Source organism: Jaculus jaculus, chromosome 16, assembly GCF_020740685.1.
Source record: "Jaculus jaculus isolate mJacJac1 chromosome 16, mJacJac1.mat.Y.cur, whole genome shotgun sequence".
NCBI classification, from domain to species: domain Eukaryota; kingdom Metazoa; phylum Chordata; class Mammalia; order Rodentia; family Dipodidae; genus Jaculus; species Jaculus jaculus.
Window position 1 is genome coordinate 35,962,169 of NC_059117.1, and position 52,980 is coordinate 36,015,148.

Here is a 52,980-nt window from a genome sequence, read left to right on the forward strand (position 1 = left end):
CTTTCTTTCTTTCTTTCTTTCGTTTGTTTGATTGGTTTTTCAAGGTAGGGTCTTGCTCTAGCCCAGTCTGTCCCGGAATTCTCTATGTAGTCTCAAGGTGGCTTCCAACTCACAACAATCCTCCTACTTCTGCCTCTCGAGTGCTGGGATTGATTAAAGGCATGCGCCACCATGCCCAGCAAGAGGCTTTTTCTTGACCTTGAAGGAAAAAAAATTGTTGTCCCAATTTATCTTTCTCTTTTCTCTTCATATCTCCAGTTGTGACATGAAAAATGTCACCAATCCCATTTTCCAATTCGATCAACAGAAGTTCTCCGTCTTCTCCCTTTTAGACAAGATTCCCTGCCGCTCGCCGCCATGGCATTCTGAACTCCACAGCTTCCCAGGGAAACCCAGCCCAGTTTGGAAAGTAGTTTCTGTCAGGCCACGGCATTTGCTGGTTTTAATTTTCATTTATTTATTTATTTATTATTTTTAAGAGAGAGAGAGGGAGGGAGGAAAGGGGCAGACAGAGACAGAGAGAGTATGGGTGCAGCAAGGTCACCTGTCACTGCAAATGAACTCCAGATGCATGCACCACTTGGTGCATCTGGGTTCATGTGGGTACTGGGGAACTGAACCCAGGCCATCAGGCTTTGAAAGGAAGTGCCTTTGACCACTGACCCATCTCTCCAGCCCCCAAAAGATGTATCAGAAGTGGGATTTGAACCCATGTCTCCATTCGGAGACCAGTACTCCCAGTACAGTGAAATGGAGTTTGAGTCTGGCATCTTAGACCACCTGGCCATCCTGGGACCTTCAGTTTTTGTTTTTAAATATTTTATTTATGGGCTGGAGAGATGGCTTAGCAGTTAAGCTCTTGCCTGTGAAGCCTAAGGATCCCGGTTCTAGGCTCGATTCCCCAGGACCCACGTAAGCCAGATGCACGAGGGGGTGCACACATCTGGAGTTCGTATGCAGTGGCTGGAGGCCCTGGGGCACCCATTCTTTCTCTCTCTGCCTCTTTCTCTCTCTGTCTGTTGCTCTCAAATAAATAAATAAAAAGGAACAAAAAATTTTTTAAATATATTTTATTTTTTATTTATTTATTTGAGAGAGGGAGGGAGAGAGAGGACAGACGTGTCAGGGCCTCCAGCCACCACAAATGAACTCCAGATGCATGGGCCCCCTTGTGCATCTGGCTTACGTGGGTACTGGAGAATCAAACCTGGGTCCTTAGACTTCAGAGGCAAGTGTCTTAACTACTAAGCCATCTCTCCAGCCCGGTTTTTATGTTTAAAAGCTCTCTTTTACTGGTGCATGGAAAACCAAGTGAACAAGTACTATTGGTAAAATAGGGAACTTAGCTTAATTGCCAGCATTTCTAAATGGCTTTACGAACACTGCCCTGTTGGCATTCCCAAACTTGTTTGTTTTAAAGGCTCAGATTTAGCTGAAGATAAATATAGCTGGAAATGGGAATGGTGTGGGTTACAAGATTGTGACTATGTGTTCTAGCTCCGCATAAATTTGCTATCCTTCATCCTTTGAAAGTAACAATTTATCCCAAAAGAGCCTCTAATTCCATTTACTCATGACATTTAGAAGAAAGGCACTCCAAAGGAAAGAAAACAAAAATTTCTAAGTAAATTACTAATGCTTGGAGCAGAAGAAAAACCAACTGGCCGGCTACCATGGCTTGAGGAGGGAAGGCAGGCTCGGGGCTGGAGAGAAGGTTCCTGGTTAAGTGTGCTTCCTGCGCAAGCGCAAGGGCCGGAGGGGGCTTGAGACCACCTGACTGTGAAGAAGCTCCAGACCCCGTGTAAACCACACACATCTGGGAACCCAGTCCTGTGGAGCAGTAGAGACAGCAGCCAGCTCCGGAATCAGGAACAAACCATTTCACAAGAAGAAAACAACTGGCAGGTGAGTGATGGAGGTGGACGAGCCCGCCAGCATTGCGGGTAAGCAAGTTCATGGGGAGCCACATCAGCAAATGTATGTGCGCGCGCGCGCGCGCGCACACACACACACACACACACACACACACACACGTTAACACCCCCACACACATACTATGCATATACAAAAAGAAGATGATGAAGGAAAAGAGGAGGAGGAGGAAGGTGGGGTCAACCTCCAAGTGCTTGCAAATTCGGTTGCTGTTCTTGGTCGGTTTCATTTACCCACGATGCCTCAGTCTGTCGTGCGTGTGCATGAACGCACTCAGATGCCGACTTTTCAAAAGGACACTTTCCTAGCCTTCCGAATCCCACTCAAGCCAACGCCCGTCCTGGAAGTCCTGTGAGAACCAGGAGCAAGCATCTTCTCTGTGTCCTAGGATGTGACATGACTATCACTGGTGATACTGGGGTGACTGGAGATTTAGGACACTTTTTTTTTTAATTAATTAATTTATTTATTTATTTGAGAGCGACAGACACAGAGAGAAAGACAGATAGAAGGAGAGAGAGAGAATGGGCGCGCCAGGGCCTCCAGCCACTGCAAACGAACTCCAGACGCGTGCATCTGGCTAACGTGGGACCTGGGGAACCGAGCCTCGAACCGGGGTCCTTAGGCTTCATAGGCAAGTGCTTAACCACTAAGCCATTTCTCCAGCCCAAGGACACTTTTTTTTTTAATCAAGATAGAGTTTTGCTCCAGCCCAGGCTGGAATTCACTATGTAGTCTCAGGGTGGTCTCAAACTTACGGAGATATCGCCTCCTTACCTCTGCCTCCAAGTGCTAGGATTAAAGGCCTGTGCTACCATGCCTGGCTCATGGACACTTTCTACAAATATTAGCAGACAAATAATTATATTATGATAGATCAGAAAAACATAACCAGCATCTCAAAACCCTAATTTCACCAGTGCTATTGCTTAGGATGCAATTATCGTTTGGGGAACCAATGCAAGGAAAAATGTTAAGTAAAAATATAATAAGCCAGGTATGGTGGTGCATGCCTTTAATTCTAGCACCCGGGAGGCAGAGGTAGGAGAACTGTTGTGAGTTCAAGGCCACCCTGACTACATAGTGAATTCAGGTCAGCCTGGTCTAGAGTGAGACCCTACCTCAAAAACAAAAAAAAAAGAGCTGGACATGGTGGTGCATGCCTTTAATCACAGCACTCGGGAGGCAGAGGTAGGAGGATCACTATGAGTCGAGGACATCTTGAGACTACATAGTGAATTCCAGGTCAGCCTGAGCCAGAGTGAGACCCTACCTTGAAAAACCAAAAAATAAATAAATGAGGCTTGCTGCTAGGAATAGGGGATGGTGATAGAAAAGAGTAGGGGCAGATTTCCATGTAAAATAAAAAAAGCATCTTTTCAAAAAATTAAATTAAATTTAAATAAATAAATAAATATATATATATATACATATTATATATATGTGTGTGTGTGTGTGTGTGTGCAGATGTGATAAAACTATAAGACTGGTTAAAAAAAAAAAACTACTTAAAATGAGAAAACCCTGGTGTCTCTCATGCCCCTTTAAACACTGTCCACTTCATCCAAGTGAGGTGATACGATGCCCTGTTCTGCTCCTTCCTTTCCTGCCCTGTTGAGCCATCAGCCAGCACAGCCAGTTAACTTAGCAGCTGGCTTTCTGAGCTCCCTTCTTGCTGTGCTGGGCCAGTGAGACAGAACTCACCTGATAGACTGATCATGCCATCTATGGGTAGCAGAAAAGGTCACACAGGACCTTTCTCTGTCTGATAGCTAGTGACAACGCAGATCCATCCCGCTGTTGAGAATGAGGAAGGGTATGACAGTGTCTCTTCTGTGGAGTCCTGCGCAGCTGACTGGGTGTCACAGGGCTTGCTGAGCTATAGACATTGCCACACCAGGCTCCTGCGTATGCAGAGCAAGTCCCGTGACTCCACAGGAATGCCATGTCATCCTGGTGTCAGCAGTGCTGACAGAGGGGCTAGGTTTTTATTTTTCATTTATTTGAGAGAGAGAAAGAGAAAAAGAATGGCTATGCCAGAGACTCTAGCTATTGCAAACGAACTCCAGACACATGTGCCACCTTGTGCATCTGGCTTTCTGTGGGTACTGGGGAATCAAACCTGGGTCCTTAGGCTTTGCTGGCAAGTGCTTTAACTGCTAAGCCATCTCTCCAGGCCCATCTTTTTGTTTTTATAAGATAAGAAGTTGAAGATGGGGCCATCCAAGCTTTAAAACCACTGGTGCTTTCTAAGAGTGGGTCTGTGACTCCTCACAAGTCACACATTATAAAGGGTGTACTCATCCTGGACAGAATAGATACTATCATGAAAAAAAAAAAAATCAAAGAAGTTGGTTAGGATATAGACTGAAAAGACCAACTCTACTTGCCCATGCTACTGACCCCCAACTTGAAAATATAGAAAACTGCCTAAATCCTATAGAAAATATGACTCAAACCAAAAATTCAGACATAGAAGATATTTTACTTTCTTTTTTCATAACAAGTTATATTTTTTCATTTCATACATCATGTAGCAAGATGATGGGCAAATAAATGAATTAAACAAAGAAACAAAAAAACACCTTGAAGTACAGTCCTTCCTGTAAGTTGATGGATAGAAAACTCAATTATTTGTGGTGTTCAGAGTGACTCCCCACGAGAATTTCCTGCAGGAAAAAGGAAAGCGTCTTCACAGTCTACCAGTGGCTTCTGCTCATGAAAGTTGTAGGAATAAGGTGGATCTCTGAGGGACAGGAGGGTGCCAGCTCGGGGTACCCTGCCCCATTAGATGCCTTTTCCCCCAGCCCAGCCCCAGGAGGATCACTTAGGCTATACATCAGATCCAGCTCGCTATCCTTAGCTAGGTGTGGACAGGCTCATCACGGGACATCAAGGGCAGAAACCACCAAAGAAGATTTTGAACTGTTCATTCATTAAGCATTGGTCAAACACCTTGTATGTAAATCTTTGTTCTTGGGGCCTGGGATATAGTCAAGAATAAAACAGACCAAAATCCCTGCTCTTAGGAGCTTGTATACTCCTGTGGGAGACAAACTTTCTTAAGCAAATGAATTATATTGTGGAGAGGAAAATACTTAAGTGTCATGCTTTACATGCAGGTGCAGTTAGCTGTTCAAAAATATTCAAGAGAATGGTTGTAGTGGGGTGGAGATATGGCTGTTATAAACGGGGTGGTCAAGAAAAGTGCCACTGTGTAAGTTAAAAAGGAGACATAAAGGGAAGAGAAAGGAAGGGAGGAAGGTACTTAATAGGTTGATATTGTATATATGTAAGTACAATGATTGAGATGGGGAGGTAATATGATGGAGAATGGAATTTAAAAGGAGAACGTGTGGGGGGGGAGGGAGGGTTTTATCATGTGATTTTTTTTTATAATCATGGTAAATGTTAATAAAAATTAAATTAAAAAGAAAAGTGCCACTGAGGAGGTGAGGGAATGAGCCGAGCAGAGCTCGGGGCGCATCCAGCGCAACGGCCCTGTAGGCAGAAGGTGCCAGTGGGCTGAGACACTGAAGAAGGCCATGACTTGCACAGCCAGAGTGTCAGAGGACAGCAGCGGCCCCAGCACAGACCACAGGCCACCTGCTAAGCATCTATGCATGACCTTACTGTGGTGGGTTTCACCTTCAGGACCAGGTGAGCCTGAGAAAGAGCTGATTGATCTGGGCTAGGGGCTGACTCAAGAAGAGGCCAGCTATGATGCCAAGTTTGGGGGCTGAACTTATCCAACCATAATGCCGGGCTTAGATTTAAACTCTACGAAGGGGACCTCCCTCCCAGGAAGGGGCTCAGGTTGTCCATGGAAAAGCAGATGTAGGGAACTCCTTTAGGCAAGGGATGAGAAGTTTCGTCATTCTTTGATTCTAGAAAAGTGGACACTACAAGGACAGGAGCAAAGACATTCCTGCCTTTACTTTTGGGGCCCAGTCACCCTAAACTGCCTCAATAATGCTAAACACATAGACAAATTTATGGCCTAAGAATCTGGGAAAAGAAGACAGGCTGTCTGAATTTATCTCTGTCCATCTGTCTGGCTGACCATCCGCCAGGTCCTCCCCTCTCCCACCACCTCTACCTGATTTTTGTGTGTGGATCTGGTTTGCATACGTATGTGTGCTTGGGCTCATAGGTGTGAGGGTGCACATATATGTGTAAGGGCATTTGCACGTGCATGTGCATGTGTGGACCCCAGAGAACAATCTCGAATGTTGCTCAGGTGCCGTCCACCTTTATTTTCTTTCTTGTTTTAGTTTATTTATTTGCACATGTGTGTATTCATGTGTGTGTGCACCAGAACCTCCTGCCTCTGCAAGTCAACACTGCATGCTCATGCCACCTTATTTATTTATTTATTTGTTTGTTTGTTTATTGCATCTGGTTTATGTGAATGGCTTGAGAATTGGATAACATCCTCCAGGCTTTGAAAGCAAGTAAAGCAGGAAAGCCTTTGACTCCACTGAAACATAAATGGGAAGTCTTTAGAATGGTTTGAGCAGGCCGGGATCTGTTTTGTTTGTTTGTTTGTTTTATTTATTTTGAGGGAGGGTCTTGCTCTAGCCCAAGCTAACCTGAAATTCACTAGTGGTCTCAGTCTGGCCTTAAACTCACAGCAGTCCTCTCTCTCTGCCTCCTGAGTGAGTATTTAGACTAAAGGTGTGTGCCACCATGCCCAGCCAGGCCAGGATTTTATTTCAGTGTTTTCTCTTAAATGTTGTTGTTTGGGTTTTAATTTTACCCTGGGGGTTGGGGATTGTGTGCTATAGCTGAGAAGTGATGGCTGCGTGGACTGGCATGTTGGTGTGGTGCTGAGAACTTGTTTCATTGTGGAGGTAGTTTCCAGTAGATTTGCTGATATAAAATTGTTTAAATATTTGTTTATTTATTTGAGAGAGAGAGAGAGAGGGAGGAGAGAGAGGCAGGAGGAGCTAGAGAGATGGTTTAGCAGTAAAGGTGCTTGCTTGCAAAACCTGACAGTCCAGGTTTCATTACCCAGCACCCATGAAAAGCCAGATGCACAAGATGGAACATGCATCTGAAGTTTGTTTACAGTGGCCCTGGTGTGTCCATCCTCTCCTTCCTATCTCCCCCTCCTCTCTTTCCCTCTCTCTCTATTTCTATGTATCTCCCTGCTAAATAAATAAGCAACTATTTTAAAAGCTGGGTGCGATGGTACATGCCCTTAGTCCCACCACTCGGGAGGCAGAGATAGGAGGATCACTGTGAGTTTGAGACCAGGCTGGGCCTGAGAAGTGAGTTCCAGGTCAGCCTGGGCCAGAGTGAGACCCTGCCTTGATTAAAAAAAAAAAAAAAAAGACGAATTTATATACAATGCAATTCACTGACTTAAAGACCACAGAGTTACGCCACCATTGCCACAATCGATGTAGAATGCCCTTATGGCAGGGCATAGTGGCTCACGCCTTGGAACACAGAGATAGGAGGATCCCTATGAGTTCAAGGCCAGCCTTGAGTTCATCGTCTCAGTACTTGAGAGGCAGAGGTAAAAGGAATGCTATGATTTCAAAGCCAGCCTAGGACCACAGAGTGAGTTCCAGGGCAGCCTGAGCTAGAGTGAGACCCGACCTAGAAAAGCAAAGAATGCACTTGTTATCTCCCAAAGGAATCCTCCCCCATTAAATCTGACTTCTGTCTATGTGCTCTGTCTATCCTGAGACTACAGGTGGTCTTTAATCTCTTAACACAAAGGCCTTATCCATATGGCCTAGGTGAGAAGGCGCCAGTTACAAAGGCATTATTTAACATAAGGCCTAGGCACCGGACACAGAGGCGTTACCATATGGCCCTGGTGAAGCTGACCTTAGGCACGTAGGCATTGTCGAGAAAGTTTTATCTTCTGTATATATAAGCTTGTGTCTGCCTGAATAAACCTGAGCCTTGATCAGATCTAGGCTTGGCTCCATTCCTTGTGTTCTTGTCTCGGATTCATTCCCAGTCCCTCCTTTGAGGCCCGTTTCGACCTTCGCCCTGCAGGCCGGCACATTCATGTAAATTGGATTATACAACACAGAACCCTTTACTTCTTTTCTTTCACTTACCACAAGATTTTCAAGGTTCATTTATGTCCCAGCATGTATTACTGGATATATTTTGGAGGCAAGTATGGCATGATTTGTCAAGGGATTGTGTACCTTACTAAAGACAGAGAAGAAGAAAAATTGGAGAATAATCTTGGAAATTTTCTGTTTGAAATGAATGTTATCCAGTTCAAGTAAGATACTGCTAGGTTAGCTGTGCATGGTGGTGCACGCCTTTAATCCCAGCCTTTGGGAGGCAGAGGCAAGAGGATTGCTGTGAGTTCAAGGCTACCCTGAGACTACATAGTGAATTCCAGGTCAGCCTGAGCTAGAGTGAGACCCTACCTTGAAAAAAAAAAAAAAAAAAGATACTGCTTAGGTTAGGCATATGTAATAAAATGGATATTCATTATAACATTATACCTTATGCAGAAGTTACCACTAAATGAATCACAGACCTGCACAAAACTAGACATAGAAACTAAAAATCACTATTGAACCTAGAAGAAAATATAGGTGAAAATCTCTGGGAGTTGGTGGAAGGTGAAGATTCCCTAGATAAAACAACAATAACAAAAAATAAGCATAGGACTGGAGAGATGCCTTAGCAGTTAAGGCACTTGCTTGTGAAGCCTAAGGACCCAGGTTTGATTCTCCAGGTCCCACATAAGCCAGATGCTCAAGTTGGCTCATGCGTCTCAAGTTCTTTACAGTAAAGATATCCTGCCTTCCTGTGTCCTGATCAGTTTGTCAGTTGCAATCCTGTTGGGTCCCCTCAGAACTACCCTGAGATCTCATCTAGACCCCTTTGGAGCCCTCTGAAGGTACCAACCTCAAAGCCACCAAAATCCTCTTCATGATTATTGTAAAGACAACAAAGTGACTCTCCCTTGAGAAGCAGCTCATACCCTCCACCTGAGAGTGCCTCGCTTTCTGGAAACCTGTCTCAGAGAAGCTTCTTGTGTCTTACTTTCCTGCTTAGTGCCTCTTCTAGAGCACCTCTCGTCCTCTTAATCCTCAGGCTTAAAGTCTTTAGGAAAATATCTCTAATGAAACCCCAACTCTTTCATATTGGCTAGTTCCAAAATTTCCTTTTTATGTTAAAGCCTCAAATCCTGGGTCAGCCGGAGTTGAGGTCTCTAAAAGATTGAGGAAACTCCTCAGGCTGCTGAGGGTGATAGTATGGCACCTCTGTCACCCTCAGTGTTGACATCATGAGTATATATGTATTTTTACTGATTATGGTGCTGGGGATGGAACTCAGGGTCTGTGGCATGTTAAGCAAGCACTCCACCGCTGATCTACAGCCAGCCCCAGAGGCATGGCTTTAAAAGCCTGCGGTATGCAATGGCTCCCAAATGTATATCATGAGCTCAGCCTTTCTTCTTGAACTTCAGACACATAAACAACCGTGGTAACAGTAAACAAAACAATAATAATGTAAGCAGTGTTTGTATATTTTATATGTATTGCTTTATTCTTTTTTTCTTTTCAAATTTTTTTTATTAACAACTTCCATGATTATAAAAATCTCCATGGTAATGCCCTCCCTCCCCCCTGTATTGCTATATTCTTAAAATATTCTCAGAGCTAGAGAGATTGCTTAGCAGTTAAGGTGCTTGCCTGCAAAGCCTAAGGAGTCAGGTTTGATTCTTCCCCAGGACCCACATAAGCCGGATGCACAAAATAGCGCATGCTTCTGGAGTTTGTTTGTAGTAGCTAGAGACCCTGGCACACCCATTCTCTCTCTCTCCCCCTCCAATGAATAAGTATTAAAAATAAATAAAATATTAAAATATTCTCAAGTATTCTCATCATAGAAATGCAGCAAAGGGGCCAGGCACGGTTTGAAGTGCTTACTGCATCTTCCTATGTTCTGAGAACTTCTGCACAGTTGCATTGCATAGAAATGGACTCGTGTGGGCTGGGGAAATGGCTTAGCAGTTAAGGCATTTGCCTGCGAAGCCTAAGGAGCCTGGTTCAATTCCCCAGGACCCACGTAAGCCAGATGCACAAGAGGGCACATGCATCTGGAGTTCGTTTGCAGTGCCTGGAGGCCCTGGTGCCCCATTCCCTTCCTCCCTCCCTCCCCCCCTTCCTCCCCCCCGTGTCTTCCTCTCTCTCAAATAAATACTTTTTTTCTTTTTTAAAAAAAAGAAAGAAATGGACTGGTGTGAGTAGGAGGATGTGGCACAGAAAGAAATGAAAGTTTTAAGTAGGAGTCCGTGCCCATTCAGCTGCAAATGTTTGAGAGATTGCCATCATTGAGATTGGGCCAGTGTTCTGAATGGTGATAGCAGAAAGAATGTATATTATTCAGAAAGTAGAGGAGCAGGATGCTAAAGCAGTTTTCTGCTCTTCAAAGTTGGCTTTATTACCCCCCCACACACACACCCCGATTCACAAGTTGGCAACCTACCTGGTACCATGGGAGTGTGAGGAAGGCAGGAGAGAGGGTCATTGGATTTGCAATGAGATTTGTTCTTTTGGAAATGGCCACTGGCCAAGGTGAAGGTGGCTTGGATTCTCTGTATGGAGGAGGCCCAATAGAGCCATAGCATGGACAAATGGTGGTTTGCAGTGTAGACCCGAGAGTATTTTGGAGATATCAGAACTATAGGACAGCTGCGACTCAGCGTGGAGTTCTCCCTAAGCTACAAGCAGCCCAGCTGGAGGGGTGGAATTGGAACCTCAGAGACTCCAAGACTTGAAGCTAAAGGATTTGGTGTTTACCCTGTTTGGATCAGTCTTTCCTTGCAATGTCATCATTTGTTGTGTGAATGCTTATTCTGTGCCATTATGTTATTGATTTTATAGCTCATACTTAAGAGGCCTTGGACTATAGAGATGCTTGAATACTACTGGGATTGGTTTAAAAAAAAAAAAAGGGACTTTTTATTTATTTATTTTTGGTTTTCTGAGGTAGGGTCTCACTCTAGCCCAGGCTGACCTGGAATTCACTCTGTATTCTCAAGGTGACCTCGAACTCATAGCAATCCTCCTACCTCTGCCTCCCAAGTGCTGGGATTAAAGGCGTGTGCCACCACACCCAGTTACGTGGGGACATTTATTTATTGAGAGCAACAGACAGAGAAAGAGGCAGATAGATAGAGAATGGGCGTGCCAGGGCCTCCAGCCACTGCAAACGAACTCCCGATGCATGTGCCCCCTTGTGCATCTAGTTTACATGGGATCTGGGGAATTGAGCCTCGAACCGAGGTCCTTACACAGGCAAGCGCTTAACCACTAAGCCATCTCTCCAGCCCTACACAGGGACTTTTAAAGTTGGACTGAATGCATTGCATTTTACATCATGGATGGTCATCAGTTTATGAGGGTCAGGAGTGAAATGTGATGGGTTGAATTATGTGTCCCTCCCATAAACTCAAGTGTTCTGAATGCCAAGTCCCCAGTTGGTGGCAATTTGAGAATTGGAGCCCTGCCTAAGGATTTGGGCTGTTGGAGGGTGGGCTTAGGGTGTCAGAGCCAGCTTCTTCTTGCCCATATTGGGCTCATTCGCATGTGGCAGTGTTCCCTCTGCTGGGGCAGAGGTGATGTCCTGCCTCTGCTCATGCCACGCTTTCTCCTGCCATCATGAAGCTTCCCCGGGAGTTTGGAAGCCAAAACAAACCCTTTCCTCCCCCAAGCTTTATGCTTTGTGCCAGCAATGTGAAGGTGACCACAACACCAACCTGGGCAGTACCAGTGATCTTAGAGTTAATGTTCTGGGTGGCCCATGACCATCACACCATGGTTTTCCAGAAGGACCATCCATCATCTTCTGGATGGTGCTAACGACATGGGCTATTACAATGAATCCCCCTGCAATACCAAAGTTGTCACAGATGATTTTGGCCATGGAGGCTAAGCAGTTGGTAAGACAGGAGACATTGCTGGTCACGAGTGGGTTACCGTATTTCTCATGGTCACACCCATCATGAACATGGGGCACCAGCTAGCTGAAGGGGCCAAGATAATGACCTTTTTCTGTAGGGGTCTTTTAGCCTGTCTTAGTAAAAGGTTTCTGTGTGTTGACACCATATTTTGAGAATAAGGACATCTGGGTTTATCCCAGAATTCTGGGAACAGAGTTTTTGATGTCTTTTATGCTGTTGTTAGGGAGGTCTACCTTATTCATCCTTAGTTTCAAGATAGGCAGAATGACTCCTGCTTCTGAGATAGGAGTTGCTGTCTACTTGGTTTTGTTGGAGCCATTATCTGCATAAACTGTATTAACCTTGTACAAGTTCTACAGGCTGCTGACTCTGGGCTCCTGTGCATAAGAAATCACCTGGAGTCCCCAGTTCTGTTGACTCAACCCAGTCTCAGCTCAATTCCTTGGCACCGGTCATTCAGGACCTGGAACAGGTTCAGTTGGCGACAGCAGATGATGACACGAATGCTCTTCGCCATATCCTTCAAGGGTGGCCAGCCTTTTCCATGGCAGCAAAGACATGAGCGGATTCCCCGCCGCACTTGATGCCAGCACTGCCCCACTAGGTGTTGGTGAGATCTGGGTCCCACCCATGACATGTTTCCCCTCAACCTGGACTGCGCGGTGAATGCACCATGCATGGGTGAGATCACACAGAAACAAGTAGACCTCGTAGTTGAGGTTAATTAAGGGCTATGGATGGTAACAATATCCTCTGTGTCAGAATTGAAAGCAGATGCTCAATCTGGCAAAACCACTTACTCAGACCTTCACCGTCATGTGTCAGGGATGCTACTGGCACTGCATGGGAAGAGGCAGCTGATCGTAGAATGGAGAGAAACAGAGAGCTATGAGTGGTTATTTAATGGGGATGATGGATATATAGGGAATCACTGTACTATTTTATACATGAATGAAAATGTTCATAGGAAGAGTTAAACACATATATGTACATGTATATAATCATACCATATAATATATATGTGGGGAAGAGAGAGTCCATGCTTAAATCCCAGCTCTTCCATCACCACCTCCTCTTGTATGTTATCTCCTGGTTGCCTTTTGATCTCACTATAACAGCATCTTTTAAAATTTATTTTTATTCTTTCTAAGGCAAGCTCAACAGACTGGCCTTTTTTTGGTGGGGGGGCGGGGTAGAGTCTCACTCTAGCCCAGGCTGACCTGGAATTCACTATGTAGTCTCAGGGTGGCCTCAAACTCACGGAGATTCTCCTACCTCTGCCTTCCAAGTGCTGGGATTAAAGGCGTGCGCCTCCATGCCTGGCTGGCCTTTGTTTTTACGTGAGCGAATGAGAGCAAGAGAGAGAGAGTTGGCACGCCAGGGCCACCGTATTGGCCACTGTAATTGAACTCCAGACACATGTGCCACCTGGTGCATTTGTGTCACTTTTTTAAAATTTATTTATTTAGTTTTGTTTTTTTTTTTTTGGTTTTTTGAGGTAGGGTCTCACTCTAGCCCAGGCTGACCTGGAATTCACTATGTAGTCTCAGGGTGGCCTTGAACTCACGGCGATCCTCCTACCTCTGCCTCCCGAGGGCTGGGATTAAAGGCGTGCGCCACCACACCTGGCTTTGTGTCGCTTTTTGCATCTGGCTTACATGGGATATGGAGAGTTGAACCTGAGTCTTTAGGCTTCTCAGGCAGGTGCCTTAATCACTAAGCCATCTCTCTAGCCCTGTAGAATCTTTTTTCAAAAAAAAAGTTATTTAGTTATTTGCAAGCAGAAAGAGACAGAGTATGAGAGAGAGAGAGAGAGAAACAGAAAGGATGGACATGCCAGAGCAGCTAGCCTCTGTGAATAAACTGATGCATGTGCTGCTTTGCATCTGGCCTTACGTGGGTACTGGGGAATCAAATCTGGGTCCTTTGGCTTTGCTGACAAGTGCCTTAACTACTAAGCCATCTCTCCAGCCCATCCTACAGTGTCTTTGGGAGTCTACAGTCTTTCTGAAGGATGTGCTGGTTAAAGCATATTTTTATAATCGTCTCCTCTTCAGAGTAGGGGAAGCCTCTAAACTGCAGCCCAGAGTGTCGAGGAATGGCTGGGAGCTGGCACAGAGCAGTGGCCTCCCCTCAGGAGGTCTGACTGAGCCTGGGGGCTGACATGTCATAGCACAATGTCCCTCATTGGGGCAGGACTGCCTTTCAGGGACCTGCTGGGCCCTCCTGGTGCCAAGCCCAGATGGCTTTCTCACCATCCTGAGTCCTCTCCACCACCTTGGCCTGGCTTTAATTGCCTCTCAGAAACCCTTTCCTCTGCAGAAGCCCCGGGTTCCACCCACCCCATCTGACAGCTGGGCCCGGCCCAGCCCCACAGACACCCAGTGTTTCTTTTTCGGGCTCTGGTGTGTTCACTTCCTTTATGACCCTCTTTCAGGGTGCCACTCTTTTGGGCCTTGTGTGTCATGCCAATGGCTTGCACACTTGATGCAAGGATGCAGGAGCCAAGAACTTGAATCAATGGGGTCTTTTTATTTTTGAACATCAGTAAACAGCACGAATCATTTCAATGGGTTCAGCCTCCTTTGTGATTTTCATGCTTGCTGGGGTCTCTGCCTCACATTAAGCCCCGCTGAGAATGCCTCTTGTTATTGCTAGCTAATGAAGAATGTCGCCTCTTTCTAAACTTAGTTTGAATACACTCCAAAATGTTGGCCTGGACGATCAATTGAACACTGGAGAGTCTTGAATGAAAAAATTCTTTAACTTTCCCTTTTAAACAGTTCATTTTCTTGCCTCCTCCATGTATTCTACTCCCTGGCAGTATTTGGAACTGTTTGGTAATGCAAAATGCAAAAATCTTTTATTTTTAAGATTTAGAAAGACATGCCAGAATCTTCTCCATTGACGAAGGTACAAATGATGTAATTGGAGGTTAAAAGGTTCCACTGACCTGTAACCTCTCGTGCCAGTGCTTTTGTCAGCGGGGACCCCCTGTCCCGTGTTTGGGGTTTGTTCTTGTTGCTGTTGCTGTTTGCTTGTGGTCACACTCCATTCAGTGGCTCCAGCTAATGACATGACTCTGCTCACATTTGATTAAAAATAATCAGTAGTACATTATTTCCTGAGGAAAAAAAACTACAGGGAAAATATCACTTTTAAATAAACGAAAGGAGGGCTGAAGAGATGGCTTAGTAGTTAAGGCACTTGCCTGCCCCAGTACCCACGTAAGCTAGATGTATAAGATGGCACATGTGTTTGGGGTTTGTTTGCAGTGGCTGGAGGCCCTGGCATGCCCATTCTCTCCCTCCCTCCCTCTCTCTCTCTCTCTCTCTCTCTCTCTCTCTCTCTCTCTCTCTCTCTTCTCTCCTCTCTCTCTCTCTCTCTCTCTCTCTCTCTCTCTCTCTCTCTCTGTCTCTTTTCTCTCTATCTCTCTCTGCTTTCAAATAAATAAATAAAAATATTTCAAAAAGGGCTGGAGAGATGGCTTAGTGGTTAAGTGCTTGCCTGTGAAGCCTAAGAACCCCAGTTCGAGGCTTTGTTCCCCAGGACCCACATTAGCCAGATGCACAAGAGGGCACACGCATCTGGAGTTTGCAGTGGCTGGAGGCCCTGGCGTGTCCATTCTCTCTCTCTCTCTATCTGCCTCTTTCTCTCTCTGTCTGTTGCTCTCAAATAAATAAATAAAAATAAAAAAAATAAAAAGAATATTTCAAAAAAAACTCAAGGGCAAGGTGTAAAAACTAAAACCAAGATAAATATAAATAATACATAAAAATAAATTTTAAAAAAGACTAAAGGGGTCGGGTGTGGTGGCGCATGCCTTTAATCCCAGCACTTGGGAGGCAGAAGTAGGAGGATCACCATGAGTTCGAGGCCACCATGGGAATACAGAGTTAATTCCAGGTCAGCCTGGACCAGAATGAGACCCTACCACAAAAAATAAACAAACAAACAAACAAAAAAAGACTAAAGGGCTCCTTTAATCCCAGCACTCAGAAGGTAGAAGTAGGATTGTTGTGAGTTCAAGGCCACCTTGAGACTAATTTCAGGTCAGCCTGGGCTAGAGCAAGACTCTCGGGGTAGAGGGGAGAGACTAAAGGGCTAGAGATATTTGAATTTCAATAATATTCATTTCACCTAGCATACATGATAGCTGGGGCTCCACCCCCCAGTGTTGCAAGTATTTATGATTATAATAACTATATAATATTACCAATAGTACTGAATACTTAACAAAAGACTAAATTTTGGTAACTTTTTTTGTTTGTTTGTTTTTTAAGGTAGAGTCTCAAACTAGCCCAGGCTGACCTGGAATGCACTATGTAGTCTCAGAGTGGCCTCGAACTCACAGTGATCTTCTTACCTCTGCCTCCTCAGTGCTGGGATTAAAGTCGTATGCCACCATGCCCGGCTGGTAACATTTAAAACAATATTTTATTAGTTATTTATTTATTTGAGAGAGAGATACAGAAATAGGCAGGTACAGAGAGAGAGAGAGAATGGGCACACCAAGGTCTCCAGCCACTGCAAACAAACTTGTAGTGGCTTGATTCAGGTGTCCCCCATAAACTTAGGTATTCTGAATGCTAGTCTCCCCAGCTGATGGCAATTAGGAATTAACGTCTCCTGGAAGCAGTTTATTGTTGAGGCGGGCTTATGGGTGTTATAGCCAGTTTCCCCATGCCAGTGTTTGGTACATTCTTCTGTTGCTATTGTCCACCTTATGTTGGCCAGGGTGTGATGTCCACCCTCTGCTCATGCCATTGTTTTCCCTGGCATCGTGGACCTTCCCCTGGAGCCTGTAAGCCAAAATAAACCTCTTTTCCCCACAAGCTGCACTTGGTTGGATGATTTCTACCAGCAATGTGAACCTGACTGCAACAGTAAAGTGGTACCGAGGAGTGGGATTGCTGCTAGACACCTGGCTGTGTGGCTTTGGTCTTTTGGAGCTGATTTTCAAAAGGAATGTGGGAGGATTTGAAACCTTGGCCTAAGAGACGCCTTGCAGCACTGTAAATCCAGCTTAATGAACTATTCTGGAGAGAGTTGAAAGACCTGAATGTGGTAAGAACTATTGATGGTGAGGTTTGGTTTATGAGGGTGAGAAAGAGCTTTGCTTGGACTGGACTAGCAGTTTGTGTGAAAAGCTTACTGTTATGCCCATGTACTAAGAAGTTGTGCAAGGTTGCTTTGTGTAGAAATGAACTGGCATGAACAGAGGGATATGGCACAGAAAGAAAAATCTTTGGGTGAACTGCTGCCCGTTCAGCTGCAATTGAGAGATTACAACCTTTGAGATTGGTCCAGCTGTTCTGCACTGAGCAACAGGAAGAATGTAGACTCTTTTAAAGGGGCCTGAGTGCTCAAGAAGTGTCCTGTTCTTCAAAGTCTGCTTTATTCCCCCCTGGATTAACAAATTGGCACCCTACCTGGTATCGTGGAGTATAAGAAATGCAGGGAAGAGAGGGTCATTAAGTTTGCAATATAGTCTTGTGTTTTGGAAATGGCCATGGGCAGTGTGAAGCGGGTTTGCTGGTTGCCTGCATGGAGACCCCATGAGGCCATGAGAATGAACCGTGGCTTGCAGTGGAGACCCAGTGGAAATGCTGGACCATAAGATGGCTACTAAGGAGCTGCCAGCCCCGACGAAGTTTTCCAGGACTGTGAGTAGCCTAGCTGGAGGGGCGGAATTGGAATGCCAGAGACTTGTTGCTGGTTAGAATTATCAGACTTGGAGATTTGTCACTAACTAGAGTTATTGGACTGGGAGCTATAGAGTTTTGTGTTTGCCCTGTTTAAGTCATGTATTGCTTGAGCATTTCTTTGCTATGTCCAATGCCATCTTTTGCAGTGTGAGTGCTTATTCTGTGCCATTATGGGCTTTTTGAGTTTTTTTTCCTTTGGTATTATGGCTCAGTTAAAAGATCTTGGACTATGGGGATGTATGAACATCACTGGAATTGATAAAAAAAACTATGGGGACTTTTAAAGTTGGACTGCATTGTATTTTTTTTTAATTTTTAGTAGCATTTTCCATGATTATAAAAAAATATCCAATGGTAATTTCCTCCCTCCCTGCATTGTATTTTATATCATGTATGGATATCAGTTTATGGGGGCCAGGGGCAGAAGGTAGTGGTTTGATTCAGGTGTCCTCCATAAACTTAGGTATTCTGAACGCTGGTCTCCCCAGCTGATGGCAATTGGGAATTAACATCTCCTGGAAGTGGTGTAATGTTGGAGCAGGCTTATGGGTGTTATAGCCAGTTTCCCCGTGCCAGTGTTTGGTGCATTCTCCTATTGCTATTGTCTACCTTATGTTGGCCAGGAGGTGATGTCCACCCCCTGCACATGCCATCATTTTTCCCTGCCATCATGGAGCTTTCCCCTCAAGCCTATAAGCCAAAATAAACCTCTTTTCTCCACAAGCTGCTCTTGGTCAGGTGATTTCTATCAGCAAAGTGAACCTGACTGCAACAGAACTCCAGATGTGTGCACCCCCTTGTGCATCTGGCTTACGTGGGTCCTGGGGAGTTGAACATGTGTCCTTTAGCTTATGCAAGCAAGTGCCTTAACCCCTAAGCCATCTCTCCAGCCCACCTTTGGTAACTTTTAAAAAGGAAAGCATAAGAGGGCTGGAGAGATGGCTTAGCAGTTAAGCGCTTGCCTGTGAAGCCTAAGGACCCTGGTTTGAGGCTCGGTTCCCCAGGTCCCACATTAGCCAGATGCACAAGGGGGCGCACGCATCTGGAGTTCATTTGCAGAGGCTGGAAGTCCTGGCGCGCCCATTCTCTCTCTCTCTCCCTCTGTCTTTCTCTCTGTGTCTGTCACTCTCAAATAAATAAATAAATATTTTTTTTTTTAAAAAAAGGAAAGCATAAGATTAGTGAGAAGCATAAGAGAGTGGCATATGTTGCCAGGTGTTGCCAATGTGTAGTGCACAGCAAGGCGAGGTCAATAGCAAACGCTGGAGCGAGGCAGTGGGGATTCATACCCCAGCTCCAGCACTGAGCAGCTGTGTGATCTTGGGAGATTCCTGTCTGTCCCATATGGAGTTTCCTTCACAGGTGAACATATGAAAGGCACGGGTTCCTGTCTGGCTCAGGAAAAGCAGCTCTGGTTTCACCACGGGCATAACTATTGCCATCTTGGGTGGGTGATGGTTAGCTCTCTTGTTGAACATCCAGCCTGCCAGGGTGCTCATCCCCAGCTGCTGTTGCAGTCCTTTCTAACGCAGTTGCTCATGAACACTGTCTTGCATTTCATAAAGATCCCACATTTTCTGTCATCAAGTGGTCAAGGGGTCTGTCACTCCCTGAAGCAATATGCCACTACCCTGGTAGGAGAAGGGAAGGAGCAAGGACCCTCAGGCCACAGTGTGAGATGGACTTTGGAAAGCCATTTCCAAGGTACTCTTTGCCATTACTCTTTATTATTTTTACTATTATTTGGTGAATTATGTACCTAACTGTATGAACAAATCACATGTTGGTCCTATTCCCCTCATATTATCAAAGAGGATATAAGAATATCATCTCGAGCCGGACGTAGTGGCACATACATTTAATCCCAGCACTTGGGAGTAGAGGTAAAAGGATTGCCATGAGTTCAAGGCCACCCTGAGACTACATAGTGAATTCCAGGTCAGCCTGGCCTAGAGTGAGGCCCTACCTCAAAACAAACAACAACAAGAATATTGTCTCTCCCCCACCCCATTCCAGGAGGGCTCTCCTCAGTGGGTTACTAGTATTCACCATGTTTTGTTTTGTTTTTTAATTTGAGAGAGAGAGAGAGAGAGAGAAGAAGCAGAGAGAAAGGCATATATAGAGAGAGAATGGACGTGTCAGGGCCATGTAGCCACTGTAAACAAACTCCAGATGTATGCTCTCCCTTGTGCATCTGGCTTTCATGGGGAATCAAACCAGGGTCCTTTGGCTTTACAGACAAAGGCTTTAACCACTAAGCCATCACTTCAGCCCCACCATGGGGTTCCAGTTGTACCAGTAAGTCTCTGGGTAGGGGAGGTAATGTCTCAAGCTACACCTTTCCATCTGGTGGTTCTTACAGTCTTTCTGCCCACTTCCACAATGTTCTCTGAGCCTTGGTGGGCGTGTTATTAAGTCTCCTTTAGTGTTAGGCTCTCGTTGTCCGCTGGTTTTCTGCTGTGACGAGTTTTGAGTGTCCTCAGTGTCTGTCTGTCTCCTCCCTGGAGGCGGTTCTCACGCTAGCAGTGAGAACAGACTCGTGTTTATTTTTTTAATATCTTATTTCTTTATTTGCATGCAGAGAGACAGATAGAAAGGAGAGAGAGAATGGATGCACCAGAGCCTCCAGCCACTGTAAATGAACTCCAGATGTGTGTTTCACTTTGCACATCTGGCTTTAAGTGGGTCCTAGGGAATAAAACTCAGGTTGTTAGGCTTTTCAGGCAAGTGCCTTAACCGCTGAGCTGTCTCTCCAGCCCAGTGCTTATTGAAATCACTGCTTCCTCTGTAACGTCTCCTGGGCCAGAGATGGTCTTTGCCTTTTCTTGGTGTTGCTTTGGTGATTGGGTAAAAATCAGTTACTTGTACTCTTCAGTTTAAGGTGCAATTTGTCTTCAGTGTATGCAAGTCTTCTTTCTTGTGCTTTATTTTACTTTTTCTCTTTTATGTACTTGTCTTATTCCCACACCCTACCAACCATCTTGTATCCAGGTACCTGTGTGAGAGAGGTTGATGTTGAATGCAGGCTTCCATAAGGTCACAGACGGGTGTGTGGAGCAATCCTACATAGTCTTAAGTTCCATACACGTGGGCGTTTGTCGTCTAACCATGCTGGTGCCATGTGGTGCGCAGCCTTACGTTTCACTGTCTCCTTCCCCAGGTGACGGACACTCTGCTTGTCTTCCCCACCCTGTCTACACCAAACCAGGGAATAAGGAAATTGCTCAGAAGATGGTATTGACAAGTTTTGCTACTATGAGGGTAAAAAGTAAAAATGAGTGCTCAGTTAACGCTTTGTACAAAACGAGCTGTGGGTCTGTTAAAGACCAAATGATGAACTGTACATGTGACCCACACCTGTAACCCCAGCAAAAGTATCAGAACATAACAATTCTCCCATGTTTCTTCTATCTAGATTGTCCCAGCCTCTCTCCCTTCAGGTCAGCCTTTCTCATCTGCCCAGAGGTTATCTTTTCTGTAAGGACATAAGGGGAAGAAAACAAAATGTTAAAGCCTACTTAGTGTGTATTATTTTTAAAATATTTCTACTTATCCAGGCATGGTGGCACACACCTTTAATCCCAGCACTTGGGAAGCAGAGGTAGGTGGATCGCCGTGAGTTCGAGGCCACCCAGAGACTACATAATGAATTCCAGGTCAGCCTGGACTAGAGTGAGATCCTACCTCGAAAAACCAATACATATATATGTTTCTACTTATTTATTTGCAAAAGAGAATGGACATGCCAGGGCCTCCTGCCACTGCATATAAAATCCAGACACATGCACCACTTTGTACACCTGGCTTTACATGTGTGGGTCCTGGGGAACTGAACCCAGATTGGCAGGCTTTTCAAGATAACACCTTTAGACTGCTCAGCTCCAACCCCTCTTCCTACGTATTATAGGAGGGTTTTTTTTGTTTTGTTTTTTTTTTTTTTGCTTTAATGAGAGGAAATTCGCACACCAGAGCCTCCAGCCACTGCAATCAAACTCCAGACGTGTGCACCATCTCATGTGCATGTGTGACCTTACATGCATGTGTTACCTTGTGTGTCCAGCTTATGTGGGATCTGGAGAGTCAAACATGGGTCCTTAGGCTTTGCAGGCAAACACCTTAACTGCTAAGCCCTTTCTCCAGCCCTGTTTAGTTTTACTTTGCTAGGTTCTAAGCTCCTCCTTTGCCCAAAACACACCAGCAGACATGGCCAGGGGCTAAGTCCCAACTGCTGCATTTGTTTTATTTGTGTGTATGGAGCTGGTGCATGGATATGTATAGTGTGTGCACATGTGTGTGCACTTGTATGTTCCCTATGTATGTGCATGTGGAGGCCGAAGTACAACATTACCCTCTATCACTCTTCCACATCATTTCCTGGAGTTGAAGCCTCTCGCTAAACCTGCTTGGAGCTGCCAGTTCTGGGTCAGGCTGGCTGACCAGCAAGGCTCTGTGATTCTCCTGTCTCTGCCTTGCATCGGGATTGGGGTTGCAGGTGTGCCTGACCTGGCTTTTACATGGGTGCTGGGGATCAAACTCAGTTCTCCATGCTTGTGTGGAAAGCACTGTTACCCACAGAGCCATCTCCCCAGCCCCTGATGTATATTTTTACAGAGCTTACTAAGAAAAACTTTTACCTAATTAACTGGTTGAGGAAAAGAAAAAAAGATTAAAAAAGAAAAAAAAAACAAGCAAACAAAAACCTTGGGCATGGTGGCTCATGCCTTTTTTTAAAAAAAATTGTTTTATTTTTATTTTTATTTATTTATTTGAAAGCAACAGAGAGAGAGAGACAGAGACAGAGAGAATGGGCACGCCAGAGCCTCCAGCCACTGCAGAAAAACTCCAGATGTGTGCGCCCCCTTGTGCATCTGGCTAACGTGGGTCTTGGGGAATTGAGCCTCAAACCAGGGTCCTTAGGCTTCACAGGCAAGCGCTTAACTGCTAAGCCTCCAGCCCTGGTCATGGTGGCATGCCTTTAATCCCAGCACTCACGAGGCAGAGGTAGGAGGATCACTGTGAGTTCAAGGCCAGCCTGATACTATTCCAGGTCAGCTGGGCTAGAGCGAGAGCCTACTCAAAAAAAGAAAGAAAGAAAGAAAGAAAGAAAGAAAGAAAGAAAGAAAGAAAGAAAGAAAGAAAGAAAGAAAGAAAGAAAGAAAGGAAGGAAGGAAGGAAGGAAGGAAGGAAGAAAGAAAGAAAGGAAGGAAGGAAGAAAGAAAGAAAGAAGGAAAGAAAGAAAGAAGAAAAAGAAAAACCTGTGACACAGGAGCATTATGTGAATCACAACTTTCCATGTCCACATGCAGAATTTTATTAGGACACAGGTAGGTACACTCATTCCTTTTCATGTTTCTGGTGGCGGCTTTCTCACTATAAGTGCAGGCCCGAGCAGTTATGATCAAGACCACGCAGCCCACAAGGCCATAGAATAAAGTCTCCCACAACCACTGTTGCAGTCAAGTTCACATTGCTGGCCGAAATCACCTGACCAAGAGTAGCTTGTGGGGGAAAAGGGTTTATGCTGGCTTACAGACTGGAGGGGAAGCTCCATGATGGCAGGGGAAACGATGGCATGAGCAGAGGGTGGACAGCACCCCTTGGCCAACACAAGGTGGACAATAGCAATAGGAGAGTGTGGCAAACACTAGCAAGGGGGAGCTGGCTATAACACCCATCAGCGCGCCCCCAACGATACACTGCCTCCAAGAGGCGTTAATTCCCAAATCTACATCAGCTGGGAACCTAAGTTTATGCAGGACACCTGAATCAAACCACCACCCCCACCAACTAGAATGTGTGTCCCTTCCAGTACACCTTTCATTTCCCCGATTGTTTAACACAAAGTCTGGAAAGGTATGCTTCCAAGTAATAGAAAATCTATGATAGGGCTGGAGAGATAGCTCAGTGCTTAGAGGCACTTGCTTTAAAATCTATGGCGGTCGGAGTCGGGGGCGGGGGCCAGGCTTGGGGTGAAGCCCCTGCCAGCTGCAAGACCCTGGGGCCGCCGAGCCCCGCACAATTCTGGCCTCCAGCCGCTGGGCTCGAGCGGGCGGCCGGGCAGGTAGCGTGGGCGTGGCCCTTATCTGCAGGCCAGAGGTCCAGGCCTCTATCTCCCCTGGCTCCTGGGCGAAGACCCCACCGTGCCACCCGCACGTACGCGCGCTCTGCCGTCCCTTTAAATCAGGGTCCCAATGGGCCGGACCGTGATCGTGCTTGGCGGAGGCATCAGCGACTTGGCCGCCAGTTACCACCTGATCCGAGCCCCCTGTCCCCCTAAGGTGATCCTCCTGGAGGGCAGTGAGCGTGTGGGGGGCTGGATCCGCTCAGTCCGTGGATCAGATGGTGCGATCTTTGAACTTGGATCTCGAGGAATTAGACCGGCGGGAGCTCTGGGAGCTCGGACACTACTTCTGGTTTCTGAACTTGGCCTGGACTCCGAAGTGTTGCCTGTGCGGGGAGACCACCCAGCTGCCCAGAACAGGTTCCTGTATGTAGGAGGTGCCCTGCACCCCTTACCCAGTGGGCTCAGGGGGCTACTCCGCCCTTCACCACCCTTCTCCAAACCTCTGTTTTGGGCCGGGCTGCGGGAGTTGATGAAACCCAGGGGCCAAGAGTCCGATGAAACTGTGCACAGTTTTGCCCAGCGCCGCCTTGGACCTGAGGTGGCATCTCTAGCCATGGACAGTCTCTGCCGTGGAGTGTTTGCAGGCAACAGCCGTGAGCTCAGCATCCGGTCCTGTTTTCCCAGTCTCTTCCAAGCTGAGCAAACCCATCGGTCCATATTACTGGGGCTGCTGCTGGGGGCAGGGAAAACTCCACAGCCAGACTCTGGACTTATTCGCCAGGCCAGGGCTAAGCGATGGAGCCAGTGGTCACTTCGTGGAGGGCTGGAGATGTTGCCCCAGGCCCTTCATACACACCTGACCAGCAAAGGGGTCAGTGTTCTCAGAGGTCACCTAGTCTGTGGGCTCAGCCTCCAGCCAGAAGGGTGCTGGAAGGTGTCTCTAGGAGACAGCAGTCTGGAAGCTGACCACATTATTAGTGCCATTCCAGCTCCAGCACTCAGCAAGCTGCTCCCTGCCGAGGCTGTACCTCTGGCTCGTGTCCTGAGTACCATCACCGCTGTGTCCGTAGCTGTGGTGAATCTGCAGTACCGAGGAGTTCATCTGCCTGTCCAGGGATTTGGACATTTGGTGCCATCCTCAGAAGACCCAATTGTTCTTGGCATCGTATATGATTCAGTTGCTTTCCCTGAGCAGGATGGGAACCCCCCAGGCCTTAGAGTGACTGTGATGTTGGGAGGTTCCTGGTTACAAATGCTAGAAGCTAGTGGCTGTGAACTGTCTGAGGAGCTGTTTCAACAACGGGCACAGAAAGCAGCTGCCACACAGTTAGGTCTGAAGGAGCAACCAAGTCACTGCTTGGTCCATTTTCACAAGAACTGTATTCCCTAGTATACACTAGGCCACTGGCAAAAACTGGAGTCAGCTATGCAGTTCTTGGCTGCTCAGAGGATGCCCCTGACTCTGGCTGGAGCCTCCTACGAGGGGGTCGCTGTCAACGACTGTATAGAGAGTGGGCGCCAGGCAGCAGTCACTGTCCTGGGCACAGAATCTAATAGCTGATCCCCCCAACTCCTAGTTATGAAAATAAAGAAAGTTTCTGGAAAAATAAAATAAAATAAAAAATAAAATCTATGGCAAGAAATTTGAATTCTCACATAACAAGAAATCTTAAGGAGAGGAGACCTCTGGTTAAGATGGTGGTATAGGAACCATGCCAAAACAGCCTAGGGGAGAAAAAGCCAAAAACAGCCAGCAAAATACACTCTTCTACTAAAAAGGGAAGGTGTATAATAAATTATCAACCACAACAGAGAAGTAGGAGAGACCCAGAACGTCTAGAGACCACAGAAGCAGGTAGAAGTGGCTCCAGCAGTGGCAGCACCAGGTCCATGTGGCCACGGCCACCAGGCTTGGCCTGAGCCACAGGAAAAGCCAGGTGAGGGGATTTTCCACTCACACTGGCCTCCTTGCAAACTCAGGAAGAAAACTCAGTAGCTGAGGCCAATAAGCCAGAAAGGAGATATAAAGGGAATAGAAAGGGAGGGAGGGGGACTTAATAGGATGGTATTTTATATATGTAAATAGAAGAACAGATTAATGGGGGTAAAAAGGCCTAAATGAGGTCAGGGGAAGAGATTGAATAAAGAAAAGGTGGAGGGAGGACTAATCAAAATCTAAGAGGATATAAATAAATAAGTCTTATGGAAACCTACTTTTTTGGACCATGGAATACTCAGAAGCCATAAATTGTTACTAGAAAATTTTCAGTGCCAGGGATAGGATACCTTCCAGTGAGTTGCTGGCCAGGGAGGTCCTTGATACCCCCAAAACATTATAGGCCATTGCCAAGGCCCTTGGTTTCCTAACAGGGATAGATGATAAAACCCTATTGCTGAAGACTCCACAAACTTGGGCTGCAAGGCCACTGAGAAATCCACTAGAACTGAGCTGATAACCTCCTCAAAATAGACAAGCTGACAGAAAGCTGGAAAAAGCTATGCTGCATGCAGTTCAATGGGAGATAGAGAAATCACTAGTGAAGATTCCCAACAATGGACACTGCAAGCCTTATATTTTTGCCAGCCAGGCCAAATGAGCCTATGGGTGCAATAATGGTGCGTCTTTTATGGGGGAAACAAACCACCCTCTAATTGAACTGGAGGCCCACTCCATGGGAGGGAATACATCCCTGATAGTGAAAACCACAGCAGGTGTAGTCATGAGCCCTAGGGGTATAATGTCTGCTGATAGCTGGCTAAATGTATATACTATACTCACCAAACTGTCCAGCAAGTACTTCTCTTAATGTTCATACCCATATATTAATGCTACTCTCTTGGGGCCGGGCATGGTGGCGCACGCCTTTAATCCCAGCACTTGGGAGGCAGAGGTAGGAGGATTGCCATGAGTTCAAGGCCACCCTGAGATGACAGAGTTAATTCCAGGTCAGCCTGGACCAGAGTGAGACCCTACCTCGAAAAACCAAAAAAAAAAAAAAAAAAAAAAAGCTACTCTCACTTGTGGTTAGAGAAGCTTCTCTTTTCAGGTGGCAGTGACCTTGGGATGACTCAGAAAGCACCATGGTGCTGAGAAGTGACAGAGGAGTGCTCAGCACTGCAATATCTCTGTCATACCTTCCAAGTCTCAGGCTCTATTGCAAAAGAGGTCGTGGAAAAGGTGTAAGAGTCAAAGGAAGGGTAGGACTCCTTACAACGTGCTCCTCCAGACACAAAATGGCCTGGATATCCCTGACCTCAAAGTACCTGACACCACCTATACAAGACCATCATAATAGGAGGAAAAGATCATGACATCAAATAAAAGAGGGACTGATTGGGGCAGGAGGGAAGGTTATGAAGGAGAGTGGACTTTCAAAGGGGAAAGTGGGGGAAGGGAGGGAATTACCATGGGATATTGTTTACAATTATGGAAGTTGTCAATAAAAATAAATAGTAAAAAAAAGAAAGAAATGTTAAGGAGAGAGCCACCCCATCATACCTCAAAAGGGCCCTGACTGAAACTAAGGAAAATTGGCAAAACAAGCAAGGGTGCTGTTTTCCTGATGAACCAGATACCAGCAAAAGGGGGAAGGAGACCAACACAGAGAAAAATCAACTCCTACCAAATCAGAGAGCCAGAGCTCCAGAGGCCCCCAACACCTCATCACTGAAGCAGACCAAAAATGAATGCAACATGGGTCAGGGAAATTTTGCAGAAGATGGGGTGTAAAGAATGTCAGAGCCACATGTTGGGTCTTGATATACAGAGACATTTATCTTACCCATAACTGTGGGCTAACCCCACAATGCACGACCCATTTACATCAACAAGGAGGGGCCAATGGGGAGGGGGTAGGTCATGGATGAGACTAATAATGGTACCAAACTGCCTGTACTTGCAGAATAGAAAACTAATTAAAAAAAAAGAGAGAGAAAGAAATGGGAAGGGAGGATGGCAGGGACAAACAAAACAGCTCGTGATCATTAGAACCAGTGGGAAAACTTGAGCCACCATCCACAGCCTCTCCTCCCCCACTGCCAGTGCAAGCTCAAGTGGCAGAAGCACCAGAGACCAGGGGAAGGGAGCTCGCCTGCACAGCACCCAGCACATACGATCAGAGCAGTGACCCACATATCCAGCCAGCCTACCTGAGCCCACAGCACAGCAAAGAGGGAACTAAGACCAAAGCCATCCCAAAAGGTGACTGGGATTACACCAAGTCAATACTGGCCACATATGCCTGGTGTATAGGCTTGCATCAGAAGTGCTAATTGCATCTTCCATGTCAGGGTAAATTATATGTTAAATCTGATGTATGGTCGGATTTGCCATTCTTAAAAAAGCTATATTTTGGGCTGTCATTTGTTGCTTCCTGGCTTATAGTGCCTTTGTCTCCTCTTCTGTCGTTCATTGGGGAAGGGTCTCACTCAGTCACAAACTGACTTAGAACCCTCTACAGACCAGAAATCTTAGCCTCCCAGTTGACAGGATTAAGGGTGTGGGGCAACATATATCCTTAGGGACAGTGACTTTGTTAGAGGATTGGTTTGTCATAATGCCTACTCTTGAATAAATACTCTGTGCTGTCTTTCATTGAATGTGTACATTGTTTAGTTAACTTTTAGAATCTGCCTGTATTTTGTTCCACTCAGCCTGCTTGAATACTCTCATAGCAGGCAAACCCAACACTTAAGAGTCACTTTTGTGGTTACTCTGAGAGTCTTCAGAGCCACATCTTCCACCTTAAGCTCCACCCTGAAAACATATAATATCAGATTGATTGCTACTCTAGTAATGTTGCAGATAATTAGAAAACCCAAGCATTAAATTAATCCAAGATGCAAAAATATATACATTATAATACAAGAAACACAAAAAATCAAGACAATAAAAACCCACCAAAAAGTATTAATGCATCAGAAATGACCTCCAATGAGACTGATTTAGAGAAAATACCTGAGAACTATTTCAAAAGAATGATTATAAATATGTTCAAAGAAACCAAAGAGGAAATAAAAGGAATCAAAGAAGACCCAGGACACCAATTTAATGAGATAAGGAAGTCAATACAAGACATAAATAAGGAAATAGAAATAATAAAGAAAAACCAGCCAGAATTACTAGCAATGAAGAACACAGTTAATGAAATAAAAAACTCTGTAGAAAATCTCACCAGTAGAATGGATGAAGGAGAGGACAGGATATCTAAACTAGAAGTCCAGGTGGTAGATCTAATACAGTCTAACAAAGAGAAAGACAAACTAATAGGAAGGTATGAATGGGAATTTCAAGATATTCAGGAGACTACAGAAAGATCAAACATAAGAATTCAGGGTATAGTAGAAGGAGAAGAATTTCACTCCAAAGACATAGTAGGCATCTTCAGCAAAATCATAGAAGAAAACTTCCCCCAAATTGGGAAGGAGATGTCAATGTAGATACAGGAAGCCTTTAGAACACCAAACAGACAAAACCTGGAAAGAACCTCTCCTCACTATATTATAATTAAACTACCAAACATACAAACCAAAGAAAATATATTGAAAGCAGTTAGAGAGAAAAATCAAGTCACATATGAAGACAAGCCTATCAGGATTACAGCAGATTACTCAACACAAACCTTAAAAGCCAGAAGGTCTTGGAATGATGTATTCCAAGTTCTGAAAGACAACAAGTGTCAACCAAGGTTACTTTATCCTGCAAAGCTATCCATTCAAATAGATGGCAAAATAAAGATATTCCACAACTAAAGCAGACTAAAGGAGAATTTGAAGACAAAACCAGCTCTTCAGAAAATACTTGAAAGAAAAGCACACATATAAGGAACCTGGAAAAAGCAAACCATACTCACATACTAGTTAATATAAGAGAGCAAAGGTAAAACTGGAAGAACTACAAAACAAGAAAAATGGCAAAAATAAATACACACCTTTCAATAATCACTCTTAATATCAACAGCCTGAATGCACCAACCAAAAGACACAGGTTTGCAGGATCCTTCAATTTGTTGCCTCCAAGAAACTCACCTTTCAGAGGAAGGGGGTAGGTCATGGATGAGCCTAACAATGGTACCAAATTGACTGTATTCGCTGAATACAAAACTAATAAATAAAAAAATAATAAAAAAAAAACCACTGTTGAAAGAAAATGGGGTTAATTCAGGGAAATAAAACTGTTAGAATTTGAAAAAAAAAGAAACTCACCTTTCTACAAAAGATGGACACTATCTTAGGGTGAAAGGTTAGAAAATGGTGTTTCAAGCAAATAGGTCTAGAAAACAAGCAGGGATTTCTATCCTAATATCTGACAAGGTAGACTTCAGTCCAACATTAGTTAGGAAAGATAAGGAAGGTCACTTTATATTGATTAAAGGAACACTCCAATAAGAGGACATTATAATCCTAAACATATATGCACCTAACATGGGGGCTCCCAACTTCAAACAAATGCTATTAGAACTAAGGTCACAGATAACACCAAACACAGTGGTAGTGGGTGACTTCAACACCCCACTCTCATCAATTGACACGTCATCCCAACAAAAAATAAACAGAGAGGCATCTGAATTAAATGAGGCCATAGAAGGAATGGACTTAACAGATACATACAGGACATTTCATCCAAATGCTACAGAATATACACTCTTTTCAGCAGCACATGGAACATTCTCTAAAATAGACCATATGTTAGGACACAAAGCAAATCTTAACAAATACAGGAAAGTTTAAATAATTCCTTGCACTCTGTCTGATCATAATGGGATCAAACTATAAATCAATACCAAGAAAAGCCATAGAGCATACACAAAATCATGGAAACTAAACAATACACTACTAGATGATGAATGGGTCAATGAAGAAATCAAGAAGGAAATCAAAACATTTATAGAGTCAAATGATAATGAGAACACAACTTACCAAAAGTTTGGGACACAATGAAGGCAGTCCTAAGAGGTAAATTTATACCTTTAAGTGCCTATATTAAGAAGTAAACAACTTAATGCTTCACCTTAAGGCCTTGGAAAAAGAAGAGCAAGGCAAACTGAAAATAGTAGCCAGGAAGAAATAATAAAGATTAGGGCAGAAATAAATGAGATAGAAACAAAAATTCCAAAGAATCAATGAAACAAAGAGGTGGTTCTTTGATAGACAAGATTGATATACCCTTAGCAAATCTGATAAAAAAAAAAAAAAAGAAAAGAAAAAGAGCCGGGCGTGGTGGCACATGCCTTTAATCCCAGCACTCGGGAGGCACAGGTAGGAGGATCACCGTGAGTTCAAGGCCACCCTGAGACTCCATAGTGAATTCCAGGTCAGCCTGAACCAGAGTGAGACCCTGCCTCGAAAAACCAAAAAAAAAAAAAAAAAGAGAGAAGAGACACAAATTAATAAAATTATAGATGAAAAAGGCAACATCACAACAGATACCAGAGAAATTTTTAAAAATCATAGGGATATACTATAAGAACATATACTCCACTAAAGAAAGAAATGGATGATTCCTTGATTTATATGACCTACCTAAATTAAATCAAGATGAGATTTACCACTTCAATAGACTTCCTCCAGCAAGGCCCCACCTTCCAAGTGGCCATCAGCTTCAACCAAGCATTCAGAGCACACCAATTTATGGGGGACATCTAATTCAAAACCACCATAACAATCCAGGAATTTGAATGCAGAACCAAGAAATAGTTTGATTCCAACCTTTCCTAAAATAAGTAACTGTTTCCTTGTATTTTTTTATGAGAGAGAGAGAGAAAGAAAGAGAGAGAGAGAGAGAAATCTTGTGTGCCAGGGCCCCAGCCACTGCAGTTGAACTCCAGACAAATGCATCATCTGTGTACATGTGAGACTGTGCGTGCTTGCGTCGCCTTGTGCATCTGGCTTATGTGGGATCTGGAAAGTCAAACATGAGTCCTTAGGCTTTGCAGGCAAGTGCCTAAACCACCACTAAACCATCTCTCCAGCCCAAGCAACTTTTTTTTTTTTGAGGCAAGCCCAAGAGCCTGCCTTTTTTTTAATGTGTGAGAGAGAGTGTGTGAGAAAGAATTGGCATGCCAGGGCCGCCAGCCACTGCAATCAAACTCCAGAGTGCATGTGCAACCTTGTGCCCTTGCATCACTGCATCTGGCTTACATGAGACCTGAAAAGTCAAACATGAGTCCTTAGGCTTTGCAGGTAAGCACCTTAACTGCTAAGCCATCTCTCCAGCCCTCAAGTAACTTATTTTTTTTTAAAGACTTTTTTTTTAATTTATTTATTTGAGAGAGACAGACACAGAGAGAAAGACAGATAGAGGGAGAGAGAGAGAATGGGCGCGCCAGGGCTTCCAGCCTCTGCAAACGAACTCCAGACGCATGCGCCCCCCTTGTGCATCTGGCTAACGTGGGACCTGGGGAACCGAGCCTCGAACCGGGGTCCTTAGGCTTCACAGGCAAGCGCTTAACCGCTAAGCCATCTCTCCAGCCCTCAAGTAACTTATTTTAAAGCCTTTTATTCATTTATTTATTTCATTTGTTTAGGTGTTTTTGGTTTTTTTTTTTTTTGAGAGAAGGTCTCAAATTTCCCAGGTGGGCCTCAAACTCACTATGTAGCTGAGGATAGCCTTGAACTCCTGATCCTTGTACCTCCACCTTTTCAGTACTGGTGAGATTATAGGCATATTCCAACATGCCCAAATTATGAAGTACTGGGGATTAATCCCAAGGCTTCATGCATGCTGTGGGCATTCTACCAACCCAGCCTAGTGACTCAATTTAAAAGAGAATAGCCAGGCTATTGGTGGTGCACACCTTTAATCTCAGCACTCAGGAGGCAGAGGTAGAAGGATCGCTATGAGTTGGAGGGCACCATAAGACTACATAGTGAATTCCAGGTCAGCCTGGGCTAGAGTGAAACCCTACTTCGGAAAATAAAAGGAGAGAGAGAGAATAATTTTTCCAGATGATTTTCAAACTATAGGAGCACAAAAGCTAGCTTAGGAGTGTCTATAAATTCCATTTGGCTTTTTCTGACATTTTATGTTCTACAGTCAAGACTAGCTGCTGGACAGTCCCTCGGTGCAAGGCCGTAAGTTGAACAGTGTCCCACAGGATTTGTGTGGCTGAAACTCTTACGATTGGCTTGTCAAGACTTTCAGAGTGAGCTCTCACAATGACTACACAAGCAGCCAAACAAAAGTAGAGCAATGATTTATATCCAAAGACACAGGGAACAGAAAGAAAGGCTATGATGTGAACACGCAGGTCCCTGATGTGAACACACAGGTCCCAACGAATCCCAGAGCCAGAGTTGCGCATGTGCTCCCGGCCCTCGTGAGTCAGAGCCCATGAGATGCCCCAACACATAGCTCCTTTGATTCTCCTCGCTCACATGCTACATGGCCTGTTTATGAACCCCAGCATGCCAGCCTCAGCAGATGAGCCCAGAAAGTCCACACAGACAAACAAAGTCAGCTTAGCATCCAAAGTTAGAAATCTTCAAGGACCCACTTAATGAGGAAAGAGTTTTGATTTGATATTTTTGTGCACTCCTTAAAAATGTGGTTAATGGGGGTATACCTAAGTGGTGTAGTGCTTATGCATAAGGCCGTGGATTTGAGCCTCAGCACTGCAGAAAGAGAAGAAGGGAGGAAGGAGAAAGGAAGGAAGGGAGAGAGGGAGGGCAGGAGGAAGGGAGGCTGATCTAATTGCTCCACTGTTCTCTGACAGTATTTCAACTTTTTTTTTTACACCAGTGACTTTGGTGGAATTTATCCCCACACTCTTGTCCTGACCTGTTTTAGCAATCCCACCTGCGTTTAAGAGTCAGTTATAGACATCAGTGAGTGTCAATCCACACAGCCCTACCCCAGAAGAACGTGGAGCAAGTGGAGACCATCATAAGAAATGACATATATAAGCCGGGCGTGGTGGCGCACGCCTTTAATCCCAGAACTCGGGAGGCAGAGATAGGAGGATCACCGTGAGTTCAAGGCCACCCTGAGACTACAGAGTTACTTCCAGGTCAGCCTGGACCAGAGTGAGACCCTACCTCGAAAAACCAAAAAAAAAAAAAAAAAAAAAGAAATGACATATATATGCAGAGCAAGTAAAACACTAGTTTTTTCTTTTTTTAAAAAAATATTTTTTGTTCATTTTTTATTTATTTATTTGAGAGCGACAGACACAGAGAGAAAGACAGATAGAGGAAGAGAGAGAGAATGGGCGCGCCAGGGCTTCCAGCCTCTGCAAACGAACTCCAGACGCGTGCACCCCCTTGTGCATCTGGCTAACGTGGGACCTGGGGAACCGAGCCTCGAACCGGGGTCCTTAGGCTTCACAGGCGAGCGCTTAACCGCTAAGCCATCTCTCCAGCCCAACACTAGTTTTTTCAACCTAATATTGCCAAAGATGCCACATGCTTGAGCCACAGTGAGAAATGAAGCTGGAGCTGACCTGGAAACCTCCTCCCTGTTGACTAGCTGTCAATGCTGGAAAGAGCTGTACTGCATGCAGCCTTTTGGGGGAGGGAAACCATCAGTGGTGTTGAATGGCAGTGGGCCCTGCAAGGCTAATGGCTGGCCAGCCAGGCCAAATGTGCCAACTGGTACAATAATGGCATGTCTGTTATGGGGGGAAACAATTGCTCTCTGAGTAGACTGGAGCCACTTCATGGGGGGTGGAGGGCAGGGATACATGCCTGGTACTGAAAACCTAGTCAGAAGCCTATGGCTATGGAGATCATAAGCCCCAAAGGAATAATGCCTGCTGATGCCTGGCTAAATGCATATATTATGCCCACCAAACTGCTTTCTAAACACTAGCTTTCACAAAGACAATTATGTTGACCAGTCAAACAAATAACTCCGACTTTGTAAATGTTCCCTAATATCAGAAGATGATGCTCAAAACAGCGTAGTGTTATCTACATTGTTAAACTTTGAGCTTTGATTATTTCTATGAGCTCAAGTCCATCCAAACTTATCCCAGAGACTTAAATGCAGATGTAGAATGATCTCTGCTTCAGTCAACATTGCACTTCTATTTTTGAATGTTTGTTGGAGAAAAATTATTAGCAAGTAGCCCCAAAACAGGTCATACCACCTGGAAAATGCAGTGTCATCCCAGGCCTGTGTTCTAGATGCCTTAGTTATACCCCCACTCCAACAAAAGGTTCTATTTACTTATTTATTTATTTATTTGAAAGAGAGAGAAGCACATAGAGAATGGGTATATCAGGGCCTCCAGCCACTGCAAACAAACTCTAGACACATATGTGACCTTGTGCATCTGGCTTTATGTGGGTACTGGGGAATTGACCTGGGTCCTTTAGCTTTACTGGCAAGCACCTTGACTGCTCACCCATCTCTCCAGCTACAAAACTTCTCTTTAGACAGAGGCAACAATATCCTGATGACATAGTTATTACCAATGATCAGATCTTATGTTTGGTAAAGCTTAAGGGAGGGCACAGCCCCCAAATATTTGAGAATATCACTCATTTCAGCAAGACCTAATTTCTAATATCCACTGTATAAAACTTTAGGACCAATAGGAATAGTTTCCAAGTGTTATTGCAGCTGCTTTGGGGAGTATGGTCTCTCTGATTAAATACTAGCTGAACCTAAAGTGTAAATTCTTGTTAAATAACCTAATTATATTCTTATAAGAACAGCAAACAAGAAAGCAAGCTTTGTAAAGACAAGAATTTTTGCTCATTGCTGCCTAAAATAATGAGGAGTCTGATATATAGAAGCATGAGTAAGTTTCACAGTGACTTTGCTGAAGTATTAAGTTATAGGCACTATAAATATACAGTTTGTAGGGTCTGGGGTGATGGCTCAATTGACAAAGTGTTTACCGCACAAGAGGGCCTGAGTTCAGATCTCCAGCGCACACGCAAATACCAGTGTGGCAGTGTAAACCATAATCCCAGCACTCAGGAGATGGAGACAGCCAGCAAACGGGCCTGCTAAACTAGACAAATCAGTGTGCTCTGGGTCCACTGAGAGATCCTGTCTCCAAAGAGAGGTGAAGAGTGATAGAGACATTCAACATTGATCTGTGGCCTGTGCGGACATGTGCACACACATGTACCCCCACACATACATATGCCAAAGCAAACACAAATATATGGCTTGCCTATAAGCACACTTAATAGAACAATAATAATAACCAGGCTTGAAACACACCATACTATTTTAGGGCACTAAAGAGCTTAAAGGAAATTAAGGGGTTAATACCCAGATACAAGGACAAGCAAGGTGGCTTTCCATGACTGGATATCAAGTTTCTCTGTGACTGTGTCTACCCGCCAGTCACAGTGTGCTTTCATAAGTCTTCCTCTAAAAATTAAACAACTGTGAGCTAATAACTTCTGGGCTGTATTTTCTGTGTAGAATTTTGTGTGATGTATAGCCTCAATGCTTCTTTCAAAATCCTCCCCTCTCTTTTGAGTAATTTACTTTTGAATTTATAAATCCCTCACTTCAGTACACATCATGTTATTTGAATCAAATTCAACCTCGATCAACTCTAAAAAGGTTAAGAGAAAGACACTATTATTTTAATGACTATACTAAACTCTTAGGTACAAATGCTATTAAACAAAGCCCCTCTTCGCAGCCTGACCTGCAGGTCCCGGCAGGATCAGAGGTAAGATAAGCATGCTGTGCTCAAACTCTAACTCTGCTCAGAGTGTCGGCTCTGGAATACCACCCAGTTCCATTTGATACTCCCAGGCACACTTTTTAGTGAAGTGGACTTCTTATACCTCTATTTTTACATTTAGCCTAACTTAGAGACATTGAGCAAAACTCCCATCTTCTTTTCACTCTATGGCATACATTAATGAAAATATGCCAGCTAGCTACAAAGATTTATCAGCTTTAAAGGCACAGGTTTATTAAAAGGAAGGCAGGACTGGAGAGATGGCTCGGTGGTTAAAGGTGCTTGCCTGCAATGCCAAACAGCCTGGGTTTGATTTCCCCAGCACCCACATAATAAGTAGATGCACAAGGTGGTACATATATCTGGAGTTTGCAGCGGCAAGAGGCCCTGGCACACCCACACTCTCTCTCCCTCTCATTCTCTCTCAAATAAATTTTTTAAAAATGTTTATAAACTAGAAAAGTGGGACAGGAGAGATGGCTTAGCAGTAAGTTGCTTGTCTGCAAAGCCTAAGAGCCCAGGTTTGGTACCCCAGAACCCACATAAGCCACATGCACAAGGTGGCACATGCACACGAGGTGGTACACGCATCTGGAGTTCATTTGCAGTGGCTAAGGCCCTGGCATGCCCCCCTCAAAAAAACACAAAAAATTAAAATAAAAAAAAAAGAGCCAGGCATGGTGACACACACCTTGAATCCCAGCACTCGTGAGGCAGAAGTAGGCGGATCGCTGTGAGTTCAAGGCCAGCCTGAGACTACATAGTGAATTCCAGGTCAGCTTGGGATAGAGTGAGACCATACCTCAAAAACCCAAGAAATTTAAAAAGCGGGTTAGGGAGAAAACTCAGCAGTTAAAGTGCTTGCTTGCAAAGCCTCCTCTCAGCCCAGGTTCAATTCCCTAGTGCCCATGTAAATCCAGATGCACAAAGTGACACATGTGTTTGGAGCTTGTATGCAGCAGCAAGAGGCCCTAGCACATTCACACACTCTCTCAAATAAATAAATAGATGATTTTAAAATAAGAATAAAGAAGGAAGGTGAATACATTTGCAAGACATTACTGTCTTCATCTAATGAACTTCAAGTGCTAAAGGTAGAGGACAAGGTGAAAACATCTAGAGTGGAGCACCTTACGAAAACTAATCTGCTAAAGCAGGGAAGAGCATGTTATTATGTATATAAGCTGAGGCATATTTCATGACATGTATGTAAATATTTGCTATGAAGTAGCATCTTAAACATTTTTCAATTTTCCATATATACCAAAATCAGAATAAGTTTGCTAATTTTTATATGCAAGAAAATTGAACTCATCTTATAAAAAAGAATTAGAATGTTCTTTTCTTACTGATACAATCCTCCAAACTTTAATCAGTCAAAAAGAATTTTCGGTCTGGAGAGATGGCTTAGAGGTTAAGGCGCTTGTCTGTGTGTGGATAAACACAGATCAGTGTAAATAGATTTCTGTCACATTGTTAAATAGATACCTCTGAGGCTGGAGTGATGTCTTAGTGGTTAAGGTACTTGCCTGCAAAGCCAAAGGACCCAGGTTCAAGTCCCAGGACCCATGCAAGGCAACTGCACAAGTTAGTGCATGCATCTGGAGTTTGTTTGCAGAGGCTGGAGGCCCTGGAGCACCCATTCTCTCTCCATCTGCCCCACCCCCTCTTTCAAATAAATAAAACTTTTAAAAAAATTTAAAGAATTTTCCAGAATCTGGGCTGGAGAGATGGCTCAGCAGTTCAGACAGTTGCCTGTAAAGTCTAATGACCCAGGTTCAATTTTCCAGTACCCACATAAAGCCAGATGCATAGGGTGGTACATGTATCTGGAGCTTGTTTGCAGTGGCTGAAGGCCCTGGCTTACACTCTCTTTCTCTATCTCCCTCATTCTCGCTCTCTCTCATTGCAAATAAATAAATAAAATATTTTTTTAAAAAAATCTTCAAATAAAAAGAATATTCCAGAATTGGTTTTACACCTTGCCCTGTGCTAAAAGCTTGCATATGTCTCTGTTTGAATCCTATCATCTTTAATTTACTGAACAGAAAGTTCACAAAGGCTACTGGAAGATATGATGCACTGAAAAGGAGATGGCATTGTTTATGTATCCCTTGGGCTGAAATGCACCCAACACAAGCATCACAAAACTTCAAAATGCCATTTTGTGAAAGCTAGCCAACAAGCCCACCAATATTAATACCATGAAAGATAAGTTGGCTAATGGAAGAAATATTCCAGATTAAAGAGGATGAAAGGGACATAATAACCAGAGACAATTCATGAACCTGGATAGAATCCTGAACTGGGGGTGGTGGGGGTGTTATTCAAAATGTTATTGAAATAATTGGCAACATTGGATAGTTATGTTGATGTTAAGTCTCCTGATTTTGATAATTGCACTATACTAATGTTGAGAATGTCTTTGATCTTAGAAAACAACAGCTGAATAAAATGAGGTTGAAGGAGCCTAATGTCTACAATTTATAGTTCATCTAAAAAAAAAAGAGGTAGGGGGGAGCCAGGCATGGTGGTATACGCCTTTAATCCCAGCACTCAGGAGGCAGAGGTAGGAGGATCACTGTGAGTTCAAGGACACCCTTAGACTACATCGTGAATTCCATGTCAGCCTGGGCTACAGCAAGACCCTACCTCAAAAAAAAAAAAAAAGCAAAAAATAATTTTAAAAAAGAGGGGGGACTGAAGAGATGGCTTAGCAAATAAGGTGCTTGCCTGTGAAGCCTAAGAACTAATGTTCAAATCTCCAGATCCCATGTAGCCACACACACAGTGATGCAAGCGTGCAATGTCACAAGTCTGTGCAAGAGAGAACACATGTCTGACGTTCGTTCACAGTGGCTGAAAGCCCTGGCATACCCATTCTTTCTCTCTTTCATTCTCTCGCTCTCTCTCTCAAAAAAAAAGAAAAGAAAAGAAAAAGAAAAAGAAAGAAAGAAAGAAAAAGAAAAGAAGGTCTGAGCCTGGTGTGGTGGGTCACACCTTTAATCCCAGGAGGCAGAGCTAGGAAGATCACTGTGAGTTTGAGGCTATTGTGAGACTACATAGTGAATTCCAGGTCAGCCTGGGCTAGAGTAAGACCCTACCTCAAATAAATAAATGGGGCTGTAGAGATGCCTTAGTGGTTAAGGCACTGCAAAGCCAAAGGACCCAGGTTTGATTCCCTGGTACCCACATTAGCCAGATGATCAAGGTGGTACACGCATCTGAAGTTTGTTTACAGTGGCTAGAGGACCTGGCACACCCATTCTTTCTCTTTATCTGCTTTCTGTGTCTAGCTATCTCTCAAACAAATAAATGAATAAAAATATATTTGTCATGATTTGATTCAGGTGTCCCCCATAAACTTAAGTGTTCTGAATGCTAGGTTCTCAGCTGAGGGAGATTTGAAAATTAATGCCTCCTGGAAGCAGTGTATTGTTGGGGGTGGGCTTATCGGTATTAAAACCAGTTTCCCCATGTCAGTGTTTGGCACACTCTCCTGTCACTGTTGTCCATCTGATGTTGGCAAGGAGGTGATGTCCACCCTCTGCTCATGCCATCATTTCTCCCTGCCATCATGGAGCTTCTCCTCAAGTCTGCAAGACAAAATAAACCTTTTTGCCCACAAGCTGCTCTTGGTTGGGTGATTTCTACCAGCAATATGAACCTGGATGCAAATATATATATATATATATATTTTTTTTTTTTTTGTGTGTGTGTGTGTGTGTGTGTGTTTTGTTTTTCAAGGTAGGGTCTCACTGTGGCTCAGGCTGATGTGGAATTCACTACGTAGTCTCAGGGTGGCCTCGAACTCTCAGCAATCCTCCTACCTCTGCCTCCCGAGTGCTGGGATTAAAGGCGTGTGCCACCACGCCCCGTCTATGTTGTTGTTGTTTTGTATTAGTTATGCAGACAGTATGTATACAGCCATGTTGGTATCATTGTTAGCCACCTCCCTGTCCCCCCCTTGTTGTTGTTTTTGTTGTTTTAAAATATATTTTATTTATTTACTTGAGGGAGAGAAAGAGGCAGAGAGAGAAAATGGGCGCATGAGGACATCCAACCACTGCAAATGAACTCCAGACGCATGCACCACCTTGTGCGTCTGGCTTATGTGGGTCCTAGAGCATCAATACAGGGTCCTCTGGCTTTGTAGGCAAATGCCTTAACTGCCAAGCCATCTCTCCAGCCCCCGTTTTGTTGTTTTTTTTTTTTTTAATTTGAGAGCGACAGACAGGGAGAAAGACAGATAGAGAGAGAGAGAGAGAATGGGCGCGCCAGGGCTTCCAGCCTCTGCAAACGAACTCCAGACGCGTGCGCCCCCTTGTGCATCTGGCTAACGTGGGACCTGGGGAACTGAGCCTCGAACCAGGGTCCTTAGGCTTCACAGGCAAGCGCTTAACCGCTGAGCCATCTCTCCAGCCCTTGTATTTTTTTTAATGAAAGCACAAGAGAGAGAGAATTCATTATGCCAGGGCCTCCAGCCACTGCAATTGAACTCCAGACGTATGTGCCACCTTGTATGCATGTGCAACCTTACACACTTGTGTCACCTTGTGCATCTGGCTTATGTGGCACCTGGAGAGTGGAACATGGGTCCTTAGGCTCCATAGGCAAGCGCCTTAACTGCTAAGCCACCTCTCCAGGCCGAAAAATATATTTTGATTAATTAATTAAAATTTAAAAACCCAAGTGTATGCCCTTTGGTAGCAGCACATAGAGAAATCAAGCTGGATAGATGCTTCTTCCCTCCTCGTTAGTTTTCATGATAGCAGAAGGTGCTATACAGGCTGCAAGGGAAGCAAAACCTTCAACAGTCTTACCTAGCGTGGGTCCTGTGAGCTACACAACAAACCTGCCAGGCAAGATTGTACCCACTGCTACAATAGTGGCATAATAGTCATGCCACTACCCATGTAAGCTAGATGCACCAGATGGTGCGTGCACCTGGGAGTTCGTTTGCAGTGGGTGGAGGCCCTGGAGCTCCCATTCTCTTCCTCGCTCTTTCTCTCTCTCTCTCTCTCTCAACAAATAAATAAAATATATATATTTTTAAATCCAGTCAAAGGCCTATGGCTGGGGAGGTTACAGGCCTCAGTGGGGAAGCTATTCCTGTGTTTCTTGCTACAAGAGCAGGTTGTGACCATAGATGAGTGTGCTACTTTCAGCCTTAGTCAAAGAAGCTCCTTTTGAGAGTGGATGATGGTGGCGGCAGGGATTCCTAACCGGTCAAAGTACTGGGAATACGTGACTGTTAAGTGCTCATCACTAAAAGAGACATCTAGGGCTGGAGGGATGGCTTAGCTGTTAAGGCGTTTGCCTGCAAAGCCAAAGGACCCAGGTTCAATTCTCCAGGACCCCATGTTGCCAGAAGCCCAAGAGGGTGCATGCATCTGGAGTTCGTTTGCAGTGGCTGGAGGCCCTGGAGTACCCATTCTCTCTCCCTCCCCCCCCCCCACCTCCCACCCCTGTCAGCCTCATGGAGCATCATGGAAGAGGGTTAAGAAAGAGGAGGGCTGTGGAAAGCTGTCCTCCAGACAGGACATGGCCTTGTACTCATGAGCTGACAGCCGCAGTGGTCACGTCACGGATGCAGTGGGGCTTCACGTGTTGCTGTTGGCAATTAATGGTTTCTGAGGGAGAAGGAGGCATTTTTTTTCAGTGCTGTAGCCATGGGTAAATTGCCCATGCTCCAATAAGTAACTCCCCACCTAAGCAATCCTAATTAAGCTCAGTGGGTCCCACACTAAAAAGATAGGAAATTGGCAAGGGTACTAGTTGGAAAGAAGCAGTGGTTCAGTGGGATAGGAGGGGAACAAAAGAAGGTAATGGGAAATGAATATGATTTTAAAAGTCTCATATGTATGTATGATAATGTCAAAAATAAAATTTTTAAAAATTCACTATTTTATTATTTTAAATCTTTATTATTTATTTATTTGAGAGAGAGAAAGAGGCAGGGGGAGAGAGAGAGAGAATGGGCACACCAGGGCCTCCAGTCCCTGCAAATGAATTCCAGATGTGTATGCCACCTTGTGCCTATGGCTTACATGGGTCCTGGCGAATCAAACCTAAGTACTTTGGATTTGCAGGCGAGTGTCTTCTCTCCAGCCCTAAATTAGTTTTTTTTTTTAAAGAAAAAGAAGGGACAAACTGAGGAGAATGAGCATGGATGATGCCATGGGCACAGCCAAAGACTGGCATATTCAGCTTTGATTGGCGTAGGTAAACACAGTGAGTTAGTAGACCCTGTAGAGGTGGAGCAACTATTTCCTACAAGTAGCTTCCCAGCGGACTTTATTCCCAAGGTCACTTTTGCTTTCTTGCCTTGAGGAAGGGCTCATATGTGCTCCCTGATACCCAGGATGACTCTGTCCTGGACAGCAGAGGGTCATGAAGAGGAGGGAAGCAAAGCCAACACGCAGCTAGCTCTCTACAGCTTCCTGGAAACATTGCATTGCAACTTGGGAGCTGGGGAGATGGCTCAGCAGTAAGGCACTTGCCTGCATTGCCTAGTGACCTGAGTTCAATTCCCAAGTACCCATGTGTGTTGATCTATTTAGGAGTCCACAGACATTCCTCATAAGTGGGTCTCTGAGGTTGCTTCCAGGAAGGATTAACTAAAGGAGGAATCCTTCCCACCGGGGTGAGCCCTTCCCCCAGAATGGCCGGTCCCTCTCAGAGGGGGGCCTTTATCCAAGGAAGCTCTGGAAGGAAAGTATCCCCTCCTCCCACCTGGCTGCCAGTGCTGCTTTCCAGTGAGAACTGAGGACCACCAGTGTGGACTGAAGACCAGCTCCTCAGGAAGCCTCCAGGCCCTCAGAGCTGGCCTGAGACTGCTGAGGCATCTGGCCACGTGGACTGATCAGCTACCGCGTTCCTTGACTCTCAGGTCTGCAACCTGCTATTGTTGGACTGTCGAAAGCTAACCCAATAAATTCCCTTTTAATACAACTCATTCTGTCGGTTCTGTTCCTCTGGAGAACCCTGACTAATACGCGATGTAAAGCCAGATGCACAAGGTACCACATGCACCTGGAGTTCAGTGTGCAGCGTCTGGAGGCCCTGACACACCCACTCTTTCCGTTTGCCTCTTCTCTTTCTCTCTCCCTGCTTGCAAGGAAATAAAAAATTAAAAAATAATGACAATAATAAAAGGTTGAAATTTGAGTCAGATTTTATTTTAAGCTGCACCATTCTAAGAAAAGCAGAAAAATAGTGTTTATACACATATGTAAATTTGGTGTGCAAATGTAGAAATAATACTTAAGTTGGTACACAGAGTCCTTGTACTAGCCTTATAGCTTTTCTTTATGTTTGAAACTAATCCAATCAAAAATGAAAGCTGTTGGTTGTGAGCTTGAACTCTACACTTCTGAAACTCCTTTGCTGAGAGACTGTTACTCGTGGCTGACATTGAAACATTCTCTTGAGCAAGGCACTGATGATTAAGTTGAAATCAAAAAGTTTTACAATAGCATTTTGCAAGATTTGTTCCCACTTTGAAAAGAGTGCTGGAGACGGACAGTCGGGTGTGGGAAGTGGTCATTAAGTCAATTACATGTAATGGCAACTTGGCTTTTGTTTCCTCTTTTTTTTTTTTTTAACATCAACTCCTGAGAAATCGGTTAGGGAACAAAACACCAGGTCTGCATGAACCCATTTCCCTGTGACACTCACTTTCCATGAGAATCAGGCTGGACTCTCCCACAACTGTCTTGGCCTACCACATCCCAAGCCACGGCCCCTGAGGAAGCTTTCTGTGTTCCTCCAGAGTTATGCCACCCAACAGAGTGGCCCCTGGCACACAGAGCTTTGGAGCACTTGCAGTGAGCTGGTCTAAACGGATGGCTGCTGTGAAATGCAAACTAGATCACAAATATTTTGTATGGACAAAAAGAATAAGGAATCTTATTAATTATTTGGTGATTACCTGTCAAAATGATAAAGTTCTGTAAGTGAGGTAACCCAGACCCAGAAAGCCAAGCGCCACATGTTCTCTCTCATATGTAGATCCTAGCTACAGATGACTGGGCTTCTGCGTGAGAAGGAAAATACTTGGTAGCAGAGGCCAGTAAGTTAAAAAGGAGACATAAAGGGAAGAGAAAGGAAGGGAGGAGGGTACTTAATAGGTTGATATTGTATATATGTAATTACAATGATTGTAATGGGAAGGTAATATGATGGAGAATGGAATTTCAAATGGGAAAGTGTGGGGGTGGGGAGGGAGGGAATTACCATGGGATATATTTTATAATCATGGAAAATGTTAATAAAAAAAAATTTTTTAAATAAAATAAATAAATAAATAAACCAAAAAAATGATAAAGTTCTGAATCTATGGAGTTAAATAAAGCATATTACACAGATTGTTTCAAAACTTCTTTTTTACTCTTTTAAATTGTTCCAGGAAGACCAGGCATGGTGGCGCATGCCTTTAATCCCAGCACTTGGGAGGCAGAGGTAGAAGGATCATCATAAATTCAAGGCCAGCCTGAGACTACATAGTAAATTCCAAGTCCGCATGGACTACAGTGAAACCCTACCTCAAAAAAACCAAAAAATATAAAAATACAAAAAAAATTAAATGTACCAGGGAGAGAGAGAGGAGAAGGAAGAGGAAGGAGAAGAATAAGAAGAAAAGAAGGGCATATCAGGGTCTTTTGCAAATGAATTCCACACACAAGCACAGACACTTTGTGTGTCTGCCTTTATTTGAGTTCTGGGAAACTAAACCTGGGCTTTGCAAGCAAATGTCTTTAACTGCTAAGCCATCTCTCCACCCCTGAACTGTACTTTTTTTTTAAAGCTAAAATCCCAGGGGGGTGTTTCTGTGTTTTTTTTTAAACAACTTCCATGATTGTAAACAATATCCTATGGTCATACTCTCCCTCCCCACACTTTCCCCTTTGAAACTCCATTCTCCATCATATCCCCTCCCCCAATCAATCAGTCGCTCTTTTATTTTGATATCATGATCATTTCCTCCTATTATGACGGTCTTGTGCAGGTAGTGTCAGGCACTGTGAGGTCATGGATATCCAGGCCATTTTGTGCCTGGGGGAACACGTTGTAAGGAGTCCTAACCATCCTTTGGCTCTTAAATTCTTTCTGCCACCTCTTCTGCAATAGACCTGAGCCTAGGAAGGTGTGATTGAGATTTTGCAGTACTGAACACTCCTGTCACTTCTTTCCAGCACCATGATGCTTTCTGAGTCATCCCAAGGTCACTGCCATCTGAAAAGAGAAGGTTCTCTACCAAAAGTGAGAGTAGCATTAATATATGGGTAAGAACATTAAGAGACATGCTTACTGGGCAGTTTGATAAGCATAGTATATACATTTAGGCAGACAGCATCAGACCTGAACTATACTTTGAACCCTTAGCACTCCATTATTTCCTGGTGTGGTTGCCCACATCCATATCCCAGCCCTCAGGAGTTAGATGCAGGAGGATCTTGAGTTTGAGGGCAACCTGATCTACATAGGGAGAGAGTTGTCACAAAGGAAAGAAAACAACAAGGGCCGGGCATGGTGGTGCACACCTTTAATCCCAACACTAGGGAGGCAGAGCTAGGAGGATCACCATGAGCTTGAGGCCAGCCTTAGACCGTATGGTGAATTCCAGGTCAGCCTGGACTAGAGTAAGACCTTAATTCAAAAAGAACAAACAAAAAAAAAATAAATTAAAAAGAGGCATAGGTGCCCCGAGGAGCTTGATTTGTCAAGTGCAGCCACACACAGGGGCATGACCACCACACACACCATGAACGTGGGGGGCATGCAGTTTGGAGAAGAACCAGAGCCCTGCTGCCTGGTGCCAGCTCTGGTGAAAGTCGCTGTTCTTGGTGTGTTCCTGGAAATTATGTCTTTAGTCAGTAGTTTTGGATCAAATAAAAGAAAGTGAGTGTTGTAATGCTTGAAATATATATATATATATATATATATATATATATATATATATATATATATACACACACATATATATATGTATGTATATTTCTTCAAAGTTCTATCACCTCAGGGCCACTACACTGAGATCAAGCTTCTAACACATGAACCTTTCAGGGACCAACCACATCTAAACCATGGTAGCAGGTTAAATAAAATATCTTATCACAAGCCAGGCATGGTGGCACATGTCTTTAATCCCAGCACTAGGGAGGCAGGGGTAGGAGAAAAACAAATTGCACCAGGAGTTTGAATTTGCACCTGTTCCTCATGTTGAATTGGTGTTGGACCATACCTCCCAGAAGGCTGAGCAGCCCCTGCCTTTGTGCCCCAGCCATGCACCCTGACACAGAGTGAGCAGAGCTCTCAGCGTAATTCCTCAGCTGGCTGATGTCGCCTGCTGGGACAGGGGTCTGTTCCCCTGCATTCCCTCACCCCCCCCCACATCTGCTCCAGGGTGTTGTTGGATCCATCTGTAGTGCTCATTCTTTTTTGTAGAGGCGAACTTCACATAACAATATTAACTAACCAGTTTAAAGCCAATGCTCAGGCCGAGCACAGCGAGGGGCACCTATAATCCCAGCACTTGGCAGGTAGAAGCAAGAGGATGAGGAGTTCAAGGTTAGCTTCCTTCACACAGCAAATCTGAGGCCAGCCTGGGCTACACAAAACTCTGTCTCTAATTAAAAAAAAAAAAAGAAAAGAATTAAGCAAAAAAAACCTCTGTCTCAAAAAATTAAACTAGGGCTGGAGAGATGGCTTAGCGGTTAAGTGCTTGCCTGTGAAGCCTAAGGACCCCGGTTCGAGGCTTGGTTCCCCAGGTCCCACGTTAGCCAGATGCACAAGGGGGCGCACACGTCTGGAGTTCGTTTGCAGAGGCTGGAAGCCCTGGCGCACCCATTCTCTCTCTCTCCCTCTATCTGTCTTTCTCTCTGTGTCTGTTGCTCTCAAATAAATAAATTTTTTAAAAAATTAAATAAAATTAAGTGAAAAACTTTAATAATGGCATCTTGCACATCCATAATGTGTAACCACCACTTCTACCAATTCCCCAACATTTCCTTCAGTCTGTCCATTAAACAGTCGCTTCCCACACCTCCTCCCCACAGCCCAGGCAACCACCAGTCAGCTGTCTGTTTCCAGGGTTTGGCCTGTTCTCAATAGTTCATATACATGAAATCATGTAACATCTGACCCTTTGTGTCTGTTCTTTCACCTAGCATAATGTTTTATAAGGCTTATCCACAGTGTAATTTATTATCAGTATTTCATTTTTTTAAACATTACTCTTTTATTCATGTGGTTCCCTCTTATCTGGATAGTTCTCTCTCCATGGTTGTTTTGTGTTTAACCAATTTAACTCATCATTCAAAAGCTAAAGCATTTTTAAATTTTTTTTTTAATTTATTTATTTGAGAGCGACAGACACAGAGAGAAAGACAGATAGAGGGAGAGAGAGAGAATGGGCACACCAGGGCTTCCAGCCTCTGCAAACGAACTCCAGACGCATGCGCCCCCTTGTGCATCTGGCTAACGTGGGACCTGGGGAACTGAGCCTTGAACCGGGGTCCTTAGGCTTCACAGGCAAGCGCTTAACCACTAAGCCATCTCTCCAGCCCAGCATTTTTTTTTTTTGAGAACCTCTTCTGTGTTTCTTCCAGCTTCTCTAAACTCCTGTCATTCTATCTATATAACTTAACTTAAATCCTCATACTGATGATGTTCAAGATTGGTTTAAAAGTAATCTAGGGCTGGAGAGATGGTTTAGTGGCTAAGGCACTTGCCTGCAAAGCCTAAAGATCCAGGTTTGATTCCTCAGGACCCATGTAAGCCAGATGCACAAGCTGGTGCATGTACCTAGAGTTTGTTTACAGTGGCTAAAGCTCTGGTGCACCCATTCTTTCTGTCTCTCAAATAAATAAATAAAAATAAAAACTAATAATCCAGAGACTAGGGACATGGTTTAGAGGATAAAGTGCTTGCTGCACAAGTATTCTCACACCTGAGTTCAGAGCTGGAAAGATGGATAAGGCACTTGTACACAGGCATGTGCCCCCAAACACATAGATTTAAAAAAAAATTGGGGCTGGAGAGATGGCTTAGCAGTTAAGCACTTGCCTGTGAAGCCTAAAGACCCCAGTTCGAGGCTCGATTCTCCAGGACCCACGTTAGCCAGATGCACAAGGGGGCGCACTCATCTGGAGTTTGTTTGCAGTGGCTGGAGGCCCTCGCGCGCCCATTCCCCCCCCCCCTCTCTCTCTCTCTCTCTCTCTCTCTCTCTCTCTGTGTGTGTGTGTGTGTGTGTGTGTGTGGTGAGGGAGACTGTTCATATGCTGCTGTTTCCCGCACTAACATCTGCAGGTAATAGAGATGTGAAGGCCGTGAGAATGAGGACCCGGGGCACTGCTGGAGCTGGACTCATGGCCTTCCTTTCATAGCAAGCCTCCTTTTTCCTTTCTGGCCTAGCTCCTTTTCTCAGGCTTCACCATCGCTGATCTCCAATAAGTACACACCCCCAGTGCAGTGTTCAGAAGTATTTTTGGATAATTCACAGCTATCCTAAGTTTACATTCCAATTCCTCCCTTCCTTCCCTCACCATACTTCTCATTCCACCTTCCCTCCTGTGGCCCAAGATTGATTCACGGGCACCAAAGACAGGAACGAGAAAAGGCAGACTCCATGGCTTCCACAGCTGCCCAACAGAGCTGGGGGCAGCTCAGGGGGTGAGCACTTCCTTCCGGGCCCAAGGCCTGGAGAGCCAGCCCTGCACCACGGGAGAAAACCCACACCTGCTCACTGTGTCCATGTCGTACCGCATTCCACACTAACAGTTCAGAAAAGGTGCTGTAGAAAACTACAAACTAGAACTGAAAACACATACTAGTGTAGCAATCCATATTTCCTACTCTTGTTTCTAGCTTCAAGTGGGACCAGAAACTTCATGAGAATAGTCACGACAGCTGGGTGCAGGGGTGCCCTTCCTATGATCCCAGCAACTGGGAGGCTGAGGCAGGAGAATCAGGAATTCCAGATAAGCCTGGCTATATAGTAAGACCCTGTATTGAAAGGGCTAGGCATGGTGGTGCCTGCCTTTAATTGGGAGGCAGAAGTAAGAGGATCACTGTGAATTTAAGGATAGCCTGAGACTACATAGTGAATTCCAGGTCAACCTGGACTAGAGTGAGTGAGACTCTACCTTAAAAAAAATAAAGGATCAAGGGGTGGGGGGCTAAAGAGATGGCTCAGTGATTAAAGGTGCTTTGTTTGGAAAGCCTGCTGGCCCAGGTTCAATTCTACAGTACCCACATAAAGCTAGACTGTAGCAGCAGGAAGAGACGCTCATTCATTCTCTCTTGCTCTCACACTCTCTCTCTTCACAAATAAATAAACATTTTTTAAAAGGGGGGAGAGGGGAGCAAGGGGGAGTAGAAAGAGTGTAGGAGAGGAGAAAGAGTATAGGGATTGGAAGGAAGGGAAGGAGGGAGGGAAAAAAGGAAGGAAGGGATCAAGTGATGGAGGGAGAGAAGGAGGGAGTGAAGGAGGTGGAAAGGAAGGATGGGAAAAGAGAGAAAAATCATGTTAAGCTGGGATTGGGATTTAGCTCAATGGATGTGTACTTGCCTAGCAAGCAAAAGGCCTTGGGATTGGTCGTCAGCACCAGGAAAAAATAAAAATCATGTCAAGGGCTGGAGAGATGGCTCAGCAGTTAACGCATTTGCCTGCAAAATCAAAGGACACAGGTTCGATTCCCCAGTATCCATTTAAAGCCAGATACACAAAGTGATCCATATATCTGGAGGCCCTTGTGTGCTCATCCTCTCTCTCTTCTTTGCTTGCAAATATATATCGGTAGATATATAGAAAAATCATGTCAAAATAACTGCAGCCAGCAATGGAAGACACTTCTTTGCCTACACGTAGCATCCAATTCCTACAGACAGGAAATCAGGTTAAAACTGCATCAGGGCCGGGTGTGGTGCCTTTAATCCCAGCACTTGGGAAGCAGAGGTAGGAGGATCACTGTGAGTTCGAGACTACATAGTGAATTTTCCAGGTCAGCCTGGACTAGAGTGAAACCCTACCTTAAAAAAAAAAAAAAAACTGCAGCAGGGTGATGGAGAGGCTGAAGTAACCAGTGTGCTTCTCCTCCTTTCCTGAAAACGAGGGGGAAACATGTCAGTCGGCTCAAAGCTCAGTCAACTGAGGGAACAAGGAGCTGTAATTACTCATTCATGCAGACAGCAGCCAGACAGGACAGAGCCAGGAACTGCACCCAGCAGAGGTCTCCCAGTCATTTACTAGTGCTTAACTCTGAGCACCGTGACTCTGATTATGACACATGCAAAGCCCACATTAGGGCGAGGCAGTCATGTGGGCCCCTCTCTTTTGAACTGATCTCTTTATCTTGCGTTTATCCTTGCCGGGCTACTCTGCCAGATGTCAAAGGCTGTGTTTCAACAGTTCTGTAAACTTCGGGAAGAATTTCTCTTCACTGTTCCCACCATTCACCTTTCTTTATGAATTTTTTGCCAAGTCACTTTCTGGATAACTGTGGGCAGAGTAAGGGACCCAAAGACGTCCAACCCTGAGCCCCTGAAACCTTTGAACATATTACATGGCAAGCATGGCCGGGGGTGGAGGGTGATGAACGTGTGAGTGGGCCTGAGCAGCCAGGGGCACCTGACGTAATAACAAGGGCCCTGTAAGTCAAAGACAGGGACAGGAGAATCAATGTCAGAATGAGATGAGAGAAAGACTCAACTAGTCATTGCTGGCTTTGGAAATGGAAGGAGACTACATGCCAGGAAGTCTGGAAAGCTTCTAGAAGCTAGAGAAAAGGCATGAAAGAATTCTTCCCTGGAGCCATCTTTCTGACACTTGGTTTGAGCACCATGAAATCCCAAAGATTCTGACTTCCAGAACAGTGAAAAGTGTTGTTTTAAGCCTCCGAGTTTCTGACAATCTGTTATAGGGAGCTAATACAGTAGATGTTTATAACAGAGGACCTAAACTAATTTTTATGATCTCACTTAAAAATACCATTTTGGCAGGGAATGGTGGCACACACCTTTAATCCCAGCACTCGGGAGGCAGAGGTAGGAGGATTGCCATGAGTTCAAGGCCACCCTGAACTACATAGTGAATTCCAGGTAAGCCTGGACTACAGTGAAACCCTACCTCGGAAAACCAAAAAAAAAAAAAAAAAAATTGGGGGGCTGGAGAGATAGCTTAGTGGTTAAGGCACTTGCCTGGAAAGCCAAAGGACTCAGGTTTGATTCACCAGGACCTACATAAGCCAGCTGTACAAGATGGTGCATGTGTCTGGAGTTTGTTTACAACTGCTGAAGGCCCTGGTACATCCATTCAATTCTCTCTATTTGCCCCTTTCTCTCTCCCTCTCTGTCTCTTTCTCTTTCATAATAAATAAATAAATTTTTTAAATACTTTTTAAAAAATACCCTTTTGATGACCAAAATGCTGAGAAGTGACAGTAGAATGTTCAGTGCTGAGACACATCTCTATCACACCCTCCGAGGCTCAGGGATCATTGCAGAAGAGGTGGTGGAGAGAATGTAAGAGCTGGGCTGGAGAGATGACTTAGCAGTTAAGGTGCTTGTCTGTGAAGCCTAAGGACCCAGGTTCGATTAGCCAGTACCCACATAAGCCAGATGCACAAGGTAGCACATGCATCTGGAGTTCATTTGCAGTGGCTAGAAGCCCTGACATGCCCATTCTCACATTCTCTCTATCTGCCCACCTTTCTTAAATAAAGTCTTTTTTAAAAATATTAAAAATATGGGGCTGAAGAGATTGCCTAGTGGTTAAGCGCTTGCCTGTGAAGTCTAAAGACCCAGGCTCAAGGCTCGATTCCCCAGAACCCACATTATCCAGATGCACAAGGGGCGCACACAACTGGAGTTCGTTTGCAGTGGCTGGAGGCCCTGGTGCGTCCATTCTCTCTGTCTTATCTGCCTCTTTCTCTGTCTGTCACTCTTAAATAAATAAATAAAAATAAACAAAAATTTTTTTTTTAAATATTAAAAAGCGAGAAAGAACTGAGCATGGTGGCGCACGCCTTTTATCCCAGCACTTGGGAGACAGAGGTAGGAGGATCACCATAAGTTCAAGGACACCCTGAGACTACATAGTAAATTCCAGGTCAGCCTGGGCTACAGCAAGACCCTACCTCAAAAAATGAGAAAAAAAAAAAAAAAAGTTAAGAGACAAAGGAAGGGGACAAGTGCTTACAATGCTGTCATCCAGATGGACAGGGGCCTTGATGTTCACGACCTCACAGTGGCTGATGTCGCCTACACAAGACCTGAATAATATAAGGGGGAAAATGATGGCATCAAAATAGAGAGAGACTGGTGGGAAAGAAAAGGGATTCAGTGTGTCCCTCCGCACACTGAATTAGGATTTAGGAGCAGAAAAAGGGAAGTATTCAGAGGGAATTATGATCATGGTATATTGTCTATGCTTATAGAAGTTGTCAATAAAAAGTTTTAAAACACCATTTTGAATTGACAATCTCTAAAATTAGAAATGTTAACTGGCGGTTGGGTGGATGGCTCAGTGGATAAAGCACTTACTGCTCAGATGAGCTCTTGATTTGGGGCACGTATGCTTTGAGAGCAGTGCCCGACCTGACGCAGGTTGTTATGAACGCTGTGTGAAATCATAGCTGTCCTTACGCGCTGTGGCTGGTCTGCTGC

The 52,980-nt window shown here is 44.6% G+C and overlaps 1 pseudogene; it reads left to right on the forward strand.

Annotated features, from left to right (window-relative positions):
- Positions 1 to 24,213: 24,213 nt before the first annotated feature.
- LOC101605769 lies at positions 24,214 to 25,237 on the forward strand (annotated as a pseudogene).
- Positions 25,238 to 52,980: the final 27,743 nt, after the last annotated feature.